Source organism: Chelonia mydas, chromosome 3, assembly GCF_015237465.2.
Source record: "Chelonia mydas isolate rCheMyd1 chromosome 3, rCheMyd1.pri.v2, whole genome shotgun sequence".
In the NCBI taxonomy this organism is placed as follows: domain Eukaryota; kingdom Metazoa; phylum Chordata; order Testudines; family Cheloniidae; genus Chelonia; species Chelonia mydas.
The window spans coordinates 166,843,316-166,915,404 of NC_057851.1; the positions used below are offsets into that span (position 1 = coordinate 166,843,316).

The 72,089-nt window shown below is 42.6% G+C and overlaps 1 long non-coding RNA gene across 1 annotated transcript; it reads right to left on the reverse strand.

Annotated features, from left to right (window-relative positions):
* Positions 1 to 4,861: 4,861 nt before the first annotated feature.
* LOC122465207 lies at positions 4,862 to 57,585 on the reverse strand. The gene is made up of 3 exons (XR_006289875.1): positions 57,423 to 57,585; positions 45,658 to 45,770; positions 4,862 to 4,905 (listed from the first exon to the last, which is right to left on the reverse strand). It is a non-coding gene; the product is annotated as an uncharacterized LOC122465207 (long non-coding RNA).
* Between the last annotated feature and the right edge of the window lie 14,504 nt (positions 57,586 to 72,089).

Here is a 72,089-nt window from a genome sequence, read left to right on the forward strand (position 1 = left end):
CAGATAAGTGAGTTTTGTATTTTGTTCTGCAGGAGATGAGATGTGTCCACAGTGCTGCCAACTCTCATGATCTTGCCATGAGTCTCATGATAATTATTGTTTTCCTTAAAGCCCCAGCTCCTGGAGTCAAGTGGATGTGATGATTTCAGCCATCATTCTTAAAGAAAAAGTAAGTTTGTAGCCCTCATGACTGTTGAGAAAGCTTCAAAATCTGACCCTAGTACACCCTAAAGGCTCAAGAAGCAGAAGGCAAATAAAAAGATATATTATTTTTACAAAAAGAAAAGGAGTACTTGTGGCACCTTAGAGACTAACCAATTTATTTGAGCATAAGCTTTCATGAGCTACAGCTCACTTCATCGGATGCATACTGTGGAAAATACAGAAGATGTTTTTATATACACAAACCATGAAAAAATGGGTGTTTATCACTACAAAAGGTTTCCCCTCCCCCCCCCCCCAACCTACTCTCCTGCTGGTAAGAGTGATCACTTTAGATAAGTGTAGTGATCACTTTTGTAGTGATAAACACCCATTTTTTCATGGTTTGTGTGTATAAAAACATCTTCTGTGTTTTCCACAGTATGCATCCGATTAAGTGAGCTGTAGCTCACGAAAGCTTATGCTCAAATAAATTTGTTAGTCTCTAAGGTGCCACAAGTACTCCTTTTCTTTTTGCGAATACAGACTAACATGGCTGTTACTCTGTTACTCTGAAATCTGTCATTATTTTTACATACTCTCATGATTTTAAAGCCAAACTCATGATTTTTGGTGAACCTGACTCGTGATTTTTGAACATTTGGGCTTGGCAATACTGTGTCCAGGAATGAGTTCCACCATCACGGGCCAGCTGCCAAGGAAGCAGTGTCCCTTATTCTCTTGACTCTTGCCATGGTACTTGATGAACCCCACAGTGGCTGCAATTCAGTAGTATCAAATTTTTCTAATTTTCAAAAGGACTTAGACATACTTTGGGGTGAAAGCCCACCCTTTTTCTCGAGCTTTGGAGGCCAGAGGGTTGAGGCTTTTGGTGGATGTTTATGGGCATTCTTTTATATTCAATTGTGTATTGTAATTTATGGGACAAGCACCAGGAGCATACGATGAACACCCATAGCTATTTTAAAGCATGTATATAATATGTAAGGGCCCTATTCTGCCACCCTAATGTACAGAGATTGTTTATTACACAAGTAGGCCCATTAAAATCAGTAGCGCAGGTACTATTCAATGTGAATAAAGTGCCTAAATAAATAGTTGGGCCCTAAATAAATAAAAGTATATTTAACTCCAGTCTTGCAAACACACACACACACACACACGCACACACACACACTCCTAGATTAATAGATTCATAGATATTTAGGTCAGAAGGGACCATTATGATCATCTAGTCTAACCTTCTGCACAATGCAGGCCACAGAATTTCACCCACCACTCCTGCGAAAAACCTCTCACCTATGTCTGAGCTATTGAAGTCCTCAAATCGTGGTTTAAAGACTTCAAGGTGCAGAGAATCCTTCAGCAAGTGACCTGTGCCCCACGCTGCAAAGGACGGCGAAAAACCTCCAGGGCCTCTTCCAATCTGCCCTGGAGGAAAATTCCTTCCCAACCCCAAGTATGGTGATCAGCTGAACCCTGAGCATATGGGCAAGATTCACCAGCCAGATACTACAGAAAATTCTTTCCTGGGTAACTCAGATCCCACCCCATCTAATATCCCATCACAGGCCATTGGGCCTATTTATCATGAATATTTAATTACCAAAACCATGTTATCCCATCATACCATCTCCTTCATAAACTTATTGAGTTTAATCTTAAAGCCAGATAGATCTTTTGCCCCCACTGCTTCCCTTGGAAGGCTATTCCAAAACTTCACTCCTCTGATGGTTAGAAACCTTCGTCTAATTTCAAGTCTAAACTTCCTGGTGGCCAGTTTATATCCATTTGTTCTTGTGTCCACATTGGTACTGAGCTTAAATAATTCCTCTCCTGCTCCAGTATTTATCCCTCTGATATATTTATAGAGAGCAATCATATCTCCCCTCAACCTTCTTTTAGTTAGGCTAAACAAGCCAAGCTCCTTGAGTCTCCTTTCATAAGACAAGTTTTCCATTTGCACTCCTGTATCAGTATGACCAAGATCAGGCCCTTATGTGAGTTCCTCAGGGTTGCAGACACAAACACATACCATTACAGGCAGGTATTAAGTCATAAACAACTGGCAAATCTCCAATTCCTCCCTGATTGATTTAAAAGTATATTCCCTGAGACAATGGAGAACGATTTGTGAATTTAACATGTGTATTATGTTTCCTTCTAGTTTTACCACACAATACTTGGGTTCAAATGTTCAGTGGTTTTGATTAAACACTTGTGAGAATGAGTTATTCAAGACATTGGGGGGGAAATAAAGCCCAACAAATCTTGAGGGATATTATGGGATAAACTCAAAAATGGTGTGAATTAAATTAAACTGTTGGCTTATTTGGTAGGCCCCCTTGCAGGTGCTCTTTGTGATCTAATATCATTGCATAACATACACCATTTCTCTTTGTCTTTTCTTCTTTTTTTTAAGTTAAACTTGGCAAAAGACACCCCCGTTGTACTGTAGTCAGGAAACCAGCAGGTAAGATGGATGATGGTGCCCAGCCTTTGCGTAGGTAATAAAATCAGTCAAAATGACAACATCCCTGTTCATGCTAATATTTCATACAGTATGTACTGGTCCACAGAGTCCTCACCTACGTCTCCACACATGCAATGTATAATTGTCAATGACAATGAGAAAGACGTTATTTTTAGTCGATCATACTGTAAGCTAAGAATTGTGGTGGGGTATCTTTCGATAAGGGAGAGGCTGATGGCAGCCACTGGAGCAGTATGGATCCACTGTAATGTTAATAGAGCACTGATGATAACGCGATTATGATATGGAGTTTGTGAATGGAGGAGGCTCCCCTCCCCCCCGCCCCCCACATCCAGTTTCCATTCCAGACCTACTGGGATCAAAAGGGCAAAATTACCATGCAGAATACTTTCTTTGTAGTATTCCTTTATAGCCCTAGATTGAGGCAGTGGCTACATGCCACCCCTGAGAGATGGAGAAGAGAGCAGCCAGCTGCCCCATGAAGAGAGGTGATGTGACTTGCCCAAGGTCACTCAACAGGTCAATGGCAGAGCTGAGAATTGAGCCCAGGTCACCTGAGTGCCCTATTGACCAAAGCACACTGCCCTGCAAAAACCATGCAAACCTTTAGCTGTAATTCATGATCATTATCACCAAGGTGATCAACTTTGCTGCAATAAAGTGATCCTGCAAGTCCTTGCATGGGTAACAACAGGGTTCCTGAAACTGTGAGGCTTCAGTGCAAGTGAAGGCTCTGAGTGACTGAAAGGTGTAGTCCCCTGCACTATACAACAGCAATCGTTAAACTCCTTGTGCGGTTTCCCCCTTACTCATAAGTTCACAGGGTAAAAGAAATAGGAGAGGAACATGGACACATCGAAGAAGACATGGGCTTGTGTGACCCTTATTGTGCTAATAAGATGCTTAGCTAGGTTTTTCCTGTTAGGCTTACTTTTGGGAGAAGTAACTTACTAGTTGTGCAGCCACCCTCCAATTAGTGCAGGGCATAGGTCCCCTGAGCTCCGGGTCCTGTTCAGTGTTTATATGCACAGCCCTCTGCACCTTCATTGTACAGGATCAAGTAACCCGAGCAGGATTCTAACAGCACTTGTGTGAGGTGAGTTATTGTTACCATTTTACAGATGGGAAAACTGATGCAGATGTGTGAAGTGACTTGCTACAGTACCAGCACTGGGACTAGAGCTCAAGATTTGCTGTTTCCCTGTCCCTGATTGGGTTCAGCAGAAGAAGGGGGAGTTTTGCTATTGACTTCAGTGGGGTCAGGATTTTACCCCATCTCTCTCTCTCTCTCTCTCTCTGCCTACCTTAGCATTTACTTTTAAGTGTTTAATACTCATTTCCCCCCATTCCTAATTCTCCATCATACGGGAGCACATACGTCAAATGTTCTGAAATATGATTTGCAAAACAATGAGGATTCCCCCCCCCCCCAAAAAGTCTGTAGACTTGATGGATCAACACATTATAATGTGTTTCTCATCACTCGGCGCTGTCAAGTGGCAGTACCATGTCATATTTTTACCTTGCTAGTGAAAGCTTGCTTGTCTGGAACAGTCCCAGCACTTTGACTCTGAACCTAGTCTCTACTGCTCATGTGCAGTTCCATTAAAGTGTCTTTTCTCCCATTTTGATTACAGGCGCCTATTGCCTTACCTCCTTGCCATTGTAATCCACACGTCTGCCAGCCAGCAAACAAAGTGTAGAGCAACCCATAGCAGCCATCGCTTCACACTCTAAAAATAAAAAAAGCAGGCTTTTTCCTTTACATCACTGACATGACACATCACAGAGCAATGCCACAGCGACACTAAGCTGCACTGGTTTTTTTTAGTCTTGTAACATAATGTAACCTGCTGCAAAGCAGTGAAATAGCAGCAATGTGAAAGGCTTTTGAAAAACCTGCTAGCAGCAAGTAATTGCTGTGGATGGGAAGGAACTGAGTGGCTGGTCTTATCCTCAGTCCTGGCCCCAGTGTTTCTGGCTGGGCTCTGATGGAATGGAAAAACCAACTTACACATTCTACATCAGTTCCTGAGGCCACTAAATACCACTGGAGTATGCCAGTGCTCTTGAGATGGAGAGCCCATATCTCTGGGCTTCTTGCAGGGAACTTCAGCACAGCAACCACAGAGTGCATGTTCTTTTCCCATCTCTGTTTCTGATCCTGTGGACTCTCCTGCTTCTTCTCCAGGGGCCTCTGCATCGCCCTGCTCCATGCAGTCTTTGTGGCAATAGGCAATGTGCAACAGCTGTGGGAAGGGGAGAGAGAACACACCGTGGCACAATGGCCAGAACTGAGGAAGGGCAGCCACAGGACGACAGCAGTGGCTGGGGAGGATTGAGTGACTGGGGAAAGGGAGAAACCAGGGGAGCACTGGGGAAGAAAGACAAGAGGAGAAGAGAACTGGGGCTGGCAGAAGAGGATGGGAGCATAAACCAGAATGAAAGGGCGGGGGGGGGGGGGAGAATAGAAGAAGGGGGAAAGAAAACAGGTGATGCATCAACAGTGCCAGGACCTAGCAAAACAAAATCAGGGAACAAGCATCCTTGCTACAGATTTTGTGTGAGGGGAGCGGGTCTGACACAAAGTATTTGGGAGCCCTTCTGGTAACTGACTCTGTCGTTGTTGGCCAGACCTGTTCTACATGCACTGCTGCGGAGTCGGCATTTTGAGGCCTGTGTCCAAACTGTACTTTTCTGCCTCCTGTCTGTGGTGCATTTAACTGTGGAACTTGACTGCCTTTTACATTCTGCATGAAGCACCTGGATGTTTCTGTTTTCTGTTTGATGGGGGGAGGGATAGCTCAGTGGTTTGAGCATTGGCCTGCTAAACCCAGGGTTGTGAGTTCAATCCTTGAGGAGGCCATTTAGGGATCTGGGGCAAAAATTGGGGATTGCTCCTGCTTTGGGCAGGGGGTTGGACTAGATGACCTCCTGAGGTCCCTTCCAACCCTGATATTCTATGATTCTGAGAACTCGCCATGATCCACACCGCCTCAGGGGACCCTCAAAGAGGGATTGCTCCTCCAGGGGACAAATTCCTTCCATAAGGGGCTTGGTGCATAAGGGGACTTCAACCTACTTCCCCAGCCCTGTTCTATAGGTCAATATAGTAAGAGTAGGTCATAGCCCTGCCTCCTCCCCACCCCCTTGGGGATGAAGGACTCCTCTGCGGGGTCAGTGATTGTGACTGTTCCTTGTACAGGGCATGCAAAGGGGAAGGCTCCTTGCACCATCCCTCATCATGACCCTTGCAAAGGCTAGTCGCTATTTGGCCTCCTGCATGCAGAGCATAGTAGCTGTTTTGTAGAGAGAACACACAGACACAGCAGGGGTGGGAAGAGACAGAACTGAGAAGGGGCAGCCAATGAGGGACAGCACTGGCTGGGGAGGACTGTGAGATCTGGGGGGAAGAGGAACTGTGGGGAGACACACACAGAGACACACCATGCTCTCTCACAGAGAAATGACTTTAGTTCATTCTTATTGTTTTTTCCATAATCTAAAGTAAGTCATTTGAGTTGCAATGTGTTTTGCTCTTTGGATTTGGAAATAGAATAGTTTATCCCAGATGCAATGCTCCAGATGTTGTCTGTGTGCTCCATGACCTGTAGCTCCATGGGCCCACATTCATACCAGTTAACAGTAAACACTTCAGTGCTGTACTTAATGTTGCCATTTTTACAGAGCCCTCCTACTTTCCATGAAATTAAGTCACATCTTTGACATCCGCGGCTGCTGATGTGAAGTACTGTTTTGTCTTGAGCTTTCATATTTGCATGTTCTCATTGTCTTTCTTAATAATAGTACCTTTCATAACCTTTTTATTGTTTGTTGTTGTTATTAAAATTATAATACCATTGACATCTAGTCAGGAAAAACTATGCATAATTATACCCAGCAATTCTACTGGTCGACTTTCTCTCCTAACTAGTCAGGATGAAGGAGTCTGAGAAGTTTCTTAAGTTTCTTAAGTTTCTTAACATTGTCCCCATCTGGTCAGTTGTATTGTGTGAATGAGCTTTGAGTCTAGAGAAGTCAGATTCACAACAGCTGGGAAGTCAGATTCACAACATTAAAACCGGCCTTTCCAATAGTACGGCTGGTTTTAGTGTATCTCAGTTGGGTCTCTCTGTCTGTGTGGCAAGCTCCTCATTTCGGTTGGAAATCTATTTACAGAGCTTTCACTTATTAAAATCTTGCCTGGAAATGGTTTGTGTGCCAGATTGGGCCACAGTGATGGCTCTGCCAATTTACAGACTTGCAGTCACATTTTGTACCTCAATAAAAACAGCTAATAAGAAAAATAATGTTTAAAGAAAAACTAAGGATAATTAACCTCAGATCTGTTCTCAACAAAACAAGGCCACCTCGATAAGTAATAAAAATAGCCTCTAAATGGTCCTTGTGGCTGTCAGATTTTCACTCTGTGATCTATCAGTCAAAACCATGGGAAAAAAGGAGTACTAATTTGCCACTGTCGTGTGTGTGTGTGTGTGTGTGTGTGTGTGTGTGTGCCCGCGCCCAAGGCTGCTCTGCTCTGTCCTTCAAATCATCTCCACCAGTAAATCATTTAGCTCACCCTGTCACTCTCTGCCATTGTGAGGAGACAAAAGCTACCCATTTAACCCCAACCATGGCTGATTCACTCTGCAGGGAAGGGAAGTTAACAAAAGGGGGCTAGAGGGGAAGGTGGCTGTTGGGTTGAATTTCATGTAGTCTGGTGGTGGTTTTCTCTCCCTCTTTCTGTTGTTTTAAATCAGCAGCACCTCTCATACTGAGATTGTTTTTGAAGACCACATGTTTGTCAACAGAGCTGGTCTGCTTCAGTAACTTGACCCCAGTCTGGCTTAAAAGGTTTGAAAGGGCAAGAAACACATATATCCAGATCAGCATCCATCTGTTAACCCTTTCACCTGGCCAGCTTTTGTAGGGTACTTTTGTTATTTTAAAAAAGGTAGCACCAAAACATTGAATTAATCATGGAGGAGCAGAGGTATTCCAGTCAACCAAATTTTACATGAAATCTGCACTACACTTATTTGGCCTTTCTCACCCAATGCACTGCTCCAATTAATCAGCTAAAAGCAAACCCTCCAGAATGGTCATATCCCCTGCCCCATCACCCCAAGGTGTGAGAACTCAAGATTATAGCCTCAGACATTTGCCTCCCATGCTACTGTGTGTCATCCTATCTGCCAAAATATCAGGTTGGGCGCAGATTATTATTTTTAATGAAAAATTGGGGGACAACGGATCGGCATTCACAACACCTCTCCCCCCTCCCCGTAAGTATCCAGCTATAGCCCGTCTGCAGTCTGGAGAAACGGATGATCCATCTATCAGTTGCGTATGCCAAATAACTGAATTTCTCCCATTGCGATAATCTCTTTTTCAAAACTGTACTGACCAAGATTTAGCCTTACAGCCTCTTTAAAATATGAAAAATCCAAAATCCATGAGGTCAGAGAGAAAGAAATTTTAGCAGCACAGTTGGAAAAATAGAATGCACAAAGAAACAACGTGATATGGCGGTAGATACGTTGTTTACTTCTTCCCTACATTTAACTACAGAATCTCATGGCCTGGCACAGAATTTGAAATGACGAGGACTGTACAGTTTATATATCAACTAACATGCAATCACAAATAGTTGAAACTGAGATTTCTGATGGCACATCGTTAAATCAGTTTTAGCCATTACAGAAGGCCTTCAGTATTTAATGACAAGGTACTAAGTATGTTCTGTTTTAAGAAGCAAGCAATGCCTCACGAGCAGAGGAGACACCAGCTATGTCATCTGTATTACCCACATTCCAGGAGACGAATACAAGTTAAACTTTTATTTTACATGTGCCATTTAATGACAGACAATTCAGCATATGGATTTGAAGGTTAATGCTTATCTTACTCTGTATTCTTTATTCTTCTGTCAGACATTTAAAATGTATTAAATTCTCTTTTCACTACGAACAGTGTTGTGTCAAACAGTTATTTTTGATGGCAAAATTGTACATCATATTGCCATGTCTTTATCAAGAAAAAATTGCCTCTCTTTGGATCAGTCTTCTGATCTCTCTCTCTCTCTCTTTTTTTAAGGCTCACTGTAAATTTTCTCACAGATGTATCTGCAGTAGGTGGGGAAGAAAAGCTTTCTTCCCCTGGATCTACAGTGTATGTGAATTGTCTTCTCTTTCTAACTATGGGGTAGCCATCACAGATTTAAGCACAAATGTAAGAAATATCTGATTTCTCATTCCATCTGTATTCAGTTGCTTTCTGCTTCTTTGTATAGTTTCTTAGAGACATTATGGAGTGCAGTGGAGGGGCTGCTTACAAATGCCTATTGCTGCACTGGGCAAACTGCCAGAGTTTCACTCCAGGAGGTTGGAACTGGAATCTTTAATTAACTTGAACCAAAATGTTGAAAGTTAAAGAATAAAAAAAGGGGGGAAAGGCGAAAGAGGGACAAGAAAATAATGTTTCCAGTATTGCAATCTTAATTTTTGGTCATGATGTGACATAGTCATAAAGTTATTCCTTACATATACTTAGTAGATCAGATAATTCCAACTAATATCTTATCCAATGAATTTCGCCTCTCTCTCTCTCTCTCTCTGCTCATGGAATATCTGTGAGCTGATTGCCATTTCCACAACTTCAATATTAGCATTTATTTAACTTTTTTTGTAATGTGTTGCTTGATTACAAGTAGTTGACCCTCTGCAATCTGTGCTTAGTATTCTCAATTTGAGGAGCCCCATTCTCCACTATCTTGCACCCTGTGTAGTTAGTATTGTTATTATTACAATTATTAGTTGTTATTTGTATTGTGGAAGCACCTCAAGCCCGGTCATAGATCAGGACCCCACTGTGTTAGGCGCTGTACAAGCATGTAACAATAACACAATTCCTGACCCAAACTGATTATAATCTAAGTATAGGACAAGAGACAACAGGTGGGTACAGACACACAGAGGAGGACAATTAAACAATGAGACTATACTGGTCATTTACACTTGAGCAAAGTGGATATTAAATGTTATGAAAGCAGAATGGTAGCATTTAACCCCCATTTTGCACTCTCTTTGCACAGGTATAGAAGGTGCAAAGCCGTGGAAAATCAGGCCCAAGGTGTTGGCTTTCTTGAGATCAGTAGGCTAAACCATGTAGTATATTGCCCATTCCCCTCCCCCCATTTCCTGCCTGAATAGGTACGAGTACCATGAATGCAAAAACTAACATTTGGTTTCTATGAATGCTCATGCAAGTGACTTTGAGATACAGTTTCTGCAAACATTCTTGCCAGTAAAGTTTAGTTGCTTGAATGTTTATGGAAAGCAAACATAGACGGGGTATGCACATGGCCAATGTGAATTACCATAATTAAAAATTCAAAAGAATATTCACTCTGGGCCTGGTTCTCCTCTCATTTACCTTTCTTATATTGATGTAATGCCATTTCTTTCATTAGAGTTACTCTGACTGTACAGCAGTGCAAGATAAATTTACCAAGTTCAGTATTTGTCAAGTGCTAGCATTCAACATGAGAAGTTTTGTTATTCTTTACATTAAATCGCATTTGCTCAGCCTGGCCTCATCAAGCATCAGGTATTTGGAAAAGAAAAATACAAATGGCTCATCACAAAAGAGAAGCTCTGGTGCTGTTTCGATCATCTGTGACCTTACCAGAGGAAGAGTTGAGCCAGATTAAAATACTCTAAGCCAAAACTACCCACAAAAGCACACAGACTGCTCCCTGCTCTCCCTCCTATATTCCCACTGCAGTTTCAATTGAAAAAGGTATTAATTTCCTCTCTTAAACTGATGTTTAGCATTGTTATGGGCTGTTAAATAGTTGCAGCGTTTCACCCCAGAAGGTGTTTATATTTCACTTGTGTGTGAATTGAGCCCTGTGTATATTTTAAGACCCTTGTAATGCAATTGGCTACGTGAAGGCAGACCCCCTATGCTAGCTCAGAAGCCTTTTGAAGTCAATGGGACTCCTTCCAACCTCCAGCGTCTGCCTTCATGGATGCAATATCAGGATCAGGGCCTCAGTCCGTAAAATCATTTGAGATCCTCCAACCTGAAAGGGGCTGTGTAAACATGAGATCTTCAGGACAGCTTCTGTTAGGATTTGTACCCCAAGAAATCCTATTGACTCAGTGGACCCACAGAGTGAGAGTCAGAGCAGAAACTCAACCTTTAATATTATCTCCAGCTGCCTTCAATAGGAGCCCTGGTTTGACTTTAAGGTGTATATATTTACCCTTTAATAAGCAAATTTGACTCACATGCATTAAATGGAATTATGCATAAACTGTGGGAGAAGTCTGTTCCCTTTGGAGAAGGCAGTCAATTCATACTCAGACACAAATTAATCACTGTCAGAGTGTACAAACTTTGCTCTGACTTATCCTGCATAAATACAGAGCAACTCCTTTGCCTTCAATGGAGGTATTCTGGATGTAAAGTGAGGAAAGCAGAATTGGCTCAGAGCACATATACAGTATGTTATCAAGTCATGCGCAATGAAAAAGTAAAACACAGTTATTGGAACTTGTCAAGAATGTGCACGATGCAGCAATCAGATCGAATCTTTCATCTAATCACTAATATACAACAATCTTGCTTTGCCAGAACTCATTCCTGAGTGGTGTACGCAGCATTAATCTGAGTCCAAACATTTTAGGAGGTTATCTATGACTATATCAAAGACCGCATTGTTTGGTTTATATTATAAGCATGACTCCATCTAACCAGGTAAGGAATAACAATTTGTCATGTAATGTACTGTAGCCTACAGGCCTGTCTGAAAATCTTTTTTTTTATTATTGCTTGTTATCCTCAATAATATCAAAATAAGAAAACTATCCCAACTTCAGAGTGACAGCTGATTTATTTAGAATAAACCTTTTAAAATCCCTGGTCAACATTCATCTCTGTTATAACTCCACTGAAGCTAGTAGTGTTCTTCCTGGGATGAATTTGGCCAGAAATATTTACCTGTGGCAAATCAAACTCTGTTTCATTTTATTGCTTGGTTTTAACTGTGCCAAATAGTCACAATTAAAAGTGAAATTACTCAGAAGTAGCGTTGTTTGGCTTTTCATGACAAACTTGAGTATAGTCTATGTTGCTGAAAAATTTGCCTATTTATACAGATTTTTTACTGAATTGGGGGTTCCCTTTTTTAGTGAAGATGAGCCTGTTTTGAGTGACAAATGGCTTTAGAATTCAAGGTTAGAAATTCTGAATTCCAATGAAAACAAAACAGCCATTATCAGAAAAGTGAAATGTTAGGGGCACAAATCCCTTGAACTGAAACAGTGAACATTTTCACAGCAAGGTTCCCAGGCATTTTCACTAGTTGAGACATCTCTAAACACAGCACATTTAACTCTATGTGTGGTTTCAGAGTAACAGCCGTGTTAGTCTGTATTCGCAAAAAGAAAAGGAGTACTTGTGGCACCTTAGAGACTAACCAATTTATTTGAGCATAAGCATCTGATGAAGTGAGCTGTAGCTCACGAAAGCTTATGCTCAAATAAATTGGTTAGTCTCTAAGGTGCCACAAGTACTCCTTTTCTTTTTGCGAACTCTATGTGTGAGGCACGCATTGATATGCAAATATTGTTTTCCAATTTACTCAGTGAGGCCTGACTACAACTCTTGCTAGTTTTCAGAGATATTCCTAGATAGGGCCCAAAACTTTCTCCTTCTCCATTATCACGTTGTCCCACATCAGATATTAGCATTTCCCCCCTTTTTTTAAAATTACAAGGATATTGAGAATTCTCTTGGAACAAATTTTAAATGAAACTCTCCTTATAAATGTGTGGCTATCTTTCATTGCTTAGGGCTGTGAACATTTCAAAGAAACAGGTAGGCTTTTAGTAATGGGCACTAACACTATTGTGCTTGCAAGGAAACTGCTGGCCATTCTGGGTCTAAACAATCCAAGCTCCCTCCACAGAAGGCCACACAGACCTCACAGCACTGAGAGCTTGTATACACTACCACTTACATCAGTATGTCACTCAGGGGTGTGAATAAGCCACCCCCCCGAGTGACGTAAGTTATACCAACCCAAGTGCCAGTGTGGACAGGGCTATATTGGCAGGAGAGCTTCTCCCGCCAACATAGCTACTGCCTCTCATGGAGGTGGTTTCATTATGCTGATGGGAGAGCTCTCTCCTGACGGCATAGAGCATCTTCACCAGACACGATACAGCAGCGCAGCTGCATCGGTACAGATGTGCTGTTGTAGCACTTCTAGTGTAGACTAGGCCTCACTCTTCAGTTTGTGTGGGTTTCTGTCAGTGATGGGTAAAGAGCAACATGGGGAGGTGCAGGGGAAATTAATTTCTATAAACCTTTGGGGAACTGTCCAAACTCTCCAAAACCATTTTGATTTACTTAATTGGGCTGGAAATCTCACATGAACAGGTTAAGGCCAATGGTTCGTGAACTGGAAAAACCATGAGAACAGCTTTCCCCGCTGTTGCTTTCACTTGTGGTCATATGACTGACACATCTGTCTGTTGAGAACCTAGCATGCTGCTAGTGTCATGCAAAGCATACCGAAAATAATGGTAGAGGAGCCGAAAAAGGGGGGAGGGAGGATTGATACCACTTTTTGAACCATGAGAAATGTTTGGTTCAATGGATGAGCAAATGTTCAATTCTAATTTTATCTGGACTAGTTTTCTGATGCCTAGTTTTTGCGGTGCTTGGTGGAATTTTTAATGACACTGACCACTGATCTGATAAGTATCATGTACTGCAGCAGCAGACTAATTACATATGCCTGTATAATTACAAAGCAAACAGATTTACGGCATCTATCAGACTGCAGTGTACAAAGTTATATTAATTTTGAAGGTACACGTGTAATTGCTAAATAAATGATAGGAGCATTAAATTGTTATGTAATTACATGGTACTTAAATACTGAGGACTTACTACACAAGCAAAGATTATATGATTCCCCATAGATATGCCTTGGAACTCAAAGTGTTACCAAACACTGAATATCATGAAAACGCTCATTGTTATTAATTTGTTTTGAAGGTATCAAAGCCCATCCTCCTTCCTGTGTGTCTCTGATAATGAAATAGATGGGGGGAAATGGAAGATTTCACATTATACGCTGGCACACACAGTGCACTCGGAATATAATTGTGGCACAGGTTTCTGAGCTTTACCTCTTGGCTCTCACTCTTTAAGAAGTTTCACTCATCTTATGGCTTAGCCATTGAGTGGCAGAATTTTCCCCTGAATTCTTGGTCAGACCCTATTGCAGTCTTTTGCAAGTGAGTTCGGGGAAGTTTTTCATGAAGGTTCAAATCTCTTTGCCCTTAATTCAGTTTTGCTTCAGAGCTCATTTCAGAAGCAGGCAGTCACTAGGGAAGCTGCAAATAAGTGTGCAGGGGAAGCCCTAAAAGGCTGTCGCTGAGTTTTTTTCACAGTTTTACTGTTAGATGATTTTTTAAAACTAAAGAATGTTTGTCTTGTGTTTTGAGAAAAACAAACGGTAAACCCCTGCAAAATTGATGGAGTATTATGGGGTGATGCCTCTAGATTAGAAGCAAACCTTTCTCTATGAGGGGCTAACAATGCTGCAGGGGGCCATCTTGCTTCACTGAACTGGAACATCCAGTCTTTGAGACCACTCACACATTAGGGCCTAAGATTACTCTCTCTATAGCAACCCTCTTCACTCCAATCCTTTCTTTTAAAGAAGCTTTATGACTTAGCAGTGCCACAGCCCACCTTCCCTCCTATTTTCCTTCTGAACTTCCTCCATCTAAGTAATCACAGTTAAGTCTTATGCAGGGCTCTACTCCTGTACTTTAGTTTGTACATGGAATTGTGGTGACTGAACAGAGCAAATGCTTCACTCCAGATTTCTTTATTGTGATGTGGCATTGGCATGTCAAATCAGAGACATAGAATCAACTGGGTCCCATATGACTTGTGTGTGTGTGTGTGTTGGGGGGAGGGGCATGTGTGTACATGCATGCACACTCTTAAGGGAGAAGTCATTCCAAGGCATATTGAAACCAGAGCTTTCTAAACTGTCTCTTTGAAGGCCTTTTTCCTTTATTAAACATTTAGGAATCAACAACAAATGAGTGATTTCATTTGAAAAATTAATTTCAGGATCAAAGAATGTATTTACAGTTTCTCAAAGGAAGTAACACACAACGTAACCCAAATAAAAATCTGAAAAGTTTTATAAACATGCTCGAGATGGCGGTGGTGGACCAGAGAATGATGAGCTTTTCAGAAGATCAGTTGAGTGATGATCAGTAGGGCTGTCAATTAATCGCAGTTTACTCACACGATTAACTAAAAAAATTAATCATGATTAAAAAAATTAATCGCGATTAATCACAGTTTTAATTGCACTCTTAAACAATAGAATACCAATTGAAATTTATTAAATATTTTGGATATTTTTCTACATTTTCATATATATTGTATTGTGTGTTATAATTGAAATCAAAGTGTATATTTTTGATTACAAATATTTGCACTGTAAAAATGATAAACAAAAGAATAGTATTTTTCAATTCACCTCATACAAGTACTGTAGTGCAATCTCTTTCACAGTTGCCAACTTTCACGTGGTAAATAAGCACCCCAACTTTCACAATAAGCCAAAAAGCAAACTAATCCCATTTCAAAACAAGGCCAAAACAAGCCAATATCTAAGAACCCCAAAACTTTGTGTGACTAGATCCCCCCGGAATGCAGTCTGGGACTGTGGTGGGCCTGCTGTGGACCTCTGACTCTCTCCCCACCTCCCATACCCCTGCTTGCACATTGCCCCTGCTTGCCGGGAGCTGATCAAAAAAAAGAAGCAACAAGCGACAAGCCAAACAAGCAACAAGCGACAAGCCAAACAAGCGACAAGCTAGAAGCCAAACACTAGCCAACAAGCAACTCACAAGCCAATTAAGCCAAAAACAAGCCCAATTTCTGCGTTTTTTTTTTTTGCAGGTTTGGCATGTCTGATTCTTTATTGTGAAAGTGCAATTTACAAATGTAGATTTTTTTTTGTTTCATAACTGCACTCAAAAACAAAACAATGTAAAACTTCAGAGCCTACAAGTCCACTCAGTCCTACTCCTTGTTCAGCCAATAGCTAAGATAAACAAGTTTGTTTACATTTACAGGAGATAATGCTGCCCACTTCTTATTTACCATGTCACCAGAAAGTGAGAACAGGCATTCACATGGTACTTTTGCAGTGGCATTGCCAGGTATTTATGTGCCAGATATGCTAAACATTTGTATGCCCCTTCATGCTTCAGCCACCGTTCCAGAGGACATGCTTCCATGCTGATGACGCTTGTTAAAAATATAATGTGTTAATTAAATTTGTGACTGAACTCCTCGGGGGAGAATTGTATGTCCCCTGATCTGTTTTACCAGCATTCTGCCACATATTTCATGTTATAGCAATCTTGGATGATGACCCAGAACATTGTTCATTTTAAGAACACTTTCACTGCAGATTTGACAAAACGCAAAGAAGGTATCAATGTGAGATTTCTAAAGATAACTGTGGCACTCGACCCAAGGTTTAAGAATCTGAAGTGCCTTCCAAAAGCTGAGAGGGATGAGGTACGGAGCATGCTTTCAGAAGTCTTAAAAGAGCAACACTCCAATGTGGAAACTATAGTGCCCAAACCACCAAAAAAGAAAATCAACCTTCTGCTGGTGGCATCTGACTCAGATATTGAAAATGAACATGCGTTGGTCCGCACTGTTTTGGATCCTTATCAAGCAGAACCTGTCATCAGCATGGACACGTGTCCTCTGGAATGGCAGCTGAAGCATGAAGGAACATAAGAATCTTTAGCACATCTAGCAAATATCTTGAGACGCCGGCTACAACAGTGCCATGAAAATGCCTGTTCTCACTTTCAGGTGACATTGTAAACAAGAAGCAAGCAGCATTATTTTCTGCAAATGTAAACAGACTTGTTTGTCTGAGCAATTGGCTGAACAAGAAGCAGCACTGAGTGGACTTGCAGGCTCTAAAATTTTACATTGTTTTATTTTTGAATGCAGGTTTTTTGGTACATAATTCTACATTTGTAAGTTCAACTTTCATGATAAAGTATTGAACTACAGTACTTGTATTAGGTGAACTGAAAAATACTATTTCTTTTTTTACAGTGAAAATACTTGTAATCAAAAATAAAGTGAGCACTGTACAATTTGTATTCTGTGTTGTAATTGAAATCAATAGATTTGAAAAATGTAGAAAACATCCAAAAATATTTAAATAAATGGTATTCTATTATTATTTAACCATGCAATTAATTGCGCAATTAATCACAATTAATTTTTTTTTAGCATTTGACAGCCCTAATAATTAGCAATCAATCATTCTCTATCATACCTCTTCCTTGCCTTCTCTCTCCATTGCACTGTACCACCAATCTGGGAAGTGCCTGTGTACGTACACTGAGGGCAATGTATTCATTGAAACATGCTGTTGGAACAGGGTTTTAAAAACACAGAGGTTCAGGGAAGAAAAAGGATCACATTCTCTGCAAATGAACAAGTTGAAGATAGATTGCTGTAGGAGTCAGAGAAGACTCATAAGCAGAGAAACCTGGGCCAAGGGCATGAGGTCCAGAACAGAGGACCTGGGACCTCGGCCATCACCAACCAAAACCCAAAGAAAGCTCCAGAGTGAGGGTTCTAAAGTAAAAAGAAAAGGAGTACTTGTGGCACCTTAGAGACTAACCAATTTATTTGAACATGAGCTTTCGTGAGCTACAGCTCACTTCATTGGATGCAGCTCACGAAAGCTCATGCTCAAATAAATTGGTTAGTCTCTAAGGTGCCACAAGTACTCCTTTTCTTTTTGCGAATACAGACTAACACGGCTGTTACTCTGAAACCGGTTCTAAAATAGGGAATTGTGTATAGAAGTACCATGGATTTATATGCTGTCATGGTGATATTTACTGTCTTATTATCTATCCTTTTCCTAATTGTTCCTAACATCCTGCTTGACTGCTGCTGCACATTGAGTGGATGTTTTCAGAGAACTATCCACAATGGCTCCAAGATCCCGTCATATTGTATGTATAACTGTGATTATGTTTTCCAATATGCATTACTTCACATTTATCAACATTGAATTTCATATGCCATTTTGTTGACCAGTCACCCTGTTTTCTGAGATTCCTTTGTAACTCTTCACTTGTCTGCTCTGAACTTTATGTTGAGTTGTTTTGTATCATCTACAAATTATACCACTTCACTGTTTACCCCTTTTTCCAGATCATTTATGAGTACATTGAACAGCACTTATCCCAGTTCAGATCCCTGGGGACACCGCTATTTACTTCTCTCCATTCTGAAAAATGTCCATTTATCCCTAACTTTGGTTTCCTGTCTTTAAACCAGTTACTGGTCCATGAGGGGACCATCCCTCTTATCCCATGTCATCTTACTTTGCTTATAAGACTCTGGTGAGGGATCTTGTCAAAGGCTCTCTGAAAGTCCAAGTATACAATATCCACAAGATCACCCTTGTCCACATGTTTGTTGACCCCTCTCTGCTCAAAGAATTCTAATACATCAGTGAGGCATGATTTCCCTTTACAAAAGCCATGTAGACTCTTCCACAACAAAACATGTTCTTCCATGTGTCCGATAATTCTGTTCTTTACTATAGTTTCAGTTAATTTGCCTGGTACTGAAGTTACACTTAGTGGCCTGTAATTCCCAGGATCACCTCTGGTGCTTTTTAAAAAAATTGGCATCACATTAGCTATCTTCCAGTCATCTGGTACAGAAGCTGATTTGAGTGATAGGTTACATTCCACAGTTAGTAGTTCTGCAATTTCATATTTGATTTCTCCAGAACTTTTGGGTGAATGCAACCTGGTCCCGGTGACTTATTACTGTTTAATATATCAATGATCACGAATGAGGAGACCAGAGGTGACCGATGTAGTGCAGGCGATGTACTACACAAAGCGGAGATGTAGTCCGCAGGCAAGACAATAGTTGGACAACCCAAATCAGTGCCTGGATTCCCAGAGACCACCAGTGATTGCTGGGCAGACCGAAAACGCGCTGAGCCAATCCCATGACAAAACTCTGACCAGAAATGGAAAGAACGTGCTCACAACAAAACAGAACGGTATGGCATTGATTTGCGTTTGTGGAGGGACGAACAAGGACAAGCCAGACAAAGGTGACAAAGGCAGTGGTGAGCTGGAGCCGGTTTGCACTGGTTCGCTGGGGACAACCGGTTCTAAAAGGGCTTCTAAATTTAACAACCAGCCAAAAGTGATGCCTTAGGCACCGACTCCGTGGGTGCTCCAGGGCTGGAGCACCCCCGGGGAAAATTTGGTGGGTGCAGAGCACCTACCGGCAGCTCCCTGCCCCGCCCTGCGCTCGGCCCCAGCTCACCTCTGCTCCGCCTCCACCCCTGAAGGCGCCGCCCCGCTCTGCTTCACCGCCCCTCCCCCCCCCCCCCCCCGGTTTCCCGCATATTAGCTGTTCATGCGGGAAGCCATGGGGGGGAGGGGCTGAGAAACAGGCAGCAGCTTCGCACTCAGGCCCAGGGAGGCGGAGGCAGAGGCGGAGCGGAGGTGAGCTTGGGCGCGGGGGCAGGAGGAGGGCCGCCCGTGCCGCAGCAGGTAATCCGGGAGGGGGGGCGCAGGGCAACCGCTCCCCGCCCCAGCTCACCTCCTCCTCCTTGGGCCTGAGCGCAAAGCTGCTGCTTGCTTCTCAGCCCTCCCAGGCTTCCAGCGTGAACAGCTGATTCGCGGGAAGCCAGGGGAGGGGGCGGAGAAGCAGAGCGGGGCGGCGTGTTCAGGGGAGGAGGCGGAGGCGAAGCAGAGGTGCGCTGGGGCCGGGCGCAGGGCAGGGAGCTGCCGAGCACCCACCAAATTTTCCCAGTAGGTGCTCCAGCCCCGGAGCATCCATGGAGTCGGTGCCTAAGGCACCACTTTTGATGTGATCAGTGGGGGGAGCGGCCGCTCCCCCTGGTCCCCCCCTAGCTACGCTCCCCTGCCCCTAGGAGCCAGAGGGACCTGCTGCATGCTTTCTGGGAGCTGCCCCAGGTAAGCACCACCAGGACTCCCCACCTCGCCCCCCGGGAGGTCCCTCTGGCTCTTAGGATGGGGTGGGCACCCACTACGGTGGCCCACAAGACCCTCCTGCCCGGTTCTGGGGGCAGTCAGGGGACAGGGGAGGGGGGTGGATGGGGCAGAGGTCCTGGGGGGGGGCATCAAGGAACGCGGAGGGGGCGTTGGATGGGGCAGGAGTTCCGGGGGGTGGGATGGGGTCAGGAGGGAACCAGTTGTTAAGCTTTTGGCAGTTCATCACTGGACAAAGGTGAATATATCAATTTGTTCCAAAACCTCCTCTATCGACACCTTAATCTGGGACAATTCCTCAGATTTGTCATCTAAAAAGAATGTCTCAGATTTGGGAATTGCCCTCAAATCCTCTACAGTGAAGACTGATGCAAAGAATTCTCTTAGCTTCTCCACAATGCCTCGTCTTCATTGTACGCACCTTTAGTACCTCAATCATCCAGTGGCCCCACTGACTGCTTGGCAAGCTTTCTGCTTCTAATATACTTACTTTTTTGTGTGTGTGCTGTGAGTTTGTGACTCTTTTGCTAGTTGTTCTTCAAATTCTTTTTTGGCCTTCCTAATTCTACTTTTACATTTGCCTTGCCACAGTCCATGCTCCTTTCTATTTTCCGCAGTAAGATTTGCCTTCAAATTTTTAAAGGATGTCTTTTTGCCTCTAACCATCTCCTTTATGCTGTTGTTTAGCCATGATGGATTTTTTTTAGTCCTCTTAAGTGTTTGGGTTTTTTTAATTTGGAGTATAGTTAATTTGAGCCTGTATTATGGTGTTTTTTAAAGTTTCCATGCAGCTTGCAGGCATTTCACTCTTGTGACTTCTTTTTAATTTTGGTTTAACTAGCTTCCTCATTTTTGTGTCATTCCCCTTACTACTAAATACTATTATGGTGGGTTTCTTTGGTATTTCTCCCAGTCCTCACAAGGATGCTAAATTTGATGATATTATGATCACTATTACTGAACGGTTCAGCTATATTCACGTCTTGAACCAGATCCTGTGCTCCATTTAGGATTAAATCAAGAATTGCCTCTCCCCTTGTGAGTTACAAGACTAGTTGCTCCAAGAATCAATCATGAATGGTGTCTAGAAACTTTATCTCTGTATCCCTTCCAGAGGTGACATGTACCCATCAATAGGAGAATAATTTAAATCCTCTGTTATTCCTGTGTTTTCTATTTTTGTAGCCTCTCTAATCTCCCTGAACATTTCACAATCACTGTCACCATCCTGGTCAGGTGTCTGTAATATATTCCTACCCCTATATTTTTATAATTCAAACATGGAATTTCTTTTCATAGAAATTCTGTGGTACAGTCTGATTCATTTAAAATGTTTACTCTTTTTGACTCTATGCTTTCTTTCACATATAGTGCCACTCCCGCACCAGCTTCACCTACTCTGTAATTCCTATATATTTGGTATCCTGGTATTACTGTGTCCCATTGATTGTCGTCATTCAACCACGTTTCTGTAATGCCTATTATATCAAAATCCTAATTTAATACCAGGCACTCAAGTTCACTCATCTTAGAAGTCAGACTTCTAGCATTTGTATACAAGCACTTATAAAATATGTCACTTTTTAGTTGTCTGCCTTCATGTGATGTAATTGAAAGGACCAGTTTGTCATTTCACTGTTTCGCTTCAGTTCCCACCTGTACTTTATCCTCCGCGAAGTCTGCATGTTATTTGCTTCAATAGTCACCTATTCCTGAAGAGTTAAACTATAAACCAGAATACCTACCAGGGTAGAGCTCTGGGTGCGGTGAGGGACAGCCCTGGTTCAGGGACGCAGGACAGCTGGTCCCATTCCCAAGAAGAGGCTCCAGACAGAAAATCTGTCCCTGGGAAGTGTAACTGAGAGACTGGAGCCTGCTCAGACCCAAGGGAGCTTAGAAGAACATGTATCTGACATATGGGTCCAAACACAGCTGCCTCGTGAGCATCCACAAGAGGAAGCTCAGCCAGGATCTGGACAGATGACAAGTTAGAAGTCTTATTGCAAAGTTTGACAATAATGGGATCAGGAGACGTCATACTCTGCAGTTAGGTTTCTGGATCCCAGTGATGCTTCAGCCTATAAGGACTCCTTAGAGACAGAATAGACTCACACACAGGCAGGGTAAATCACACAATTATACATATTCTCTCTCTCTCCCACACAAATTGCAAAAACAAATGTCTACCAAAGCTCATGAAGGAATAGGGGAAAAGCAGGGGAGTATAGGGTGTTATAAAGAGTGAGACCTTTTATCTGTAGCTGTCAGAATATAGCTGCCCAGATAGAGACTGATCTTTTTCCACATACATTTTGACACATAGCTGGCAAGCACAGTTCTATTCAAGAAATCATGTCAGAAGAATGGGCAAGACTTATGGAAGCTAGTGGTTGAGTTATCTGAAATATAACCTGAATGCCTGACTTGGGTACTGAAAGCAGTGATCTACATTATGAGATGCACCTAAGCAAAGAGTTTCCGGACTTCAATCATTGCAAGCAGGAAGGGTCATTATCTGCGTGATGAAGTCTGTTTTTGTCCCTGGGGAAGTGAAAAAATGAACTGGCCAATTTCACATCATTTGAGCTGGGTTTACGTTCTTGACCCTTGATCGGGTGTTGACAGAAGTGGGAAGGAGACGGAGGAGGCTTTCTTATGCTCTGCCTAAGCTATTTTGAAACTAAGGTGGACATTTCCCTTGCCACACCATTGTGATTGCAATAGTGACCTTAAAGGCAAAGTATTTCCCTTGCGAACACAGCTGTCCATGTAGCTCTGCATAAAAAGCAACAGGGGAGATGAAATAGAGCTACGCTTGCCCTAGTTAACTGGAGGATGCAATGGTGACATTGCAATATCAGAGATTTGGCTGTACCTGGGTATCCCTTGCCCATAACCAACTTACACAAGAAAGACCACTTTGAGAGAAAGCTCCAATAGCATCCTTCATTCAGATCCACTTAGTTTTGGCAGTATACAGTGAACTGCCATCAAAGGATTTTAGAACAGTGGAATTGGTGACTTTACATATGTTCTGCCATTAGTAAGGTACAGTGGGGCATAATTCAAAGCAATTACTATAGAGCAGTGGTCTCCAATCTTTTTACGCCCAAGATCACTTTTTGAATCTAAGGACAACTCAGGATCTACTCCGTCCCTTCCCTGAGGCCCCGCCCCTTCCCCAAAGCCCTGCCCCGCTCACTCCATCCCCCCACCCCTCTCCATCACTTGCTCTCCCCCACCCTCACTCACTTTCACGGGGCTGGGGTAGAGGGTTGGAGATCAGGAGGGTGTGCGGGCTCTGGGCTGGGGCCGAAGGGTTCGCAGTGTGAGAGGGGGCTCTGGGCTGAGCCTGGGGCAGGGGGTTGGGGTGCAAGATGGGCTGAGGGATGCAAGCTCTAGGAGAGAGTTTGGGTGCAGGAGGGGACTCCGGGCTGGGGCAGAGTGTTAGGGTGCAGGAGGGGGTGCAGAGTGCGGGCTCTGGGAGGGAGTTTGGGTGCAGGAGGGGGCTCTGGGCTGGGACAGAGTGTTGGGGTGCAGGACGGGGTATGGGGTTCTGGCTCTGGGAGGAGGTCAGGGCTGGGGCTTGGGGTGCAGGAGGGGGCTTGGGATGCAGAAGGGAGTATGGGGTGCTGGCTCCGGAAGGGGGCTCAGGGCTGGGGGTTGGGTTGCGGCCTCCCACTGGGCCTCCCTCCGGTGATTCCCAGTGAGCAGTGGGTGCAGTGAGGCTAAGGCATGCTCCCGGCCTACCCTGGCCCCACACCACTCCCAGAAGGGGCCAACGCGCCCCTGCAGCCGCTGGGGTGGGGAGAGCGGGAGGCACATGGCTCCATGCTCTGGCCCTCTCTGCAAGTACTGCCCCTGCAGCTCTCCTGGCCAATGGGAGCTGCAGGGGCGGTGCTTGCAGGCAGGAGCAGCACGTGGAGGGCGACCCCTCCCCCCCTCCCCCAGCCCCTGGGCCACAGGGCTGCAGTGGCCACTTACGGGAGCTGTATGGGGCCGGGGTAGCCTTAGCGGCAGCCACACTGTGCTGCTGCCGGAAATCACAATCGACTGGGAGATCCTCTAGGATCAACCAGTCAATCGCGATCAACCGGCTGGTGGCCACTGCTATAGAGCAATAAACTAAAAAGTGTCTTCCTTATTAACATTCATTCAAATTGCTTTACATTTAAGTGTGTGCATGTTTGTATGCATGTGTACAGTTCAGGATACTTTTACTTTACATCATAAACCAACTTGAAAGATCAGGGAATCAGCGCCGCTTTTGGTAATACAATGTAGAGGCTTTAACCTCAGGATCATGGATTTCAATTCAAACCAATATTGGCAATGACCAAATGTTGTTGCTACCATCTGCAGAATGACTTTGATGGTCTTGATCCATTTCCCAAAGGAAAGACAACATCATCACGTCACCAGTCACCACTAATTGGCATCTTTCTGGACAGTCTAAGCAAAGAGCCCCAGAACAGAATGGAAATATAAAAAGAATAACCCACTTAATCCTAGAGGTGGTCCATTGAGATAGGGATCAAGGCACATTAGCAATGTATCATGAGGAAGGTCGCCATGCCACTGTCTGTTCTGTACCTGTTTTGTGGCTGAACAGAGGACTCGGGGGCTGTCCGAGTGACACCTTTCAGGAACCCTAAATTCCAAGAAAATACTTTAAAAGTATTTTAAAACTGAAGAAGCCCTAGTTCACTAGGCAGGGTGCTGGTGTCGAATCAATCTTGGTCAAGCAATGAACTTTGGAAGACTTTCCCCCCACAGGTTTCCTTTCTGTCTCGAAAACAAAGGAAAGTGAATGACAAACAAGAAGTCCTCACTGTACAGTACAGCGTTATGTAACTGAACCAGTTGTTGTCTTGATACTGTTTATTTCTGCAGCCAAATCTATTCTGACAGAAGGAAAAGCCTAAGTGTGCCTGCATAACTGTTGCTTTTGATAGCTAGACTATTTGTTGTGCATGTAAGTGATTCTGCATTGCCAGCAATGTATAGTGATCATTAGTCTAGTTCATTCATTTTGTTTTTACTACCAGAGGTTAGTCTGGATGAATCTGATCTTTAGGCATTTACATTCTGTGCATGGTTATTTCCCATCCCAACACCTTCAGAAGTCAAAGTAGAAGTATAGCAAGTTATTCCTCAAGGATTCAAATTTTAGCCAGGATGCCCTCCCCCATCCCCACAGCCATTATGTACTAGTATTTTAATGAGAAGCCAGGCAGAGATCAAGCCAATTTTTTGTATTTAAATTCAATACAGCACCAAAGCAAGAGTTAGAGCCTAAACAACTCCTTTGCCAAGTACACAGAAATAATTCCTGGCACACAGCAGCATACCCAAAACTTCCACTGAGCTCACAAAGCTAGCATACCAGCACTGGGTGCAACCCTAAAGAGCATTCTGGGTATTAGAATGCAAATCAGCACAACAAACATCAGAATTTGCATATCCAGTATTCCCTCAGCAAGGAGTTTTATAACAAGGGCTATCCAGACCAAGTCAGCAACCATGGACTTTGCTGGAGTTCATCAGCATGGAATAGACTTGGTATAAGTAAAGTCGTTATGCGCAAAATAACTTACTTGATTTCATGCTTGACCAAGCATTAATTTAAACCAGTATGTTAAGATAATGAGAAGGCTTTAGTTAAAATAAATGAAGGCAGTTGAACATTTTCCATGAAATTTTGCTGACCTTTTGATGAGAACGCCTAAAAAAAATAATGAAAATTTCAAGAAAAAATGCATTTCATTTTTTGACCAGTGCTAAAAATGAACAAAGCCAAGAAGCTGAGCTAAAGCTGCCATTCCATCCCTAGTTCAACGAGTTGTACCCATGTACTGTAGGATGTTCCAGACAGTAGGTAATGATAGTCTATTTTGCTCAGGATCTAGTGAATCTAGGTTGATTTATGGTTTAGGCTCAAAATCCGGTGAAATTTAGCAGTTTGCGGCTGAGTTTCACTTTTAGTTTTGGGTTTGTTTGAACCTGTAACTCAGTGATGCCATAAAACCTCTCACCCAGATACAGCAAAACAAAATATCTGGCATGAATTTACAGTGAACCAAACCCACTGAGATTCATATACCTCTGCCCAGAAAAATGATGATATACAAAAAATTAGCACTTCCTTACTCGACAGACCTATTGCTACAGGCCAGATTGTGAACCCCTTATGCATATTGGTGATGGATAGTCTCACTGACTTTAAGGAGACTACTTGAATGAGTTCCTGGTAACCAACTGGAAAATGGGAGGTCACAATCTGACCCTGTGTCATATCTGCTTACTTTAGGGTCAAAAATAATGTTACTATTTATTTATTCCAATTAGCTCTTCAGTGAACAGCCTGTGTTGGGAGAGAGAGAGAGAGAGATGGGTACTAGTGTTGCTCATACAGAGAATTATTTCACTAAATTCTGGCTGAGGAACCTGGATTACTGGTGCTCATGTGTAAGCCAGATAGTACACAGCCAGGGTTTTGGTTTGAGGTTGGGTTCACAGGACTGGCAGTTAAGGCTGAAAACCCTGCATGTATTTGTACTCTGAGAAAATCATTTCTGGAATTACAGAGATAATAAATAGGGAAACCACACTTCCATGTCTGTAGTCACTTTTTACAATATACCCACACTTCAAGGATGAAATTCAGACTGGGAGTTACCTCTGCCTTCACCAGGTATGAATGTGTGCCAAAGTATGGGATGCTAGGATGACCATATTGGGTTTTGTGCACACCTAAGTATAGCAATATAAATGTTGACTATTTCCTAAAGAAATCAGGAGAAGACACATAAACTTAATAATAATCTAAAGGATTTACCTCATACAAAGATGTAAGGAGAAGGCTGGCAAGTTGAAAACTGTTGAAAAAGTTGAACTGGCAAGGTTAAAAAAAGAACTAGATACATTCATGGAGGATAGGTCTATCAGTGGCTATTAGCCAGGATGGGAAGGGATAGTGTCCCTAACCTCTGTTTGCCAGAAGCTGGAGACAGGGGATGGATCACTTGATGATTACCTGCTCTGTTCAATCCCTCTGGGCACCTGGCATTGGCCACTGTCAGAAACCAGGATACTGGGCTAGATGGACCTTTGCTCTGACCCAGCATGGCCGTTTTTATGAAATGCCGGCACACTAACTGACTGTAGCATGGAGCTGGCAGAGACACCGAAGAGGAGGAAGGTACAGAGAACATGCATCCAGGAACCAAAATGGAAAGGGGAAAAAGCCGCTGAGATTGGGGAAGGCTACAAAATAATTTACTGTGGAGCCTTCAACTCAAGATATGGAATAGGCATAGCTCTTGATAATAAAATAAAGGAAAGAGAATCAGCAATAGGTTAATGATGGTCAAGCTGACTTTTGAATGTGGCTTGCTAAACTTAGTTAGCACACATCCACACCAGTCTGGCTGTGGCAAGCTAGATGCTGCTCTTCAGCAAATTCCAGGAAATGAGGAAATAATTATCAGTGCCAACTTGAATGGACATGCTGGAAGAGGCATGGATATAGTCGAGGACATGGTGGTTAGAGCTATGGAACTTTAAACGACAAGGAAAGCATATTGCAGCTGGCACAAGTTCATGACCTAGAAATATCCAACACTTTCTTTATGAAAAGAGGTGAACACTGTATTACTTACAAGAGTAGAAGGACTAGAAGCCAGATTGACTACTTCCTTGTTTCCCTGCAGAAAATAAAAGATATAAAAGACTTCAAGTTGATTGCAGGAGAGAGTCTTACTAGTCAGCATAGTTAGACCTCTCATTTTATTCTTAGAACAAATGTACAGTGAAAATCAAAGTGGGTAACACCACAGATAAGGTGGCAAAAGCTACGGAGTAAGTATCAGGAATAACTGTGGCTGTACCTGCTCAGTCTCCTGTCATCCTAATGAGCACAATTGTGCTGCATCAGCTAGACCACCTAACTGAATGTCCTGCCGAATTGACTGAGGAAGCTTGCAGCACTTCACTGGCTACTCAAAGCAGTCACCCACAACTGGGATATCTCCTGCACCTGCTTGTTCCCAGCCCTGCTCCTGCCTTGGACCCAGCCCTGCTCCTTGCCTCACTCCAGGTAGCCCAGTTCTGACCCTGGGCTCCAATTCCTGACTTTGGCTCTGACCCTTGGCTCCAGCATCTGGCCTCTGACTCCAGTTTCTGACCCTAAGCTCTGACTCGTGACTCTGGCTCTCGCATGTGACTACGGCTCCGTCCACTAGGCATGACTGTTCTCATCCTGGGCCCTGATAGTAAATCTGAGAAGGACTTTGGAGAGTTGGTTATGGAGAAGATGAGGTCAGCACCACATGTGGAAGGAGTGCATACATTTTGGGATTTTATGGCAACAAATATAGTGGAGAGTGTTAAACAAGTTATGGGTGAATCAAAAGGGAAAACCTTTATTCACAAACAATTGGGAGTGGAGTGAAGAAGTACAAGAAGTGATAAAAGATAGAAGAAAAAAGGAGTAGTAGCAAAGGAGACCCGGACATGAGGAAATTGGCCAGAAATGTAGACGCAAAAGCAAAGGTTTCTGAGGAACTTTATTCAAGACTTGGAACAAAAGATGGAGAGAAGAAAGCCTGGGAAAGAAGTACCAAAGATACAAAGGAAGTGAAGTTCTTCAAAGACGATAGACACATAGAGAATCAATGGAAAAGGTATTGTTAACAGTTTTTAAGAGAAGATAATCCGAGCGAGCAATGTGACTCCAGAATGTTGAACTTTGATGTAGTGGAGCCGATCACACCAGATAAAGTTGCAAATGCTATAAAAGAAATGAAAAATAATAAGGCACTAGGCCCAGATGGAATCCCTATTGAGGCATGGAAGAAGCTTGGAATAGAAGACATCTGCTGACATCTCTGTTCGGTTCCATCATGAGATGGGAAAAGATACCAACCACATGGAAGAGAAATATCTTGGTGCTGTTTTATGAGGGAAAAAGTGAGATGTATAAAGCTGATGAGTCATACAATGAAACTATGGGAGAGAGTCATTGATAAGAGACTAAACATGAAGTAGATATTAGCACAAATCAATATGGATTCATGCCAGGAAGACCTACAATAGATGTTGTTTGTTCAGTGAGGCAGCTAGTGGAAAAAAATTAGAGAGGAAGGGAAAATATTCATGTGATATTCATTGATCAGGAAAAAACCTTTTACTGAGTTCCAAGGGAACTTATCTGGTGGTGTCTGAGAGAGAAAATGGTACCAGAACCATGGGTGAACTGCAGGCTTGGGGAGGCTAGCACCTGGCTGACCGCCACCTCTACCCGGGGCCCTGCCCCTCCCGCCCTTTTCCCCTGCCAGAGCCCAGAGGCCCCTCCCCGGCCAGCGCCTGCCCCACCCCCCAACCCCAGTGTGCCCAGCAGGCAGGCGGGCAGACAGCGCAGCCCCCAGCCCAAGCCCCGGAGCAACAGGTGGGCAGGGGGCACAGCCCGCAGCCCTGGAGTGCTTGTGGGTGGGTGGGCAGTGTGAGCACCGGATCCAGCTGCTCAGAGTCCCTGGATGTAGGCCAGCCTCCAGAAGCTCCAGCCCAGGGCAAGGGTGCCAAAGCCCTCTCAAAAGTGTGGGGGGTGGGGACCCCCTACCAAAGTGGAGGCAAAAGCAGTCCCCTGCCCATGTCCCAGGCCCCATGCCCAGGGCAGGTGGAGGGACCCAGGCTCCCCACAGTGCCCACGCGGCTCTCCCCAACCCGGCTTCGCCTGTGGGGGCCTTTGGAGCCAAAGCCCGGCCATGATAAGAGCCAGGTGGGCAGCTGTGGTGGGCAGGACCCTCTACCTGCCCACAGTGCAGGAGCCTAAACAGCCCCCGGCTCATGTCCCCACTCCTCAGACTCCCAGCCCACCTGGGGCAGGTGGAGAGTCCATGACTCTGCGGCTCCTCACAACAGCCCACTCGGCTCTTACCATGGCCGGGTTGCAACTCCGAGACCCTCCCCACAGAGCCGGAGCTGCACAGGCAACTGTGGGGAGCTGGTGTGGAGTCACAGACACTCCTCCTGCCCCCGGTGACCAGGGGGCAAGGGCACAGTCTGGGGACTCAGCCCCCTCACACACACACACACACACACACACACATCCTGAGCAGGTGGAGGGACCGCCACGGCTCCCCACGGCTGCCCGGGCTCCCCAGCAGGGCGCCACGCTGGCCTGGCCAGGGGGTAGGGCCTCGGGGGGGGAAAGAAAGGGAGGGGGGCCGGTAGGCCCCAGCAACAAGTGGATGGTCCAGGCCTGTCCACTTTCAAAAAGTGGGAGAGCTATGCCCCCCTGGTCCCCCCCGGGTCCAGTGCCACTGGCCTGGGGCCCTGGCCACATGGGAAGTAAGAGCCGCAGCAGAGCACAGAGGGAAGCAGGTCAGGGCCTGGGGTGGAGTGTGGGTGGGGCCAGGCAGGCAGTTTTGGTAGGCTTAGCCTTCCCCTGCCTTTGATACCTGCCGCCCATGACCAGAACTTTATGTTTGTCTTGTTCAAGACATGCATGTAGGTGCAATGTCAATAGTCAGAGCTTCTAGTGGTGAAACAGACAACTATCAGTAAAGGTAGGAGTGCATCAGGAATCAGCACTGAGTCCTTTCATTTTTATCCACATTCTGGACACTCACATAAGGAACATACAGAAGGAGGCACCTTGGTGCATGTTGTTTGCTGATTATTTTCTTCTCACTGCATAAAATGATAGTTTAGACAAGGATCTTGATCAATGAAGAGATGTGTTAAAGACATGGGCTCAAAATAAGCAGAGGAAAAACATAGAATGGTATGTAATTTCAATAATGTGAATACTGAAAAATTATCCTTGAAACTAGATGATCATGCAATACCAAAAACACAAAGTTTCAAGTATCTAGGTTCCAGAATCCAGGGAAATGGAAGACAAAATAATAGATGCCTGGATCAAATGGAGAAAGATAAGGGTTGTAGTATGTGACAGGAAGATACGGGTAAGATTAAAAAGGAAAGTCTAGGAAAAGGTTATCGGTCTGGTTTTGATGTATTGCACCTAGCGTTGAGCAACAAAAAAGAAACATTAGAAAATGAGCCACCATTCCCCAGAAAGCTAAAGGTTGAGATGGATGAGTGGTGTAAGCAACAAAGACCACATGAGGAATGTGTATGTTGAGACAGGCTCAAAGTAACACTCATAAATGAAAAAAATGAGGGAGTGCAGGCCTGGTGGTTTGGTCATGTAAAGCTCAGTCTTGATAGCTTTATGTGTAAAATAGTCGCAGAGATCAAGACTGAAGGAAAAAGACCAAGGAAGAAGTGGTGGGAAGTAATAAAGGAAGACACGTTGGCATGTGGTGTGACAGAGGATACGGCATTGAACAGAGCACTTGGGAGGGAGAGGACTCATAAAGCAAACGCCATTTTATGGAATGAATGCAAGGTAGAAGAAGAAGGATGAAAGGAGTAGCAGAAATGTCTCAGTGACTCATGAAAACCTTCTAATACTAAAGCTATTCCCACTAACCAATATGGACTAATTATTTGAACCAAAGGTGTACCCTTGCAATTTTTCCTGTGTGTGCCCTACATTGCTGCAACTGCCTTACTACTTTGATTATAAACTGAGGTTGTTTATAATGGTATAGGGTTTCTTGAAACTGGACTCTGTCAGACGGTTTTGCCACACCTCTATAACTACAGTCTGCTATGCAGATTACATTGTGATTTGAAAACAATAAAAATGTTCCATTTTTAGAAGTTCCAGTACCATGGAATCACTGTTTCACATCTCAACAGAAGCTGCAAAGTGGGCAAGAGTAGGTATTGCAATATCTTTTAATGGACCAGTGACTAGATTACAAATAATTTCAAGAAAGGCCCTTCCTCAGAACTACCGCTTGTTTGTGAAGAACAATATGCTTTCCTGTTTGTGTGTTTAGAACGCTAAATCTCTCACCTCTATTAATACCCAATGTTTTCTTAGTCCCTTCACAAGTGTCCATTAGTATATTCTAGGGTGACCAGATGTCCCGATTTTATACGGACAGTCCCAATATTTGGGGCTTTTTCTTATACAAGTGCCAATTACTCCCCACCCCCGTCCAGATTTTTCACACTTGCTGTCTGGTCACCCTAGTATGTTCCACTGTTTGCAAACAGAGTGCATTAGAAAGGAACCAGGGACAGGTCTCGGCATGTGTGAAGAAAAAGACTGGTATATACTGTTGTTAAAAGTGTGTATCACTATTTAGAAGGGTGTAGCTGAAGGAGGACCTGCAAATTAAGGGCTCAGCCCTGCAAATGTCTACCTTAGATTTTAGATTGGTGCCTTGCAACCAGCAAATCACAGTTCAGTCCCTGATTACCACTTGTTCCATAGCAAAAGTATGCTGTACCGGCCCTATTCCCAGTGTAGCTTTCCTCCTGCTCTGGCCAGCACATTGGTGTGGGAAGAGGAATATCAGCCCTGAAGCAGCTCTTCTATCCTGCTTCTTCTCCTGCCTGCATTATGATCAGCAATATAGAGAACCTGCAAAGGAGAGTGAGGAGGCATCTCCTGCACTCTTATTCACCTGCACAGGAGTATGGGCCACCGGCTCACAATTAGAGCCCTGTGGGACTACTCGCAGTAGTAAGAATTTGTAGGATCAGCCTCTAAGAAATAGCAATTTCAAGCGCCCCTTCACAGATTTTATACAGGAGTCGGGCAGGGTTATTGCATTCCCCTTTCACCCCAGTTTCATGTATATGTAAGATGCTGAAAGGGCTTTCCAGTTTCCATACATCTACATACATACATACCATTTCCATACATCTACATACATACCATCCATACATCAGGGTATGGTAGATGCATAAGGTGATGGAATAAGTAACAGAGCTCTTATACTGTTTCTAAGGATAGAGCAAGTTACAGGATGTTCTTCTGTAACATTGTTCCTATTTGCTGTTAATAAATTACCACAACCCTGGCTCACAAATGGAGCTTTTCTTCAAGAAAACCTAAAGATGCCACTCTCTGACTGCAGGTTAAAAGTACAGGCTACATAATTGGGAGAAAGAGACAGCAAGCAAAGGAGTGATCATTCAGTTGAATGCAGCTCATGAGTGATCAAATTAGTTCAACACTCCAGCGAAAAGTGGCATTTAAAGGGGATACAGCCTTCTGAACAATTTCATTTCATTTTTTTTTAAAAACAGTGTGGTACAAGCAGTTGTTATTTATCAGCTAGTAATGGGAACAAATATTGGTTTCAATAAATCACATTAACACTAAGATTCTGATATGCTTAGGGTATGTTTAAATGACAACATGAAGGTGTGATTGTAGCGTGGGTTAGCATACCAATGTTAGCTTTAATGTAGCTAGCACTGGTAACTATAAGAAGCGACTTGTCATGGCACCAGCTTCAGCATGGGCTCCCAGAGTACAAGCCCTCAAGGGATCCTGGGTGGATACTCAGACTGCTAGCCCATGCTGAAGCCTGTGCCACATCTAGAGTGCTAGTGTTACCCATGCTAGCTAACTTAAAACTAACACAGGTATGCCTACCTGGGCTATGCTCACACTTTCACTTTGCAGCATAGACATAGCCTTAGTAGTATACTCCATGACTCCTCCCACTGATGTCAGTGGGATGTCACCAGTAGAATAAGGTGCTACTCAGTGTGAGGCAGGGTATCAGAAGCTGGCTTCCCACGCCACTGGATCTCCCTGTCACCTGTCCCCCCATCCTCCTCTTCCTCATCCAGCACCTTGTCCTCAGAGTTCACTCTGGTGGCTCTTGGTGGTGGTGGTGGTGTCACCACTGAGGATTGCGTGCAGCTCCTTGTAGGAGCGTCAAGTCTGTGGCTCCGCACCAGAGCAACTATTTGCCTCCCTTGCCTTCTGGTATGCCTGCTGCAGCTCCTTGATTTTTACATGGCACGGTTGCATGTCCCTGTCATAGCCCTTCTCCATGCCCCGAGCAATCTGGCCATAGATGTTGAAGTTCCTGCAGCTGGAGCAGAGCTGTGAGTGCACAACCTCCTCTCCCCAAGACCCAGGAGATCCAACACATCCTCTGTACTCCAGGCAGAAGTGGAGCTGGCATGGTCAGCTGGGCAGTTGCTATTTTGGCTCTCCTCCCCAAGCAAACAGGAAGAACAATTTCAAAAGTTCCTGGGGCTTTAAAAGAGGAGGGGCATATACCTGTGTATCTGGCTGCAGGGCCACTGAGTTCAAAATGGTGACCAGAGCAGTCACGATGGGAATTATGGGACACCTCTTGGAGGCCACTGAGGTCAACATAAGCAACACAGGTTTCAGAGTAGCAGCCGGGTTAGTCTGTATTCGCAAAAAGAAAAGGAGTACTTGTGGCACCTTAGAGGCTAACACATTTATTTGAGCATAAGCTTTCGTGAGCTACAGCTCACTTCATTGGATGCATCGGATGCATCCGATGAAGTGAGCTGTAGCTCACGAAAGCTTATGCTCAAATAAATGTGTTAGTCTCTAAGGTGCCACAAGTACTCCTATAAGCAACACAGTGTCTTCACTGATGCTGCATCACCCTAACTACTTCAACCTAAGTGCTACACCTCTGATTTAGGTGATTTTATTAGGTCGACCTAGCAGGCAAGTTAAAGCAGCGGGAGGAGCATTGTAATGTAGAAACCTCCATAGTTAGGTCGATGTAAGCTGCCTTACATTGACCTAACTCTGTAGTGTAGACTAAGGCTTAGTGAGAGAACTGGGCTTTATCTATGCCTTATTGCTCAAAGAAGAATTTAAAAAATAACAAAGAACTTGAGCTGAACATTGGTTCTATTAAATCATGTTCACCAGGCCCTGTTTGAAGCAGTCTGGAGAGCAGAAGCGGGGGTCTTGGAGGGCCTTCTTTCATGGCGTTGAATATAGACCTAGCTTGGGGATGATTTTGCATTAGGCACAGTGCAATACTCAAGCACACAAACTAATGCGCAGGGGAGGGCACTGTGCTACGAAGGTGTCTGGTTCTCTTCCAGGTGCAAACACCAGTTCTAGCAATCTTGATGCCTGTGCAGATTTGCAAATTGTGTCAAAGGTATTTTGAGACAGCAACTGTCTCACCAGCTATTATGCCCTTGTAAGGAGCCAAGTGGGTTAAATAAATAATTTAAAAAAGACCAGCAAAGTCATTTTCTTGCCCCCAAAGTGTGAGACTTTGAATCACATCATAAATTACTGCAAAAGAAAGAGAGACTTCTGTGTGTCAGAAATGTTATCGTTCAACAATGTGTTATGTTATTCAAGCTAAAGAAGAAATGCAGAGAGGCTTTTTGACAGATGCAGAAACTCCTCGAGCAGTTAGGAAGAACCCTTTTCTAGGTTTATGTTATTATTTATCCCTTAATGAAAGAAAAGCCTTATTAATAATAACAACAAAATTTACATTTGCCCTTTAATTTGTTTTGCAGCCTGGTGGGTGGAACAACAACAACAACAAAAAAGCAGAAACCAAAAAAAAATCACAGTTTTGATTCTTTTGAGCCCATAGTCAGAAGTACCTTAGTGGTCCCTTCATGGGACAAACTAATCTGTGACAACTGTAGCTAATCTGATAAGAAGGATTGCATATATGCTAATGTGCTAATATGAGCGAGCTCAGAGCAGTCAGTGGTACTGAAAATCATTGCCTCTTGAATGGGCCCTCATAGGTAATAGCCCTGGTAACATATGCGCATTTTAACACCCGCTTAACATTGAGAGAATGCATTAGCCTTTGTTGTTTAACACAGAGAAATGATTCTAATGGTGGGAATTTCTGCCTCAAAAGCGACATTCTTTCAGATGTGATGAAATTTGTTAATGGCCCAGACAGACACATAGCAAGGAAATGAGAGGAAAATTCAGTACTGCTTTTTTAGAACCAGTTATATGCACATATACATAATGAAAATCCTCCATTTATAGCCTCTCTGAGGGAATGCACAACGGAACAATCTCAATGTGAAATGGAAGAAAAGAAAAAAGAAAGAAACATTGTGCCAGTTCCTTAGCTGGTATAAATCAGTGCAGCTGCCTTGGACTCTGTACCCAGATTTACACCAGCTGAGGATGTGGCCCAATATTTGTTCTTATATTTAACCCTGTGGGGCTGATTCATGAGTCCTGATATAGAATGGTGTAAATTACAACTCCTTACACCGGCCTGCCCCACTGCACCACAGGGAGATTCACTCTGAGGAAGAATAGGCACTCTTGGGGGGTAGGGAGATTAGTTTTAAGTTAAGGCTGGGTCCCCCGTAAGCCCTGTAGATGAGGCTGCTGAGGGGATGCACTGAAGCAGTGCACTCCCCCTCCCTCCCTGTCCTGGCTCTGCTATCTTTCTAGCCAACATTGCTCACCTGCCTGGGGTATGCTAATCACCGCTCTCCGGGCACAACTGCCCCCCTTAGACCAGTGTAGACTCTGTGCCCAATTTTCCATGGTTCTTCACCGTGTGTAGACCTGCACCACAGGGCAACGTGAGTATAAAACACTAGTAAATCAGAATGGTAGAGTATTAAACCCACTGTGCACTGGGGTAAAGGACAGCACAGCTCTTCCATAGCGCTTTTCATCTGCAACTCTCAAAATGCTTTATTAACCCTGCTTTACAGCTGGGGAAACAATTATACTTGTGCAAGGGAAACACTTCTGGAGAGTTTTCATTTCAATAAGGGAGGGTAGAGGTGACTGTGATGGTGGAGATGGGTGGGAGTGGGGGAGGTTTCTAAATGACATAGGCCAGAATCTGGCCCTAGCTCTGTCCCGTTTTTACGGCCATAGCTGTGCACAGAGCTATAAAGCTGCTTAATCTGCCACCTGGGGAATCCTTCAATGCCAGGGGAATTACAGACCAGGTATAACTGGTCCTTCACACAGTTCCCAGGACAGCGGCCATGTCAGGGGTGCGACTGTTTAACAAAACATGGCAGGGAGTCAGATAGGTGAAAGAGAAGTTAACGGAATACAAATAATTTCATCACTAGAATAATTATTTGAATCCAGCCCAGGGCAATCATGATTAGCAAGGGCCCTGGCTTTGAAGTTCAGGACCAGTTTCCCAATGTTTATAGATGTTCAGATCTCCAGGATTTGGACCATCCCATTAGAGAAGTAGGGGTCAGTCACAAAGTATGGCTCCAGAGTTACCCAGGTGTTCCTGATCCAGCATAAGAATATAAGAATGGCCATACTGGGCCAGACCAATGGTCCTTCTAGCCCAGAATCCTGTCTGCCAGATGCTTCAGAGGGAATGAACAGAACAGGGCAATTATCACGTGATCCATCCCCTGTCATCCAGTCCCACCTTCTGGCAGTCACAGTTTTAATGTAAGTGACATACCCCACGGTGGTGTTGTAAGGCTTTAACTGATGCCATGTAAGACTTAGGGACCCTGCTAAGCAGTATTATTTTGCTATCTTGGTCTTGTTTTATTTTCCTCAACTCAGAAGGTGATAGAGAGCCAGAATGACCTTTCTGATCATTTCCAAATGTGTAAATGGCAAGTTCTCATTGCTTCCTTTCCACTTTGTTGCCTTTATGGATGCTATTTTCCTTTCCAGTTTTGAATACATAACAATTGCCCCCTACTGAACAGTGACAACATTTCCTCCCAGAGGAAGTTCTGGGAAGGAAGGTCACACATAAACTTCCACTCAGTACAATAGAGCAGACCAGAAACGTGGCCATTTTTTCAGGGCCTGGGTGAGGCTAACGTTGTCTTCCTGCTCGTGTAGTTCAGTGCTTATCGCGGTCCTGTTTCCCTGTAATTTAAATGTTTGCACAGCTTCTTGTTCATTTATATTTTTTCTCCTACAGTGCAGATGTAGCCCGTTTTCCTGTTGCTGTGGAACACAGCCACATTTGCAAACAGTGTTACATAAATGACCATCTGTGCTTTAAAAAAATGCTGATACGCAGGACTACAGTGTGAGAATTTTAGCTAATTGGAAATTTTTTTGCTCTTAATACTTCTGATACTTCTTGATAATCAAGGCAAAATGTAGAATCTCCTTGTTTCACAGTACATCATGGACAGCAACCATTGCCACTCGCAGGAAATCGAACCTTGGAGAATATTTAAGCAAACCCGGTATGAATTTCACCTGGCATGCTTTACATATAAAATTTACCCATGGTATACAGGGCCTCTGAAGTGATTTTCTTAACACTTAAGCCTTGCAGAAAACTGTGTGATCATGTAGTTAAAGACCATACCTAATGGATAGGCACAAGGGGGCCAATTAAGGTAGCACAGGCCACCTTAATTCTGGAATTTCCTAATTTTTGAGTGCTTGATTTTGTAATCTTAATAATGTTCTTTTATTATAGTTTAAGTGTATTTTCCTCAGTTTCTAAAAAGCAAACTGAAAAAAAAACCCAGAAGTTCCAGCATGTGGCATCATAATAACACACACATGGGTCATCAGCAGAGTTGGAACCTTTAGTTCCACAGTATAGACCTTTGCCTCTTGAGGGAACATAGTAACACACAGCAGTAGTAGGTTGTCATCCTCTATGCTGACTAGCACTAGAAGGGTTAGGACACTTTGCCATTGGGGTTCACAGCTACTAGCTGACAGCAGAAGAATTGTGAGGCTCAGGAATCACAGATTCCATTTTAGGCTCTAGAGGCATGGGTGCTGGAACTAGAGGTGCGGGGGGTGCTGCAGCACCCCCCGGCTTGAAGTGGTTTCCATTGTACACAGGGTTACATTTTAGTTCTGCACCCGCACTATAAAAATTGTTCCAGCACCCCTATCTAGAGGTGAGTGTGTCTCATGGGCACAGACTCCTCTGCATACTCCCAGCAAGTATGACCCCTTCTGCCTTGTCTCCTCTAACCTAGTTGTCCCAGTCCTGTCTATTCCCTCTCTCCCAACTTGTCATCCCAGGCCAGTTATCATCATTTGGTCTCGGACTTCTCCCAGCTACTGACTCCTAGTACCCCCATTCTCCCCATCTCCTTTCCCAGCTAGTCCCAGTCTCCCTCCTCCAATTCACAGTAAGTTTCCCTCTCCCTCCTCCTGGCAGCTTACACTCCTAGTCTCCCTCCACCCCAGACTCCTTTTGGAAATTTACTCCCCGCACAGGCCTGTATGTCTGGCTCTTGTTCCCGCTGCATTCAAATCAGGCAGCTTTCTCCACCACATTGTCTAGGTACAGCAGGGGGACAATTAGAGCACAGAAAAGACAGGCTCTCTGCTCTGTTCAGGTACTCAGACTTGGATCCAGCATTTCCCACAGCAGCCCAGACCTGCAATTGCAGAGAAAGTCCTGTTCAGCCCCAGGCTGAAACATGTGTGGTATCAACAGACTCTTCAGAGAATTCAGCAGCTAAAATTTAAGGAATTTCTACTGAGCATGGGCAAAGTGTGATTTTTTTTCAAAGGCTTATAAGTAGGCCAAAGTGGTCAGTTTTTCATGGGGATGACAAGAGGCACATCCCTGACAAAAAGGCCACCACCTACAACAAAAGTTTAAGTCCCTGCTTCAACACAAGGGGGCCACTAGAGATTTTCAAAGAAAAGTTGGCCCGTTATTTTTTTTAGCATGGGGAAAATATGCTGTATTCTTGGAAATGGCTGATTCGGTTTGTTGGGGGGCAGGGGGGAAGAAAGCCTGAGGCAGATATCCAGCATGGAAAATTTCAGCCCAATCAGTTAAATATTAGCAAAGTTATAAGCAACCAAAAACAGGGTCACATAATGGCTAGTGCTGGGCAATCTTAACAACAGGGGGGACTACCAGCCTCATCTATGATATGCGTGTGTACACACACACTTTCCAAATATAGGTGCCGAAAGTGTACTCACAAAATAAGCACATTCATGGGTCAACAAGAAAAGTGTCACAAAGGAAACATTTGTGGATGTAAAACAGCTAATTGCACGCACAAAAGAGAACTTGTAAACTTACAAACACTAAATGTTTATACATGTGTGGCCTGTTGCATGGTTTTTCTCATGCATATTTGTGCTTTGCATATACAGTTCTCTCTCTGGCCCTACACAATACACGTGCACATTTGCAGGTGCCTGTGTTCAAAATGTAGCCCACTGAGTCTTGTTCATTAGTGACTGAAATTCTGGCAAATGGTTTTGAGCACTTCTAGAGAAACTATCCCATTGCCACATTATGTGAAAGATTTTCATGAGTTACAGAACTCGATTGTGTTCATTCATAAATAAACAGCATTAATACTACATACAGCAAGTAATCATGACAAGGAGGAGAGATTGTTTCCTACGTTCAAAGCTAGACCTGAGCAATTCGATTTAAATCTCACAGGTAGAAAAAAATCTACTTTAGTTTCTTTCCCCCACTCCTCACCCCACAGACTAAGAGGTTTGTAGCCTCAGGGAAAGAATGTGGCCCTTTACACACTTCCTGAAAACTAAACAGTTGACACACACATACCTATTATTACTACACAGTATTTGTGGCACAATATTCCACACAATATTTGTGGCATTCCTTTTTTTGTTGAATTGAACAAGAGTTCTTTCTGACTTAGTTATGCAAGTTTCATCCCCTTGCCTAGTAGACCTTATAAAAAACTATTTGCCATGCCCATAGGAGAACAGACAAATTGATGTGCCGTCCTTTAAATAAGATTTCCCTGCCTTGCATTACCAGAAGAATTATTTTAGAGTAACATCAGGCATGCTCGATAAGCAGTTCAGTAAAAATAATGGAGCTCAAATGTCACAGTCAGTCATTTGCCTCTACTTCAGAATAAATATTTTGCCACTTACAGAGGACTCATTGGACATAAATCCTTCACTCCATCATGAAGCATCTGGTAAGAAGGTAAGCATTCTGTAGAAACATTACCTTTTCTAAAGCAACATGGATGTTCTTTATTTCTTTCTGGAAATACAGAGAGCATCTGAAAGTAGTTAGTAGCTCAACTACCATATTTGCTGAGACAGCAAAAAAAAAAAAAAAAAGGAACCTGGAAATATCCCAGAAGGGCTGAGGTTTCCGTTAATTAGTCAATTCCCAGAGCACTGCTTGTATTGACAGGGTTCCCTTATTGTTCGGTTTCCCTGGTTAACAAGAGAAAACAGCACAAAATATAAATATGTACATTTAAACAGCTCAGAAATGGCCAAGGGGATGGGGCTGTGTGGAAGCTGCAGCTGAGCAAATGAATATACAGGGCCTGATTCAGAGCTCACTTTCTCCGGTGTAAATGCGAACTGAATAAAATCCTGAAGATCAAAGTAATCCAAGCTCCATTTTCTTTTCTCCTAAAGGGGATTTCATTCAGACTGTTGAAAGCTAGCAACTAAACTAGATCTAGTGAAAGGCAAGTCTAATTGCTTTCCTTTAGAGTCTTGGATATTAGAATGATTAGAGTCAGTCCAGTGGGCCCCAGCTCATGCAGATGAGGAAGGGCAAGGGTGCCAGAAAGCTGCCCTAAAGAGGGGGCAGTTAAGAATTCCCCCATCACTGAGGAATCCTTGAGTAGCACAACCTGGTCGAGCTGGCTCTATGCCACTCCCTACCCCGGTGTAGGGGGCGGTTACGAGGTCTGGGTAGGGGTTAAGGTGGAGTGCATGGCTCTCAGCCAGTATCACTGGCTGCAGGCAATATAACTTGGAGCAGTTTTAGGGTTGCTTTAAGTTATGCTAGGGGTCAGTATGCCCAATGGCTTAGCCAAGATTTGGGGAAAGAGAATTGTGCTGTAGATCCCTCACCCTTACACCTCTGAGTGCACACTCAGTGCAGCTGAGAGCTGCGCACATTATTTATATAGTGGCACTGGTGCGTGTGGTATTTTATAGGTATGTAAGAATACAAGGCTCCTGGCTTGAACAGCTTACAATCCTGGTCCCGGGTCCTGTGAGTTGCTAATTTGCCTCTTGCAAGGTCCTACTGAATGACAAGATCAGGTCCAATGCTGGCTGAGGTATAGACAAAGGTGTGGGGGAGAATCTGGATGTAATACTGAAGAATTGTGTTTGGCATGTGTCTTGTTAGTTCCAAGGAGGTTTGTTCTTCTGTTATATTTTATACGTGTATTGAAATGCTATTGAAACTTTAGGTATGAGGCATGAGAGAGGCATTGCCAGTGAGCAGTTCAAATCTAAATAAAAGAATGAGTTTCGAGGAGGATTTGAAGGAGCTCCTGCCTTATATTGAACCTTCAAGGAAAAAGCCTCTTTTTAAGTGGTATAAGGAGATATGCGTTCAGCACAGCTCACATTGAAGGGGTTCTGCATAAAGGACCTGATCCAAAGCCCAGCAAAGTCAATTTGAGTCTTTCCATTGATTTCAGTGGGCTTTGGATCAAGCCCTAGCTGCCAACCCAGTGTGTGACATTCAACCACAATCAACATTTAACCTAGAACAATCCACTCAAATGCATAGTACTCTAAGTAATATCTATCTATATTCTTACATCTGGATCTGTTTCTGAACAAAAAAATTAGCTATTATTTTTCCCAAATGAGTTCATCCAGTCCTGGTTTTAAAAAATAAAAAGCATTAAAGATTTCTGGGGTGATATTTCCAAAAGTGAGTTAGAATTATTTGGAGAGGGAAGAATGGAGGAATGGGGTGTGAACACCCTTTAGCTAAACTAATCTAAACTAGTTTGATTGTAAATTGTGTCAAATCATTTCCCCAAGCTGAGACTTCCATATGCCAGTTTTTTAGCCTGGGTCTAATACTTACAGTCCTGTTATAAAACTCCAAGTAAAGGATCTAATGTGGAACTTTTGACACAACATTAATCCAGGCTGCAAAACCTGAGCTGCTAGCCTCTCTGTTTCTTGTGCTAGTCAATGAAAAGTCACTTCCTATATGAGCGGTGAGGCACAGAATTACTGCAATCCTAAAATGACCTTAATTAAACCACAATCTTCTCATATCCTCTTGTTTTTTTCTGGGATGAAATTTCAAAGAACCAATGCATTGAAACTAAAAAAGTAATTAACCAGCTGGCTCTTATTACTCTTATGGCTTAATCCTGAGAGCACCCTGTATCCTCACTGAAAGCCAGGAGCATGGAAGGCACTTAGTACCTCACAAGATGTGCACACCACCATATGGGATTTGGCCCTTGAGGATCTGGGCCGTAGTCCTTGCTGCTTTGTTTTTCTCTTATTGTCCAAAAGTACGCACAAGCCCCTTCATTATTTTGCTTTTTAACTTTGTTTCTGGGATTTCAGGTAAAGCTCTCAAAATTATGATTCTCACAGTAGATTTAATAAGAATTACATTAATTCTAATGAATTGGTTCAATAACTATGTAATCAATGTATCGATTGATTACATAGGCAGTATTCCTCTGAAATTAAGATTAATTATCATTTTAATATACAATATATACCTGCTATAGAAATACTTGCTTAAATAGATTGCCTACCTATGTCATTAATTTACTATCAATGACTTCTAAAAGCCTATTACTTAGGGATTGCCAACTATGTGTTGTTTTACTTAAAAGACTATTGGTATTATTATTATTAATTAACATAGAATAATTGTCTCATTAACTCTAAATTAGATGTGCATCTGGGAATCTTAATACATTTAGGACCAGATCCTTGAGCCCCCTTAGAAGATCTGGCCCTAAATTAGTTCATGCACTAAATTAAAACCAGACATATATTATTTGCATTACGGTAGCAGTTAGGCGCTCCAGACAAGATCTGTACCTTATTGTAGAAGGTGCTGTACAGATACATAGCCTCTGCCCTGAAGAGTTTCTGATCTAAAGAGATCAGACAGACAAAGAAAGGATATCATCACCATTTTAATAGCTGGGTAACGAAGGTACAAAGATTAAGTGATTTGTCCCAGACACGCAGGGAGCTTTTGGCAGAACCAAGAATCAAACCCAGATCTGGTGCTTTAAGTACAAGACCATATTACAATACCAGCTGACTTCTACATAGCTATTAGCTCCTTGGCATTATGTTCAAATAATTCTTTAGTGGGTAAAGGAACAACCAGTCCATTAAAGTCAATGGAAAGACTCCCCCAGACACCAATTAAAATTACATTTAGACCTAACTTGGAGGTTTCTGTGCATGAAAAGCTGGCAGGATCAGACCAATAGTTCTATTGCTGTGTACTGTGTAATACCTTCCAATTCTGTTTTACTTATTTCCTATGGGAATTCTTGCAGTTAGGTTGCCTGTTCAAAAAGAAATGTGTTTTAAAAACTCACTTAAAATATAGCATGCATCTTCCCTCCAGCAGTCAACATCACTTTCCGTTGATCAGTAGACTCTGGCAATGAAAGCTTGCGCCTCTCATAAATTGTAGTAAATTGTGTGCTGGTGGCCGATCCATTGTTTATATGATTAGTCACTCTTTGACTAATATAAGGGGTAGATATATCATTTTATACATTTCAGATAAACTCAGTTTGTTTTCTCGTGGTTGATGATGACCAGTTATCTATAAACCAGGCTAATTTTATTTCCTAGAAGACTTTTTCCAAAATTCCAACATCATTCAGAATGAACAAAAGCTTTTTCTTTTTCTTCCTTTCTTTTAAAAGGAGGGGATTGGTTGTACTGAACTAACAAAACTTGAGCTGAACTAGAGCTTTATAATAAAACTTGTGACTAGTTCTGGGACCCAAGCCAAAAATCAAACCAAATGCACACTTTATAGGGGTGAAAGGTTTTACTGGCCAGTCTGGTTCTTCTCCAAAATGGATTCATTTCACATGTAAAAGTAAATGGAAACAAACATTAGTGGTACCATTAAAACTGCCATTCCCCCCACCTCTCAACCTTCTTTGGAATAAGCCAAAGAAAGAAATCTGCATGCAAAAGAATCAGAGGTGGGAGGGATAACAATACCAAACCACATTACATCTCTCTCTTGAAATTCCAGTCAGCCCACTGAGACCTCCTTATAATTATTTACAAAATTTGTTATTGATTTCTAGGGAGAAGGGCCCAGACAAACAAAAACCAAAAAGGATCAGTAATTATAAAAAGATGCTTTGTGTTCCCCTTCAGTCTTCTTTTTCTTCGTAGCACTAAGCAAGCACTAGGCAGCACAATGATTCATTGGAGTGTGCCTGATCATCACTTTGGATCCAGTCCTGAAGTCTCCCACTCAGTTCTGACTGGGGCACAGCTCCCCCTGATGTCAATGGGAGTTGTGCCTAAATAAGCTGTGATGTGTTGGAGTAGGCTCCTGGGGCCCCTTGCTAAAAGTTACATTGTGCACACTGCTAACCTATGGGAAAGCATGTGTGTATTTTTGTTGCCTCTTCCAGCTCCCATTCATTTGTTTGTTTCATCCACTGATTGCATCTTGTAATTAACCAAGATTGTAAGCTACTTAAGCAGGGACTGTTTCCTTGCTACATGTTCGTACAAGACATACGTCCCCGATCTCTGATCTCTGGATACTACTGTAATAAAATAATAAACAACTAAAATAAATAGAAGGGATTGTTGACATGCTTTTCCCAAACTCTGATGGAATTTCCCTGTCTCTCTGGGAAGTGAGTGTTAAAGCCTCTCTAGCAGGCTGGCTTTTCCTAGGAATTGTTAAGAATCCTTCTGAAAACAAATGTGTACCTTCTGGAGTGGATCAGTTTGTACCAAATGACAATTATCTTTAAAAAAAATTAAAATGGGAAGTTGCTCTTTAGGAGGCGTTTTCCCCCCACCATGCTTGTCCTCCTCTAAATTCCACAAGCTGAGGTCTGTATTACACTATCCACACACTCTGTACATACATTTAAGAACCAAAGTGTAAACATTACTAGCACGTGATTCTTAATGCATTGATTTGCCAAGTAGTCATGCCCCCTTTCCTCGTTATGTTTATGAGAAAGGGCTTTTGTTGTTGTTGAACTGAATATATTCAATGAATGGTTACTCACCATTGGGGCACAAGATTTATCACAGGGTAAAGTAAGAAGTATCTGTGCAAGCACACTGTTGAAATTCTTCACCACCCATCACAGTAAAGACTTCAAAACTACGTTCTTCGTACCTACGTGCATGAAGACAAGATAATGCTTAACATCAGGGGGGTTTTTAACATGTGCATTTTGATTCGAACCACCTGATTATCTACATAATAGAAGAAAGATACTTTGTTGATGACTACCTGTGTTCAGTGCCCAAAGGACTCTGACTATCTCAGAGACAGGTTCCAATCTCCAGGCTTTAGGGGCCCATTTAATCAGCTGCCCTTGCCACTTCTACAGCTGGATTTTTGGAATCGAGTCAGGAGAGAAGCAGCTTAAAACAAAAGTAGGCCATGAGCACAAATGTGAGACAGCTGAGCATCCAGCACTGGTACTATATAGTACATTTCTATTCCTTTTGGCCTCAGAAGCTAAAGGCACACAGAGAAAATTGCATCTACAAAAGCAAAAAAAGGTGCATTATTGTGCCAGCCATAGTTTAATATCACTTCAGTCTGGCAGGCACATCAGACTGATGTCCTATAAAGCAACTCTCTTTAATTTAACCCAGGTATTCACTGCATAACCATAGGGACATACGCATGTTCACCTTTCATTTAGCTCAGATATATTACTTGTGACTCATTTTCACAAGGTCTTTTGGCTCAAATATGACATAAAATAATTCTTGGAGTCAATAGCAGGAATACTCTTGTTGCCAACCTCATCTTACCTCATTTTACCTTCACTAGCTAAATTGGATCAACTGAATAACAGTAAATGACCTAAGGCAGGATGACAGCAAAAATTTAAAAAAGAAAAGAAAAAAAAGACGACCTGGAGAGAAGAGGGGAGATCCAGTACAAGCAGAGATTCATGCAATGAGCAAGGCTGAGAGACAAACAAATAGCAAAGCCTTGGGAAAGAATGCGACAACACCAACAAGGAAGAGAAAAGTCACATGATGCTACAAACATTCCTTCTTAACAAATGTGATTTAAGAGTGTCAGAGACTCAATGTTCAGGTCAGACCTCAAATGAACAGTAGCAAGACAACAAGAATTCGAGTCCAGGGGTTCTGTCCCTTCTCCCTACCTTTTGTTGTTGTCTTATGAAATTGATGGCCCAGATTCTCTTGGCCAGCTTCTGGACCAGGAAGGCAATAAAGCCTGCTTGATGTTTCCCTCAATTTTTCGGTTGATCCTTGGTGTAAATTACAGTAGCCTTAAGGTTGTTCTGATTTACAACCAGCTGCCCCACGTGAAACATAAAAATTGCCAGACTGGATGAGACCCAAGATCCATCTAGTCCAGTATCCTATCTCCAACGGAGGTCAGTACCAGGTGCTTCAAAGGAAGGTGTAAGAACTCTTCAGTAAGCAGATGTGAGCTAATCTGCCTCTGTACCCCCATTTGGTCTCACCCTGATCTCTACAAATTGGAGACTGGCTTAGGCCCTGAAGCATAAGGTTTAGAATTCCATCCAAAATTTTTGTTATAATGAATTATAAAATTCTTGATAAGGGTGGCAGGCTATGATGCAGAGGTGGAGCTGCAAGGTGCCCCATGTGGTAGTGTGTCTAGGGTTTGAGACTTCCTTAATGGATCCCTGGTGACAGACAATACTGCCTTTGGGCCTGCTTGGGAATGAGCCAGTGAGTAAGAGGTGAAAGGCTCTATATTTCAGCAGCAATCTCTGAACCAGCCAGTCTTCAGAACACAAAACTGTTTGAAGATATATACACATGCTCCTCTATTTTGGAGCTATCCACCTCAGAAACCAAGATGAAAGGCTTTCAAGGAATCTTTGATTTCATGGGAGAGAGGGCTCTCTGGATGGACAGTGTTGTGTAGCACAAAACCACAGCCCTGTGGGCTGCCTATTTGAAAAAGGCCCAGTACTAAGTGATCATCCTGAGTAACCTGCTTTTGTTGCTGCTTATGTATTTACGTTCTCCTTCCAGTCTCTTTCTCCTTATCTTGGCTGAGGTTGAAGTCATTAGTAGAGAGTTAGTAGATCCTGACATGAAGTTTGCATTCTGGTTGTCTGCCTCATTTCTGTGGTATAGACAAGAGAGAGAGTTTTCAGTCTCTGTGCCATGTGCAACCACAGCCAAATCTGTAAGTTGCATCTTTTATACACTCAGCAAAATGCATTTTTCTTCTGAAAAATAGCCATTTAGTGCTCTTGCCTCTATCAGGGAGTCTGTCCTTCAGTCACTACCTGGGTGTGTCGCACATTAGCGTCTCTGGGAGCTGTGTGAGTTAGCAAGAGCAAAATGGCTTCTCTGTGGCAAGATGTTGTATGCTCCGTGTGTGCCAAATATGACCTTTTTTAAACAGAGCACTTTGCATTAAATATTTCCAATGATGAGACAATAGCATCTCAGGAAATAATTCTAGAATCTGTCCCCATCTCAGGGGATAATTCTCCACCTGAGAGTCACATAGGGCCTTATTTTCAAAAGGTCTGAGCACATACAGCTCCAGCTGAAGTCAATGGGAACTGCTGGAACTAGGCCCATATTTCTCTATGAAATCATGCACAGAAATGTGAAAGCAAAGTAAGAGGTAACAAAATTACTTCTCCCATTCTTGCCCTAAGAGTTCCTTTCCCTCCCAGCCCATTTCTACAGTTACACTGCTAAATAATTCCTAAGGCTTTTGATGTTTCTCCAGATAGGATGTATGTGTTTGGATTTGATGTACATTCCAGATTGCCCTGTGAGTATTTGGTTTAGAAGATGCACACAGCACCCTGAGGCATCAAAGAAAAATGTTCAAACAGTCGAGCAACCCACAAGGCTGCCTCATCAAGGAAACCTTGGCTGTCGTTAAAAGTAGATTGATGCTACAACACATCTCCACGTGTTAGTAACAAGCAATGGGGAAAAAGCAAGAGGATGAAGGAATCAAAAAGACAAGGCACTAGTAGTCTGCTCTCTAAATCTGTAGCTCTTGAGTTCAGTATGTATGGAAACAATTTGTTAAGAGAGAGACAGGGAGAGATTACATTTCTTCAAGGAAAGAAGAAAAATCCAGTTTATCATGCATCGACTTCCTTCTCCTTTCTCTTCTTCCTCATGGAGACACTCTTCATCTCGAGAGAGCTTCAGCATAACTTCAGGGTTTGTTTCAGCTTTATGACTATTCTTCCGATGGTTTTACTCTAGATTCCCATGCCAGATCCTTGAGCTGATTAGCTTGTGGGCTGCTAGTGTCAGACGTGGTTAGTGAAGAAAAAAAAATAGCTGACAGCCCATCATCACTGGTTGAGATCTTGATTACTGTTTGGGTACAAACAGCAACATGCTCCCTGCTCCTTACAAATGTTTTCAGTCACACAAGGCATGTTCTAATGCTAAGATAATGAATGTGAATATAGCCTGTCTAGAAGAGAGGAGCTGCTGAAGAAATGAAAAACAGGTAAAGCCACAATGTGGTGCTGCGGGGGCCGGGGGGGGGGGGTGCAAATTCTGAAACACTGACTTGTTTTTTATTCAGACCTCACTCAGGCAAAACCTGTGGGAGATTATCTGCAGAACGTTTGAACAAAGACTGAGGATTTGCCACGTTGTGTCTCTTCAATGGATTCCTACTTAAATGCTTTTTAGTGTCAACAAAATATTCTACTAACAAGAATAAAGACATAGGGACAGATCCTCAGATGGTATAAATTGTCCATTTGGAGATATGGCAATTTACACTAGCTAAGGACCTCCCCCTAATGTACATAGATAGCTTTGTTAGCAGATTAATAAAAGTTGTTTTTTCTTTGAGTTCAAGAGCAATATAAAACTCAGGTTCTGGTCTGTGTCCTTCCTGGAGCTGGTCAGTAAAAGGTTATTTTTCCCACTGCAGATTTTGATTACAGAAAGAATAGAAGGAAATCCATTTTGTCAAAGTTTTCAATGGAAGTTTTTGGACTTTTAACTGACAAACTGAAAACCCCCAAACTGAAAATTTTTTGGCCCAAAATTTTAAAGGCTTTTCAGTTTGCTAACAATTGTTTTTTTAATTTCAAGAACAGTAGACACTTTCAATACACTGAAAACTGAAGAGATGACAAAACCCTAACACTTTGTTTGCCTTTGATTTGTAGGCCCTACTAGAGCCTGATCCTGTAACTCTTACTCAGCCAGGGTCATTACAGGTCTGTCACAAGGAAGGGAGCCGTGTGTAGCTGTGGTTGGTACATTGCTTTCTTCCATGACTGGCTGCGGGAGTCCCAGAAGATGTAATGCAGAAGCTCGACTGATTCTATCTGAACCTACAGGAGTGCCTAAAGAAAGGATAGGAGTACTTGTGGCACCTTAGAGACTAACCAATTTATTTGAGCATAAGCTTTCGTGAGCTACAGCTCATTTCATCAGATGCATACTGTGGAAAGTGTAGAAGATCTTTTTATATACACACAAAGCATGAAAAAATACCTCCTCCCACCCCACTCTCCTGCTGGTAATAGCTTATCTAAAGTGATCACTCTCCTTACAATGTGTATGATAATCAAGTTGGGCCATTTCCAGCACAAATCCAGGTTTTCTCACCCCCCCCCCCCACACACACACACACAAACCCAGCAGGAGAGTGGGTTTGTGTGGGGCCGGGGGTGAGAAAACCTGGATTTGTGCTGGAAATGGCCCAACTTGATTATCATACACATTGTAAGGAGAGTGATCACTTTAGATAAGCTATTACCAGCAGGAGAGTGGGGTGGGAGGAGGTATTTTTTTATGCTTTGTGTGTATATAAAAAGATCTTCTACACTTTCCACAGTATGCATCCGATGAAGTGAGCTGTAGCTCACGAAAGCTTATGCTCAAATAAATTGGTTAGTCTCTAAGGTGCCACAAGTACTCCTTTTCTTTTTGCGAATACAGACTAACATGGCTGTTACTCTGAAACCTAAAGAAAGGATGGCTCTCTCCTCCACACCAGGCAGCCCAGAAAAGGAGAAAATGAGAACTAGCTACCTATTACAGCTCTAGCCAGTGTAGAGCAGCCTGAGGGCTGCTGTAATGTGCACAAGCTGCTTATGGTACAAAAGTGGCCAAATGCCAACTGGGGATAACTAAAGTGCAGCACACTGCAGCCATTCCCCCACTCTGACACACCCTCTGCCCTGGGAGCTGCAAGGAGGGAGGCATAGGAGCTGGTTATGCTGTCTCTGTATACACTGGGGACTCCCCCATGCAGGGGAATCCCCAGCAGGAGACTTGTTTGTGGTTTTAGCTCCCTTAGGGGACTTTCCGCTTTCTTTGCACTGCTCATGTGGCACAAGCATCAACGTGGCCTCCTGGCCTTTTTTAAATAACATGTTTGTCCCTCAAGCAGTTCTCAAAGTTTATTTCATGGTTTGAATAACGCATTCTGCTAAGCCATTTGTTGCAGGATGGCATGTGCAGATATAACATCTCTGATGCTGTCACTTTTCATGAAAGCTTGGAAATCAGCTGAAACAAACAAATTGTGGACCACTGTGGTTACAACATTGCTTGCAGTCCTGTGCAAGCAAAAAGGCTTTGTAGAATGTGTATGATACTTGCAGAAGTCATGGATGACATGCAAAAAACTTCAGGAATAATCGTCCACAGCTACTAGAAAATTGGTACCCAAGAATGGGCCTGTGAAATCCAGATGAATTCTGCTCCCAGGGAGCAGTTGGCCAGTTCCAGGATGAAGTGGTGCAAAGCCGGACATATTTTGCACCATCTAACAGCCAAAACAGTTCTTCGCTAGCTGTTGGTCAATACCTGGCCACTATACATATCCTCCAGTCAATGCCTTCATCTTGACTACACAAAGATACATAGCATGCAACTCCTCCAGGACTCTTGCCTGTAGTTTCATAGGTATGATGGCATGAATCCCCCACATCAGACATCCTTGAGCAACTGTGATTTCATTCCTCCTGTGGCAGAATGATTTAAGCACTCCACTGGTTCTTTCTTGCAGCCTTTTCAGGTAGCTTCATATAACTCTGCTAAGGTAATGTCTCTGCTTGTTGCTTGTGTTGGTATCTCCTGAGTAATAGTAAGTATGCCAATTTGTGCCACACTGAACATTTCAACAGTTGTAAGTTCATTTTGTTGTATGGAGCCTGTATCCAACAGTGGAAGTCATGTTAACCCATCAGCATTTCAATGCTGAGCTGTTCCCTTAAGATGGGCATCTAGTTATGGCCCCCAAGAATAAAGCCCATCTCTGATCATGAGCAGTGGCCATTTCCGCATTCCTGGGGTTAAAAATGGGCAACAAGTGTCTATGTTCTGTCACGAGCAAAAACTTCCTACCATACAGGTAATGTCCAAATTTCTTAACTCCTCAGACCAGACTCATGGCTTCACCTTTTATCTGGGCATAGTCATGTTCTGCTGGATTTAAGGGATCTGGGAGCAAAAGCAATAGGTAATTCCTGGCCACCAGGCATCACGAGGGAGATCACTGGTCCAATTCCACAGGGTGATGTGCCCCATGCCAAGGAGATTGCTAGCTCTAGGTTGTAGTGAGTTAACACTTGCTCAGAAGTAACTAGTTGCCTTGCCTTCTGGAAAGCCTCTTCGCATTGCTTAGTCCATTTCCACTGCTTCCATTTCTGAAGCTACTGATTCAGTGGGTAAAACACTGTTTCTAGGTTTGACAAGAATTTATGGTGATAATTAATGAACCTGATGAATGAGCAAACCTGTGACTCATCTTCAGGGTAAGGTTTCCTCATAACAGCTTCAACTTTAGCATTTATGATGTGTCCACAGTACGTCACTGCTTCCTTGAAGAATTCACATTTATCATGGTTCATCCATAATCTACATTCTTCTAACCTTTTGAAAACTTGTGCCAGATTTTTCAAGTGATCCTCACTGGATCCAGTGACAAAGAAAGTCATGTAACAAACACCCACAACTTGGTATTCTTTGGAGTCCCTCGTCCAATGCCTTCTGCCGGACTACGGGGAGCAGATGCCACTCCAAATACCAGTCAGTTGTACTGAAACAAGCCTTTTTCAGCATTGATGGTGAGGAATTTCCTCAACCCTGCCTCTACTTCCACTTGCAGGTTAGCCTGAACTAAGCCCAGTTTGCAGAATTTTTCCCCTCTGACCAGTGATAAGAAAATATCTTGAATGCAATGTAAAGGTATTGTTCCATCTGGCGTACAGGATTCCTTACTGCACCACAATCCCTTACTGCACCAGTTTTCTTCATGATAAGAGCAATGGGAGTCACCCATTCACTCCAGTTCACCCTGATTAGTATGCTCATACCATCTAGACATTCCAGCTCCTTGTCAACTGCAAGTGGCGGCAAGTGGCATTTGTTGAGCCTTGAAGAACTGAGGGTTTGACCCGTCTATCAGAATGATGTTGGCTTTGATGACTTTCAGGTGCCCAGTGCCCTTTCTGAAACACTGACACAGCTCGAGAAAGAATCTCTTCCAGATATCGTTGTGAGCTAGCACCCTGATAGATTTGAAGAGCCTTGATGGATTGCCAATCCAAGCAAATGCTTTTCAGCCAACTTCATTCAAACAATGCTGATCCTCCAGTTTTTACTGATGTAGAAGTCCTTGTACTGTTCACTTACTGTGTTCTCCTAAGAGACTGATTTTCTGTTCTGTGTACGTCTTCAGTATAATATTAGTCTGTCATTTCCAACTTGCTGTTGCTGAAGGTTTCCAGGTATTCTTTGTGTAAAATCACAGACACAGCTCCATCTTATGTCCCACTCCATCTTAAGAGTTTTCCCATTTACCACAGGTGTCACCCAGATGCCTTCTTTGCCTTTTTCCTGCATTCGAGCCACTTCCAGGCATGCAGTGCTTAACTTGACTAAGTAGTACTCACTGCTATTAGCTTCGGCTTGCAAAATATGCACCTTGCAGTATGTTTCAGGTCTCTTCTTGCCAGACAGACCTGCAGACTGCTTGGATGTGCCCCTTTTTGCCACAGTGCCAGTAGTCCTATGCTGGAAATGGCAATCAGTTGCATTGTGTCCACCCTTGCCATGGCAATAGCAGTTTCCCTGTGACTCTGTCTTGTCTTTTTGCCTTGAAATGTAATGTACTTTACTTGTAGAGTGTTCACTCTTACCCACTGATTGAAGCCCATGCGATTCTCAGAGGGCAGCCTCCATAGAGGCAGTTGTCTCCAGAGCTCTGTTGAATGTGAGGGTGGTTGCTGTCAGGAGATGCTTCTGGGTCTCCTCATCTCTGATACCACAAACCAGCTGATCCCTCGGGGCATCTCCAAAATTGCGTGTTCCTCTAATCTTTGTAGTGAAGCTCCATGCATCAGGATGGTTTCACCTGCCTGCCGATTGCGTGTATAGAATCTAAAGTGCTCAGCTATCTCCAAAGGTTTAGGAGCAAAAAGCTCTTGTAATATTGTCACTAGCTCTTCAAAAGTCTTGGTGCACAGGCTGTCTAGAGATTTCAGATTGCAAAGTAGGTGGCATGTCTTGCCATCCATACAATTCAGCAATGAAGGCACTTCTCATCTGGTGCATCATGAAGCACAAACTCTTGCTCCAACCACTCAATGTATGTAGGCCAGTCTTCTCCTGTGCTGCCAGACATCTCCATATATTCGTTTTTGGGACCCCATGACATCACAGTGCCCCAAACTGTGTTTTCACTATCAGCAGTTAGACCAACACTACCTCTTTAAATCTTCTTAAGGCTGTTAACACCACCGGACATGCCTTGTCTACCTAAAGGGATACTGCATGCTCCCTCCCTTCCATCAGTAAGGGAACCATATACTGCACCAGGTCTGTGTCAGCCCCCACCCTCAGCACAGCCATACTCACTCATGGGCTCCTGGTGCTGGAGGACAGTTAAAATAGTAGCTGCACTGTGAGCCCGACCTCATTGTCGTCACTGTTGGATCTGTTTATTCAGCTGCTGCATTGTTTCTTGCTCCCCCACACTCTACTATTCCCCTGCTAAGGATCTTGACACAGACAGATACCCTGTAGCAGATAGACATGGAACATGTACAATGGCATTACGTACATTACACATCTCCCATTGGCTAGTATAGGCAGCTCTCTCTGCCCCATGTTCTGGCATTTGCCGATTGTATTCTTCGGTGCCTGTCTCTCCCCAGGTATGTATAGGGAGGCTAGGCACCTAACTTGGCTTTAAGGATCACAGTGTTGTTCCTGGGATTTTCTAGGCATCTAAAAATTAAGCACTGTGACACTCAGCGTTGTAACTTCCAAGCCCCTATGTGGATCCCACTCTAAGGAGACATCAGGTGCTTTAATATGTTCCTGAGGAGAAGAAGAAAATAGTAGAGATGTGTAATGGGATCCTCTGATACAATACAAAATGCATTGCTAGGGATCATGTTCTGCCAGCATGGCTGTAGTGGCCTGCACCCTCCACACATCCTCACTATGCCAGAGTTTGGGTGGAAACTTCTGTAAGGCAGCTCATAGTTGTCCTTTGAAATACCTGCACCTCCCTGATAGCTAAGCAACCCTGTATGGCACAGTAACATTTAGGGGTTGTAGGGAAGGGGAGAATTCCTCCCAAGTACTTATTAGTCAAAGACAGTAAATACATGAAAATGATTTCCTGGGCCTTGAAGGCATGATAACAAGCGACCCTCACCAGTATTCAACAACCTGACAATAGCATGGTGAGGAAAAGAAACCCAGAAAAATGTGAGGGGAGGGCAAGGGAAGGGGAGGAGATGAGATGGAGGGAGTTCCATGAGTTTGAGATCTGATTCCAAGGTTTGGATACTTGTCTAAGCCTATGGAGACACCTATACTCCCACCACGGCATGACCTCCAATCCACTCCTTCATCTTGTTCCCATTGCTAGGATAAGGAGTTGTAATAACAGTACCTGGGGACTGGCTAGCTCTGGGATTACATGGGAAGGGCTAGGACTAGAGCTTTCCTTGGTTACTGGTTCAGCTCAGATCAGTCCTTGCGACGGAACATTGCTAGGACCGTTCAGTGACATGTGGAATGAATTTGTTTGACCTCAGTCCAGTTTCCAGATGACAAGTGCCCAAATCACAAAAACAGACACCCCCAAATGGGCTTAAGTTGTAGGCAGTTGCAGCAAAATGGCAAGGACTGAATAGACATGCAAGCTGCACTATGCTCTCAATGTCAGAGGTGATCCCTTCCTCCAGAGCAGGAGTGTCAGGTAGCTTATGATGTCACTGATCTATTGTGCTAATTCTATGGATAAAGGACCTACTATCTGTTCAGTGCATTCCACAAACCAACCAATTAAAAGAATAAAACAACCAATGCAACTAAGGAAGATGGATACTGGGAATCGTACTAAGTACAAAATGTAAAGCAGCATAACTCACCCTGCTGTTGATTATGAGTGTATGATAAAGACCATTTTACAGTTGTAATAAATGTTATCATGAGGAGTATAATGGACTGATCACTCATTAAAAACCAACCTCTGCATTAAAATAAGAACATACCATAATTCTACCATTTCTTAAAGTATCTATTATATATAATCTTTGGTACAATAACTGCAGCTTTCCATTACAGCTCAAAGGCTTGTATTTTCTCAAAAATAATTATTAAATGTAATTAATCAATCAAAGCAAGCTACTAAACAAGCAAAATCATACAACATAAAAACTTTTAAGATCCCATAAATGTTATCTTAACACAAGCAATTTAGGAGTGAATACTGTTTGCACTTTTTCAGAACGTTTTGCCTCTGCAAGGTAACACAGCTGTGGACTGGCCTGCTTTTACAAACAAACTATGCAGACCTCAGTCTGATAACTTGGACCACAAAACAAAACTGTTTTATTACTTGAAGCTATAGTGCCTCTCACTGTTCAGGACTTCAGTTCAGTTTATTCTCAGGATCTCTGTTTAATCTCTCTCTTCCCTCCTCCCCCCAAAATAGGAGAGTTACCCAGAAGATTTCACAGCAAAGTATATAATGGTTATTGCTTTGTGTGATACACAGGGTAAGGTAGCAGTGTTCAGTCTGGATCCACTTTAGGTTTAGCCTAGGTTTGAGGACTGAATCAGGGATAGAGTTTCAATTCAGTGGAGCAGAAACCTTCTGAGATTCAATATTTATTAGACTCCCCAGTCAAAATAGGGGTTTCATTGTGCTCAGCACTGTACAAGAACAGTCTCTGCCATGAAGAGCAAAGTGGTGGAGAACTTGCAATATCAGTGATACCCGTGAAATTTCTGGCATTTTGCCATCTAAACTGGATCAAGGCTACAGGGCCCTTACATTCCTAGATTCAGCTGGACACAAAATCTAAGGGATGGGTTTGAGTGAAGAAATAATTGTCTAAAACCTCCCAAAGTTCAGAGTGAAGGAGACATTGGGTCAGAAGTTCTGATTCGGTGCCATCTTTGTTAGATATACAGAATGTAAGTATGTTATAACATTATAGTGTTCCAGTTTACAAGTTAAGGGCCAACTTTTGCCCTTGCTGTACATGTGAAGTTTATATTGATTGCACTGGAAGCTGGCAATATATCCAAGGGGAGAATTTGGCTCTAACTGGATAGGTAAATATGGCAGACTTAGAAACAAGCTTGTGTCTTTCACCAACGGAAATTGGTCCAATAAGAGATGTTACCTCATCCACCTTGTCTTTCATAGATACATACTTCATATTGAATGGATTCACACAGTCTTATAGGACATGTGAATACTAGGGAATGAAATAAAGTGTCAGGATAAAAGATTTAAAATTAAGGAAAACCTCCCACTCACCTCACAAAACTGTCTCTTCATCCCTTAATATTCCCAGTAGTATGGATGGAAGTTTGGCATACACTTCAGGGGACAATAGACCCCTACGGCAGAATTCCAGAACCACAACACAATCCTGAAGAAGAATTGTGACAAAATAAATAAATAACAGTGGGCAGCTGTTAGGCACTCTAAGCTTGAACAGCCAAGTGTCTTTTCATTTAAAGAGTAAATTGAAATGGCCATAACAGGAAACCTAAATAATTGTTCATGAACTTTTCAATACAATTAAGTTACAACATTTCAAAGGCCTTTTTAAAAGGAGTCTTTGAAAACCAAGGAAAAGTCTGCGTAAGCAGGAATAAGGAATCTACTGACCCATTCATAATTTTTACAAAATTAAACCTTCAGCAATCTATTAGGGGTCACTGTGTGAGGCGGTATTAAACTAATACTGTGCACCTAAAACACAGAGATTAGAGAAAATATTGTGTGTAAATACTAATTCATTTTGTAAAACTTTTTTTTATAATGCTGCCATGCTTGCCCCCTTTCTATGTCTATGATTTCTTCAGTCATTAACAGGTTTGAGTTTTATTGGATTATATATTTGCAGAGAGCAAAATTGCACGTATGTTTCCAGAAACTGAGTTTTTAAACGAGCACATGCAAGTATCCATGCTGCAATTGCTTGTGCACTCAGAGTACAGAGACAGTGGTACCTGACCAATCAGAGCTGAGCAACACAACTTATAGTTCATATAATTGCAATCAGTCCACAGAATAAAATATCTGAAAAATAAACATCAGTCTTGAACCTGTGGAGCCAACCCCCCGACCCTCCAAATGGATCAGATAAATTATTCACTGTTTCATTATTCACTCAACTCTGCCTTATAAATACAGATGTGGGTAAGTCCCTTCAGCATTTCAAAAATCAGTCCACATAATGGGCTTACCTACTAGTACAGTATGACCTTGCCATTCACATACTGAATTCAGTAAAAATTGTGTTTTTAACAACAACATTCTAGTCCCCATTGAAAATAGATTAGCATAAAATACCCTTATCTTCCTCACAAAGAATATGTTTTGACACTAAATTTGACAGATTTATTAAAATCAACTTTACTATTGGCTGCTATTCCCAAGATGACAGGCCGTGCAAACTGCTACAGTTTCTCTCTTTATCCAACTCCATCTGTGCAGTCTTAAGGGGTATTTTTAAAAATAGGAAGTTTTGGATTTTTTTTGTCCAGAATTAAAGAACACAACTTTATTCCAAATAGATATAATCTTTTGTATAAAATTTCACAGTTTCTAAAAGACCTCGGGTTAGTTATAGTTAGCATAATTCAGCATAAGAATGACAGGACTGTTGAAGAAATAGTGAATTCATCTGTAAATGTGCAATCTCACCTCTACGACGCTTCCTTATGCCTGGACACGACATTGCAGGGGACTTCCTCTCACACCCCCTCTGCAGGTCACTTTCTCAGCTATGGTGACCACTCCCAGCTGGTTCCTTTCCAACTATCTCACTAGGCCTTCTCTGGCTCAGCCTCAGGGCCAAGTCACCCGACACTTCAGTCCCCTTCCAGGGTTCAGCTCCAAACAAAAGATCCTTCGCCTTTCCTGGGCTTGACTTCACTTAATCCCCCTTGGGAGGATATTGACCCTCCAGCCTTTTCCCTGCTGGGAGTCTAAGTATCACGGAAACTAGCTTTCTGTCCCTTCTGGGCTTCTACTTCATTCCCTGGTCCTCACAGACCCTACCTTGGGGCTCCTCTCCACTCTAGGACCCCACCACAGGAGATAATCCTATTCCTCTAACTCTGATTCCTGGCCCCAGCCAGTTCCAAACTACAGGACCTTCCCAGGGCGAGATAACTCTCTCTAAACCATCTCCTCCCCTTCAGAGTTCCCAGCTCTATGTAAGTAGTGCTCTCCCCAGTTCACCATGACAGGTGGGGTCAGTCTTTCTAATTTAATCCCATTACACCCAGCTAGGGTCATTAATTAGTCCTTATCATCAGTGAGGCTGAGGAATAGCTAAGTCATAGGCAAGGCTGAGCCCAGTTTTCCTCAAAGGGCCATCCAGCCTGTGACACCATCTCACTGACTTTTGTTTTTTAAACAAAATCCTCATGACTAATCAGATGTAAAAGACCTTTCATTTTTGCAGTGGAAAAAGGTAAAGATAATGCTTAAGCCCTGATTTTTACTAGAGACTGTCAATAATATGGCCAGTAATGACCAACTTGGATTATGACACTTGTCTACTAGGAATTTAATTAAGACTACCACACACATTTCATGACATCACAAAAGAGCTTTCTGATGGTAATAAATGTCACTCATTTCCAATCTGCCTTTGAATCAGCAACCTCTATATTGAAATTCTTTATGGTGCATTTCCAAGCCCTTGAGCCTTCCAGTCATTAATGATGGCTGCTGGATGCAAAGATAGTGAAATCCCATTAAAAAGAATGCTCTCTTGGTATTTTAAGCCTATTCCAAACTAGGAAGCACTAGAAATATCATAAGAAAGCTTGATCTTGTGAGATTTCCAGCCCAATTTTCAGACTAAACGTAGGCTTTGATAAATTTGCTCAACTAAAACTAACTGATCAATTTCCACAACTTTAGCATTTTACTCAAAACTACTTTTTTAGCTGTATCACACAATTCCCTTGCTCTTGCCGGTTAAATTCAGACCCTGGGTAGTACATTTTTGTCATTACTTACGTTTGGTCATTACTTAGATAGTAAGGTCTTTGCGGCAGAGGGCAACTATTCATACTATGTGTGTACATTGCTTAGCACAGTGTGGCTCTGATCTTCGGCTGGAGCCTGTTGGAGCCATCACAATACAGATAATGGATAATAATCACAAAATATAATCATGGTGCACCCACATTTAGTCCCATGCCAGCCATTAACATTGAAGGCAATTTTCGGATTATATCTGATTATTACCTATTCAAGTTATTTTAGTGGTATGACATTAGGTAGTGTAGTTATGTGTAGATGACAGTAATGTTTGTCACATATTGGTTGCATGCAGCTACATTAAGGATGAGGAAGTACTTTTTAATAATGATCTTCCATTACAAGGATAATTTGTCCCATTTTGAGGGATTAATGTTGTTGGCCAGCAGTAAAAGCTGGAACTCCTATGCACAGAGAAAATACAGGTGGTAAATTATTTACTGTCTCCAACTACCCACAGTGTAGTTGAATATTTGTATGTCACAGTGGCCCCTTTGAACCCTTATAAACTACCAGAAACATCTCATCTCCAGTGGCATCATGTGGTCTATACCTCCCTCAGAAAGGAGAATGTGTTCTTTTCCTTCTGAGGCTGAGTTATTTGATTCTCAAGGAGCTCACTGGATAGCAGATAACACAACAAAACATGCATTTATTATGAAAGCATTCAGAGAGAGGAAATAAGCTGGTATCTATCTGAATCTCGAGGATCATAGATGTCTACTGTTACAACCAAGAAGCCTGGATGACAGTCAAAATTCTGCTCATCCTTCTCAAGAATATTAAAATCCAGCTTTTTGCCAGATAACATCAATGATCAAAAGGTATAAACACTAAGGCTTTTATGCTAATGATTGCATTTAATTCTTACCTGAGTAGTTTCATCAATTAAAAGAGGCAGAAGTATTTAAAAAGGGTTCTTAACAGTGGATTAATTATTCACAATCCTTCTAAAAAAATATTTGATTTTGAATCTCATTTAACAAAGTTCCTTTTTAGCCTTCAGCACTTGTGTTACATTTCCCTTGTTTTAAATCTTCCCAAACTCTTAGAAACTATCCAGCTAGCAGACTCCCTGCCTTCACTTTTATTAGTTTAATGTGGGATTCATTGAACTTTAATATATTTGTGGTTTAAACATAAAAAAGAAGACTTGAAAGCTTAAGTAATATGAGTCTTTTGTGTGTGAGAGAGAGAGAGAGAGAGAAAGAGAGAGCTTTAAGGCAAAGGATTTCTGATTTCTCTGAATTGGCAGGAATATGGAATATGGAAAACCTCTTAAGGTGAAATCACATTTCTGTAACTAGATTTCATTAAGAAGAAATGTCAGAGTTAAAGCCTATTGGAAGCAAGACAACAAATTTTAGCTGTAGAGATAGAAAATTGCATTCACGCTGGGAGCTATGCAACAGGAAGAATGTCTGCAACGTATTTTAATAAGAAATAGTTCTTAATTAAATATATCCCCCTCAGTACTGATTCAATTAATATTGGGTGGACTTTGTATTTATACATTATATGTTAGCACAAAGTCATACCAGCTTGTAAACAGTATTTATTGCATGTGTTCAACAGTCACTGCTGCAAAACAGGAACGTATAATAAGTAAAATCACCATGGTCAATGCTGACTAAGCAAGAGCCTCTCATGTGTTTTTACTAGAGGCAATTCAGAATGTTCACAATGTACAATATTCCTCTGTAGAATCTTTTCGCTCAACAATACTTGCAAATTAATCTTGATCAGAGTAGTGAGATGTGAAAAGGAAAGGAAGGATGGTCTTGTGGTTAAGGCACTGGAATGGGTCTCAAGCAATAGAGCCTCGGTCTCTAGCTCTGGTGCAGAGTTCCTGTGTGACCTAGGGCAAATCATTTAATCTTTCTATGTCTCAGTTTCCTATATGCAAACTGAGTACAATAATACTTCCTTTTTTCACTCTTTGTCTGTTTAGACTTTGATCCTGATTATTAAAGTGAAACTTTTTTAAATCTGCTGGACCTGATAATTTGCCCCCAAGAGTATTAAAATAATTTACTATTAAGTATTATTATTAAACCATTAATATTTATTTTTGACATATCTTTGAACACTAGGGAAGTTCCAGATGACTGGAAGGAGCTAAAGTCCTGCCAACATATAAAAAGACCAAAATATAGAAAGGATAACCTGGGTAACCACAGGCCCCATTAGCCTGACATAGATCATGGGCAAAACCATAGAAAGGCTGATATAAGACACAATCCAGTAACAAAGGATGGTAAGATAATTAATGGCACGTAACATGGTTTTATGGATGATAGGTCTTGCCACACCAATTTCGTATAGTGGTTTTTTTTATGAGATCACAAATTTGGTTAATAAAGGTAACTTTGTGGACATAATACATTTAGACTTCTGTAAGGCATCTGACATTCTGATAAAAATTAGCACTATAGAAAATCAATGTACCCATATTAAATGGATTAAAAACTAGTTAACTGTTAAATCCCAAAAAGTAATTGTAAATGGGGTACCATTATCGAATGAGGGTGTTTCTAGTGGGGTCCTATAAAGATCTGTCATAAGCCCAATGCTATTCAATGTCCGTATCAGTCTATGTGAAATTTGGAAGAAAATACAAAATCATTACTGGAAAATTTGCAGATGACACAAAACATAGGTGGAGTGGCAAATAATAATGCCATTAATATAGGTCATTAATACAGGCCAATCTGGATTGCTTGGTAAAATGGGCTTCTTTGAACCACATGCATTTTAATATAGCCAAATGCCACGTCATGTATCTAGGAACAAAGAATGTAGGTCGCATCTAGAAGATAAGGAACATATCTAGTGTGACCAGATGTCACGATTTTATAGGGACAGTCCTGATTTTGGGGTCTTTTTCTTATATAGGCTCCTATTACCCCCTACCCCCATCCTGATTTTTCACACTTGCTGTCTGGTCACCCTAAACATATCCTGGAATACAGTAACACTGAAAAGGACGTGGAGGTCATGGTATGTATCCAATTGAACAAGAACTTGTGATGTTCTTGCTAACAGGGTGAACTCAATCCTTGGAAGTATGAGCAGCGGAATAACAAAGAGAAGTAGGGATGTATACAGCATTAATGAGGTTATTACTGGAATACTATGTCCCGTTTTAGTGTCCACACTTCAAAAAGGATGTTGAAAAATTGTAAAGTGTTCAGAAAAGAGCTACAAAGAATGATCTGAGGTCTGCAAAACATGCCTTATAGCAAGGGACCAAGGCAGCTCTATCTGCTTAGTTTGTCTAAGGCTATATCTACACGAGAGACCTTGCAGTGGTGCAGCTATACCGATGCAGCTGTGCTGCTGTAAAATGTCTCGTGTAACCACTCTATGCCAATGGGAGAGAGCTCTTCTGTCGACATAATTAATCCACCTCCAACGACCATCAGTAGCTATGTTGGCAGGAGAAGCTCTCCTGCTGACATAGTGCTGTGCACACTGGCACTTATGCTGGTGTAACTTATGTCACTTGGGGGGGTGGAATATTCACACCTTTGAGCAACATACATTTTGCTGACATAAGTGGTAGTATAGACATAGCCTAAGAGGAGGCAAAGAGGTGACTTGATCGTGGCATACAAATACCTGCAGAGGGAAGAAATTTATGCATCTTTAACATAGCAGAAAAAGGCTTAATAAGAGCCAAAGGGTATAAGATAAAACTAAACAAACTCAGGCCAGAAATAAGATGCATATTTTTTACCAGTGATAGTAATTAAACATTGGAACGACTTACCTGGGGATGTGATGGATTCTCCAACTCTTGTTGTCTTTAAATCAAGACTGGATATCTTTCTAAGAATATGCTACAGCTCAAACAGAAGTTAATTACTGGGTGAGGTTCTATGGCCTGTGTCCTGCAGGAGGTCAGACTAGAGCCCCATGTGGGCACCCATGAGCAAAACACTGTACTTTACAATGTGTTTACACAGTGCCTAGCACAACAAGTACAAAACAAAAATAGTCCAACTTTTTTGACCAAAATGTTCTTCTACTTTTTCATTAAACATTTTTCAAACCCCAGTGTTTCCATCTAGGTGATAGTGAGATGTGATTGGCTTCTGCTGCCAACAGCATAATGATTACATTAAAACCATCTCTCATTCTCAACTGAGACAACCGCCACCACTGCTAAAATGTCAGAATGCCTACAGGAAATTAGCTCTTGGATGAAGAGCTGCTGGATCAAGCCGAACCCCAGTTACACTGAAGTGATGCTTTTGGAAAGGGGAAATGTTTTGAGGAGTTGGCCAAGGTGTTGTCTGCACCTTCCATCAGAGGCATACAGTCCCCATTCATCAAAGTGGTGCAAAGCCTCAGAACTTGTTTGACCCTCACTAAGCTTGGATGACCATGTAGCATCAGCTTCCAAAAATGTCTTCTTTCACCTCCAGCTCATTAAAACACTGCATCCTTTCCCCATGGATGAGGACCTGGCTACAACATAAGAACATAAGAATTGCCATACTGGGTCAGATCAAAGGTCCATCCAGCCCAGTATCCTGTCTACTGACAGTGGCCTATGCCAGGTGCCCCAGAGGGAGTGAACCTAACAGGTAATAATCTAGTGAGCTCTCTCCTGTCATCCATCTCCACCCTCTGACAAACAGAGGCTAGGGACACTATTCCTTACCCATCCTGACTAATAGCCATTAATGGACTTAACCTCCATGAATTTATCCAGTTCTCTTTTAAACCCTGTTATAGTCCTAGCATTCACAACCTCCTTAGGCAAGGAGTTCCACAGGTTGACTGTGCACTGAGTGAAAAAGAACTTCCATTTATTTGTTTTAAACCTGCTACCCATTAATTTCATTTGGTGTCCCCTAGTTCTTATATTTTGGGAACAAGTAAATAACTTTTCCTTATTCACTTTCTCCACACCACTCATGATTTTATATACCTCTATCATATCCTCCCTTAGTCTCCTCTCTTCCAAGCTGAAAAGTCCTAGCCTCTTTAATCTCTCCTCTTATGGGACAACGTTCCAAATCCCTAACTTTAGTTGCCCTTTTCTGAACCTTTGCTAATGCCAGTATATCTTTTTTGAGATGAGGGGACCACATCTGTACGCAGTATTCAAGATGTGGATGTACCATGGATTTATATAAGGACAATAAGATATTCTCCGTCTTATTCTCTATCCCTTTTTTAATGATTCCTAACATCCCATTTGCTTTTTTGACTGCCGCTGCACACTGCGTGGACGTCTTCAGAGAACTATCCACGATGACTCCAAGATCTTTCTCCTGATTAGTTGTAGCTAAATTAGCCCCCAACATATTGTATGTACAGTTGGGGTTATTTTTTTCCAATGTGCATTACTTTACATTTATCCACATTAAATTTCATTTGCCATTTTGTTGCCCAATCATTTAGTTTTATGAGAGCTTTTTGAAGTTCTTCACAGTCTGCTTTGGTCTTAACTATCTTGAGCAGTTTAGTATCATCTGCAAACTTTGCCACCTCACTATTTACCCCTTTCTGCAGATCATTTATGAATAAGTTGAATAGGATTGGTCCTAGGACTGACCCTTGGGGAACACCACTAGTTACCCCTCTCCATTCTGAAAATTTGCCATTTATACAGTCATTCCTGCATTTGTCTCCACCAGGCTGGATTACTGTAACTCATATCTGCAGCTGAATATGAAGACAATGCACAGGGTACAGCTGATACAGAATGTAGCTGACCATCTTTTCCATGACTTAGGCCACCATGAGCACATCAAGCCTGTGCTTGACTCCCGCCACTCTCTCCCAGACAGCTTCAGATGCCAGTTTAATACATTGGCCCTAATTTTCAAAGAGATTAATGGATCCAGACCCAGCCATATTCAAGACCAAACTTTGATCCATGAACTACACAAAAAAACAACTGCAAATGCTGGGATAATGCAGGTCACAAAACCCAGGATGATGCATGTGAGAACTGAGGACAAAGCATTCTCAGTCAAGGGGATCTGGCTAGGGAACAATTTTCCAGTGAAGAGCAGGAGGACCCAGAGTCTGACCATCTTTAGGAAATGTTGCAAAACCTTCCTCTCTGAGAAAGCTTTATTCCAGTAGGTGACCCTCACAACATGGATCATAGAATCATAGGACTGGAAGGGACCTTGAGAGGTCATCTAGTCCACTCATGGCAGGACTAAGTATTATCTAGACCATCCCTGACAGGTGTTTGTCTAAACTACTCTTAAAAATCTCCAGTGATAGAGATTCCACAACCTCCCTCGGCAATTTATTCCAGTGCTTAACCACTTTGACAGTTAGGAAGTTTTTCCTAATGTCCAACCTAAACCGCCCTTGCTGCAATTTAAGCCCATTGCTTCTTGCCCTATCCTCAGAGGTTAAGAACAACAATTTTTCTCCCTCCTCCTTGTAACAATCTTTTATGTACTTGGAAACTGTTATCATGTCCCCTCTCAGTCTTCTCTTTTCCAGACTAAACAAACCTAATTTTTTCAATCTTCCTTCATAGGTCATGTTTTCTAGATCTTCAGTCACTTTCGTTTCTCTTCTCTGGACTGTCTCCAATTTGTCCACATATTTCCTGAAATGTGGCACCCAGAACTGCACACAGTACTCCAGTTGAGGCCTAATCAACACGGAGTAGAGCAGAAGAATTACTTCTCATGTCTTGCTTACAATACTCCTGTTAATACCACCTCATACTCCCAAACTCTTAACAGCCCATTCCCTCCACCCCCACCCCAAAAAACCTCTGCCTCAAACAGAGTTTTAACTCCTGACCACCCAAAAGGAGAAAAGTGCCAGACAGTCCATTAAATCTGCTAGGGACTTCACTACTGCTTTTGGTTTTAAGTAGAAGGTGCTCAGCTATGACTGTGATGGGTGGCAGACTAAAACCCTAAGATAGATGGATACTTTAGGCACCTTAAAATACCTAGATAGGTGCTTCAGAAGGACTGAATCTGGGACCTGCGGGCACAAAGAGAGGATTGAATCAAGGCATAGAGAGACAGACAGTTGGGGTAAATCTGTGGCCAAAGGGAGATGAGTTGGAGCCTGTGCAACACCTTCACATAATATTTAATCATCATGCAATGAAGAGGATGAAGTTAGCCAAAACCATACAGGAACTTTTAACATGTCATAGATTTTACCAAAATTGGTAGAGAAAACTATAAGGAAGAGGACACAAAAGAAGGAAATATTTAAAAAAAAATGGGTTCGTGGAGTTTTTAAAATTATTTTATTAATTCAGTCATTAATTACTTGCAGCATAGCCTGTGACATGTAGCATTTTACACATATTAAAACTGTGTCACACCTTTAGGATACATTTTTCTTATTGTGGCCCATGCTGCTGGCTGGTTAACGTGTTGACCAGCGTGTAGACAACTACTAATAATCCCAGTTTGCAAATGGGCAAATAACAGCACAGAGGATGGGGCAGAGCCAGAGCTAGCACTCCAGAGGTTTCTGGTCCCATGTACACTCCACTAGAGACTATGGTTCCTCTAACAGGGAATAGGTTGCTCTGAGTCAGATAGCATATAGTGCCAATATACAAACAAAATCTCACGGATGTTCACAGGGCTTTTGCTGCATAATCAACGTATGAACGGGCAATGGACAGTCTTTACTGAGTCACAAGCAGGCTAAGGCGTTGTCACATTTTATGGAGTTTACTTCTCATTCTGAGGCTGCAAGGTCCCCCATGGAAGTCTTTATACTACAGCTTTTCTGGCACTCATGCCACTGCTATGTTTCCATCTGGGCTGACTATGAGTAGGTCTACTGATGTGCATTAGTTCTAGGATGACCAGCTAGCAAGCGCGAAAAATCAGGACACTTTCTTTTTACCTAGGGTGAGGGGGGGTAATAGTTGCCTATATAAAACAAAGCCCCTCATATCGGGACATCTGGTCACCCTAATTGGAGGTTTATGGAGGCTTCTGTACTAATCTACAGTACCCACTACTCAGGGGAAACTTTGTAACCAGCCAGCAAGGATCTAAGTGGAGAAGAAAAAAATAGAAGAGGTCTTTAGTGATGGAAGGTCTACAGAAGTATTTTATATTTAAAACAATTTAGGTGTCAGTGAAAATTAATAGGGAGGGATAAGGGGGGAAATGATTTTTCCCCATCTTGAGGGAAAATTCAACTGCTTAAATACTGTTCTGCTGCAGAAAAATCATCACCGATCAAGTTTTCAGATGACACAAAAAATGGGGGAATGGTAAATAATGAAGATGACACGTCACGGATTCAGAGTCATCTGGATCACTTGGTATACTGGACACATACAAATAATATCTGTTTTAATACAGCTAAATATAAATGTATACTTCTAGGAACAAAGACTGTAGGCCATATTTACAGAATGGGGGACTGTATCCTGGGAAACTGTGACTCTAACAAATATTTGAAGGTTATGGTGGGTAATCACTGGACCATGAGTGGCCAATGTTACGTTGCAGCCAAACAAGTTAATGTGCTCCTTGGTGCATAAACAAGGGAATCTTGAGTAGAAGAGGAGCTTTTTTTTTACCTCTGTACCTGGCAGTGGTGCGACCACTGCTGGAATCCTGTGTCCAGTTCTGGTGTCCACAATTCAAGAAGGAGATTGATAAATTGGAGAGAGTTCAGAGAAGAGCCACGAGAATGGATAGTGAGTGTAGTTAACCATTGGAACAATTCCCCAAAGGTTGTGGTGGATTCTCCATCACTGACCATTTTTAATTCATGTTTGGAGGTTTTTCTAAAAGATCTGCTCTAGGAATTAGTCTGGGGATGTTCAATGACCTGTGTTATACAGGAGGTCAGATGAGATGATTCACAATGGTGCCTTCTTGCCTTGGAATCTGTGAAGTACAGCAAATACAGCATAGGGATATTTGAAACTGCTGCCTCATCTGCTCCCAAACTGTAATTGAGGCGGGGGGGGGGGGAGGGGGGGAGAGGAAAGGCCTACAATGCTGAACTCTAAAATAGGGCCAGGTTCTCCTCTCACTTACAGCACCACAAACCCAGCATATTCCCACTGAGGTCAGTGATGTTACTCCAAAATTACATTGGTGGCATGAAAAAAAAGGGGTAAAATTTTCAAAAGCACCAAAGTAACTTAGGAACCTAGGCTTAGATCCTCAAAAGTATTTTGCCACCCTACTCATTCTATTTAAATCAATGGGAGTTAGGTGCCAAAATAGCTTTGAGGATCTGGGCCCTAAGTCCCATTTTAAGAGCAACTTAGGCACTTAGGGTGGGATTCCCAAGAAAGAATTAGCTGCTACAACATTCAGCATCGCAATGTCTAAATGTAGGTGTTCTGCTGGTGAGCGGAATTCACAACCCTGACTTAGGCACAATGTCTGGGGAAAGTTAGGTGCCTAAGAATGGGATTCACAAAAAATAGCATGGTGAATGGGGAGCTGCCTAAGTTAGCCAATCGGAGATGGCAAGGTGAGGGGTGTGGCCAAGGCCCCCATCAAAGGGTGTTAGGGACCAACTCCTAGGCCAGGGTGTGTCTTCACTCAGGACTCACAGCCATTCTCCCACTCCTAGAACTCCATCCATCTGTTTCTTGCTCTGTATGTAGGAAAGGAAACTGTATTGCTATGTGAGAATGTTCAGCAAATGCTGATTTTGTTATGGTGATCACTGTGGTTAGTAAGATAAATACTAGAAACAAATATCTTGAAATGGCCTCAGAGACCTTTCCAGAAAGAGACCACTGCAGGCCTTCAAGCTTCAAAAAAATCTAGTTTTCAGCAAAGAAATATCAGTACTTTCCCTTTTGTTTAATGCACATGAAAATCCACCTCATTCTTTTCTTCACTGAGCTCAATTACTAGGATATTTGGCTGCGAATTTAAATCATTTCTCTAATTTTCATCTCTTTCTCTGAAATAATATTTTTTCAACATTCTCCTTGTGCTGCAGAAAATCCTGCCAGCAAGGGACCCTCCAACTTTAATTGGGGGAGCCAATTTTCTTTAAAACCTCTGTACCTTTTTTACCTCAACAATATCTCCAGCCGGCACAAAGTACTCACAAGTGAAAGGAGCACGTTCACCACCCGAAGTTAATAAAAAGAAGCGGTGCAGAGGAGAAACTCTTTAATGTTGCTCAAGAAAATACTTTTCAGCCAAACTCCAGCAGTGAAGTGCCTAATTCCTGTGCACAGCAACAAAGTTAAAGCTGCATGTGCCTAGGGACGATTGGCAGTCTGTTCTGGGTTCCTTCACAACCCTGCTAATCTCCACTAATACTCTCCCATGCTTCATTTAATTTCACTCTCAGAGCACTTTTTCAAATTCTTCCTCAAATCTTAAACCAATGGCTTCATTGTTTAGGATTCCTTTACCCTGACAAGGCTGACCTCAGATATCCTCTCTTCTTTCCTGCTCTGTAACTCAGACAGCCCACTTACTCATTCATATGGTAACCACACATAATGGCCTCCACATTAATTAAGTAATTTTGGTCCTTTACAGCTCTACAGAGAAGTTTTCAATCTCCCAGTGCCTTTCAGGCCAATTGAAACTCACTTTTTTGTTGAACAGGCCAGAGAGTACATGGAAGAAGAGCCAAGGAGAACATGCTCTCTCTAGGCCTTTCCTTTCATGCTGCTTCAGGGTTAGGCCAAAACAACATCAGCAAGTCTAATTTGCCCCAGCAGCGGATGGGAAATGACTAAAAAGCCCCTGCAGATTAATTTGTGTCAGATGTCTGCTTTAAAGAGAAGAGAGAGGGAGAGAGAGAGAGAGAAGGCGAGCTCATTTAGAGAAAAACAAGCCTTTGCTGCGGGACACAAAAGTGCCCTCTCATCTCAATGCTCTCTGAGGTCAAGTGGATACCTTTAAACTAGAAAATGCTCTATCTTCACGCTGCATTCTCTTCTTTTTATCTTTGACATCCTTGTTGTTTTTCAATACTTTGACAATTCAGCACAGAAACCACAGGCAAAAATAGATGCAAAAATATAGCAGGTGACATGCATTACAAAAGACTATGACCAGCTTCCCTAGGAAAAGCCGTTTCCTATTATATAATTGACACAAACATGGCAGAAAGTTATTCTCCAGGGTTCCAAACAGTACCAGAAAAGCACAAGTATGAGAAACTTTTTGGCATTGTAAAAGAAGCAAAGTATGTGATGATGATCAGCATATTAATAAGAAAGGGCCAGGAAGCTCAGATCAATACATAGATATTAGAAATCAGTACAACTGTTAAGATAGATTGGATGGTACTGGGGTTGGTACTGTGCTTTTACCACAAGGAAGCTAGTTCAAGTCCAAGCAAGTTCAGAAACGACCCAAAGACGTTACCATGTGATGGCTGTTTGAGGTCCAGTGCTATCCTTGTAGTGAGTAGTAAGTACCTTATTGCATGAGTCGTACCATTGAAACCCACTGGACTGTGTGTGTGTAGCAGTGTGCAATTCAATGTGACTAAGGGTGGCACAATTTGTTTCTTGGTGACCTATGTGACCAGTTCCTATAGAACAAATATCTACATCACAGATGGCACTAACTGGAAATTGTATTATTATAAGAAAGGCCAAGAATTGGATGGGTAAAGAGATACCTCTCACTCCTGTAGGTGGTTGATGGTGTTGATACAGACAAGAGGGGTAACGTGAGGAAGCGTGCACTGCTACAATATGTTCCTTACCAGTTCTCTGGATAGAGAGGTCTTTAGTCTACAGACTATCAATCTTGCTCAGGGGTGGGCAAACTTTTTGGCCCGAGAGCCATATCTGGGAATAGAAATTGTATGGTGGGCCATGAATGCTTACAAAATTGGGGTTGGGGTGCGGGAGGGGGTGAGGACTCTGGTTGGGGGTGCGGGCTCTGGGGTGGGGCCAGAAATGAGGAGTTCAGGGTGTGGGGGGATGCTCCGGGCCGA